This window comes from Chenopodium album, chromosome 12 (genome assembly GCF_948465745.1).
Source record: "Chenopodium album chromosome 12, dcCheAlbu1.1, whole genome shotgun sequence".
NCBI lineage: Eukaryota > Viridiplantae > Streptophyta > Magnoliopsida > Caryophyllales > Amaranthaceae > Chenopodium > Chenopodium album.
The window spans coordinates 31871485-31943573 of NC_137845.1; the positions used below are offsets into that span (position 1 = coordinate 31871485).

Here is a 72089-nt window from a genome sequence, read left to right on the forward strand (position 1 = left end):
TACTATTGTTTGTCCATTGCAATACTTGAATTAATTGATTGAGCTTTGAACTAGCATTATCATCGATCTTGCATGTGGAACCCATATCCCTAGTGTTTCGACCTCTGATTACTTGTTAAACTTGATTTAGTTCACTTTAGTACCAACCATAATCTCAATTTCGACTTCGAGGTAGCTTGACTTAGACTTTAGTTTTCATCATTGCATTCCCTTGGGATCGACCCTTAACTTGCCCTATATTCATATAAGGTTGGTTAGGTGTTTACAAATTTAGTTTGACTTGGGGAAAGGGTAGATAACGACATGCATTTTCCTCTTGTCACGTGTTTGTGTGTTAGTTTAGAGAAATGCGTGCTTTTAATGGTTTTCTTATTATTTTATTCATTTCTCGGCTATTTCTCTCACTTTTCTGTTTCTTTGACTTGTTTTGTAGGTGTGCCGAGTTTCCCGGGATTTAATTATCGAGGAGGAGGCTCAAGCGCATTCAAGGAAGTCAATGGAGCTAAGTTCGAGAATCCTAGCATGCAACTCAAGCAAACCAAGCTAGCTCCACAAGCACAAGCACCTTGGAAGCAATGTTTTGGTTCGGAGTGTGCAAATGCTTGAAGAATAAAAGGCTGCCCTCCTCGCGGGCATCGCCTCGAGTGCACCAATGATAGGGATGCTCGGGAGCGCAGAAATTGATCGAGCAAGCGAAGGAAGCAAGGCCACGAGCACCAAGCAGGGGTGCGCGCGCGCGCAGCGTAGTGGTGCGTGCGTGCAGACCCTGCAATGCGCGCGCGGCCTGGGTGGTGTGAGCGCACAGATCTTCTGTGGCCTGCTGTGCGTGCGCACGGTTTTCCCTGTTTCCCTTTGCTCGTTTTATTATAAATTAGCCTTGTCATTTTTATTTGAGGGGACGATTTTTAGATTAGTTTTGTGACTTCCTCTCTCATATCTTAGCTTAGGTTGAGAGCTTCTCTCTCTAGTTTTAGGGATAGTTTAGGAGTAGTTTTAGAGAGAGAAAGTGAGGGATTTCAATGGTGTTTGAGAGATTGAAGATTCAATGGTGACAATTGTATTGAAGATCTTCTTAATCAATCAATGAGCATTTCTCACTCTATCTCATCTTATTGCTTTGTTTAATTTCATGATTGTTTGGTTTATTTTTGATGTTTGATTCTTGATAGTGGAATTGTTCTTGATATTTTGTGGATTCTTGATTTCTTAGTTGTTTGTTATAGATAATGATTCTTGAGTAGTTGTTTGGCTAAGAATTGGGTGAAACTTGTATGATTGATTGATTGTGATTAAATTGGTAATTATGTTGATTGATTGTTGAGATTAAAGTGATTAATGAAGGTTTGCATGTGTGTAATTCGATTAGGCCTTGAGAATTATGCTAGATTGCATTGTAATTGCTAATGACACGACCAATTGATTTAGGAATTGCAATTATCGATTGGTTTGGATTGTGATTCTCTTAGTTTGTTATTCATAGTGAACCCTAGCTTAACAATTAGGAGATAGCTCTTTGATTCCAATTGATAGCTCTTATCATTAGTCTTCACAACCTTTGATTAGCATGATCTTCCCAAGTTATTGCAATTGTCATGATTACTTGTTGATCCCCATTCCTAATGTTTCATTCGTTTGGTTGTTTGTTTTGTTAGTTGTTAGTTTTACCTCTTACCTTCGATTTTGACCTAGCTTAGGCGCATAATTGAGAGTGCTTGAACATTACCGTTCCTTTGGGTTCGACCCTTGACTTACCTCTATACTCGTATTTAGGTTTGTTAAGTGTTTATAAATTTGTTTGGCTCTAGGGAAGATTAGATAACGACCTACTTTTCCCTACGTCAGCAGACAACTATTTTGTCTGCTACGAGGCGGTAATAGAAGCCGGCCTCCGGTTCCCCCTCCATACTGGGATTAGGAAAATCCTAAAGGGGTATGATCTGGGAGTCTGGCAGCTCACCCCAAACTCGTGGGTGAACATTTTAAGCTATATTGCTGCCTACGAGCTCCAGAACCTTGCTCCCATTTTCTCTGCCTTTTCTCATATGCACTACTTAAGCAAGGCCCCAGGCGGTCATGGGGCATGGTATACTCTTACTACCTTGCCTCAGTATTTGATGACCTTGGACAAGGTGTCCAAGTGGTCCGGGTGGAAGGACAAATTTTATTTAATCTCCTCACCAACCTTGAGACACAATCGGACACTGCGCCAGTATAATGAGGAACCGGTTCTCCTTGGCAGGAAATGCCCTCTCCCGGCACTCTCTACTAGGGCCGGGAAGCAAATAATGGAGCCGGATTTCTTCGAAACCACTACTGAGCCCTTGGGGGATGGGACTCACATTATTGTTCCAAAGAACTGGATCCCCCACCCGGACTATTTCAAAGATGAATGCTTTCTGTCCGCCTGTGGGTTAAGCCCCATGTTTCCCAAGGGTAGATCCACTTGCATCCGGCTTTTCTGTAGTTTTTATTTTGTACTTCCAACTTTTTATGATTTTCTTTAACTTTTTGTTCTCTTCTTGCAGCCGACGCCTTGAGAATGGTTGACCCGGTTAAGACTCCGGCTAAGTCAGCAGCGCAGCTGCGCAAGGAAAGTGCGCTCTCCAAGAGAGCCGCTGTTGAGGCCAAGGAGGCCAAGAAAGGCGGGGTAAGACCGCCTGACTTCAGTTTTTCTTTAAATTTCTTGCAAAGGTTTTTTACCGGCTGATAACATTTGGATCTTGATTTGCAGGATGCCGCTAAACGTGTTCCACGCTCCATCTCCAAGCTTTTCAAAAGGTAAGGGGAGGAGCTGGACAAAACTCCGGCTGCCAAGGTCACCAAAAAGAATCCTTCCCAGACAACTTCTGCTGCCAATTCGGATCGTCCTACGACCGGTGGCAAGTCCCCTTCTGCCCTGAAAATTCTGAGCGAAAGCTCAGAACGCTCGCAGAAGAAAGCGTCGGATGCCTCTACGGCATCGAAGGGTGGCCAGCCACCCAATGTTGCAACCGATGCTGCAACAACTGGGGAGGAGGATACCTCTAAGCCCCATCCGGAGACCCAAGGTAAGAACAAGATTGAAATACCTTGGCCACTTGACTTTATGAGAGTCAAGACTAAGGTTGACCCTTTAGGGGGCTCAGTCAGCAGCCGGCAACGAATGAATGCCAACTACGCTGCATCCCTCTCACCAAGTACTTCTTTTGGTACACATCTGACATCCGACGAGCCGGATCTTCCTGGGTTTGCCAAGAGGATGGTGAGGACCCTCACCCGGTCGAAGAAGAATTCCATACCTGATCTGCAGGTGGTGGACTTTGACCGGATAATGGGCCAACTGGCTGAGGTAAAAGATTCTTCAACTCAATTCTGATATTTTTTCTTCATTTTTTCACCAAGTATTTCATAATCCGATTGTCCTTTTCTCAGGTAATGCCGAGGGTGGATGGGCTCCGGGGCCCCTTCAGGCGAAAACAAGAAGAGGTAAATGACGCCAAACAGAGGGCCCTTGAAAACCTCAACTCTGCTGAATATGCTAATTATATGTGTAATTTAAAGATTAAAGCAGTAGAGTTGGAACAGGAGGAGCTGATCCGGAGTTTGACGGCTGCGAACGATGAAGCTACCAGCCGGGCTAATTAGCTTGATCAAAAACTGAAGGATGTTAAGGCTGAACTCAAGGCATTAGAAGACGCTGACAAAGAGAACACGAGGCTCTGGGCAGACGTTACCCGGTTGGGGCTGGAAATTGTCAACATGCGGAGTCAGCATGCAGATGAAATTTCCAAGGAGCAGATGCGGCTGATGGAAGAGAATGAGCGGGACAATGCAGCCCGCCTGACCGGCTGAGGAACCTCCCTAGTGCCGCTAGGCAACCGGTTAGTCTCTACACTTCCTTAACAGTGCGGGGTGACTTCATGTCAATTACCGCCTGTATCTTCTCAGGGTTAGCCTCTATCCCCCTTTGATCAATCAGGAATCCGAGAAACTTCCCAGACTCTACACCAAAGACGCATTTCTTAGGATTTAACATGACCTTATGCCGCCTAAGTGTGGTGATGGTTTCTCGCAGATCAGCAAGGTGATCCGCCTGCTGCTTGGATTTGACTATCATGTCATCTATGTACGCCTCTACGTTCCTCCCAATTTGATTAATGAAGACTGTATTAATCATCCGTTGGAACGTAGCCGGCGCATTCTTCAAGCCAAACGGCATCACAGCATAACAGAATAGCCCCTGATCAGTGACGAAGGCCGTCTTCTCTTGATATTTTTTCCACAGGGGTATCTGATGGAAGCCGGAATAGGCATCCATAAAGCTCATCAAGGCATGCCCGGCTGTAGAATCAACCAGACTGTCGATCTTTGGAAGCGGATAACTGTCCTTTGGACATGCCTTGTTGAGGTCTGTGTAATCAACACGTATACGCCAGGTACTATTCGGCTTTTTTACAAGCACAACATTCGCCACCTAGTCGGGGAAATTACGTGGCCGAATGAACCCAGCATCCAACAGCTTTTTTACTTCGGCAGCTTCCGCTTGACTTCTTTCCTTGCCGTGATTTCTTTTCTTTTATCGTATGGGCTTCTTTTTTGGATCCACGGCGAGATTGTGGACAGCAAGATCCAGGCTGACGCCTGGCATCTCTTCCACTTCAAAGGCAAAAATGTCTTTGAATTCTTTCAGGAATAGGTGCAGGTCTGCACCCAGCTTAGCATAAGCAGCCGTCCCAACCTTACCAGTACACTCTAGACGGCTGTCGTTTAGAAGTATATCAATATGTACTCCAGCTGGTTGGGGACGGAGCTCATCTGACCGTTCCCCGATTAGTGATTGCTATTTTTTCTCTTTGTTCACCTCCACCAGCTGAGGAGCCGGTTCTTTTCTTTTCTTCCCGGCTGCTAGTGGGGCTGGGCCAAAGTCCTTGACATTGTCAAGGTCTATTGGTTCCTACCCTTGGCCGTCTAGGGCCACGGTATCCTTGACGGCTGAGAGGTAGCACTCCTGGGCTATCTTTTGGTCCCCATTCAAGGAACCAACAGAGTCATCATCCCTCTCATACTTAATGAGCATTAGAGAAGGGATGATTACAGCCTTCGCTTTGTTGAGGGTTGGACGGCCTAGGATACTATTATAGGCGGTCAGTTCCTCAACGACCAAGAATTTGACGACCAGGTGTCGTCCTTTTCCTTTTACACCCAGCCGGATAGGTAAGTCGATCCTATCGACTAGGTAAACCATCCCACCCCCAAATGCATGCTGCTGAGGTTGTATTTCAGCTTTTGCAGGCACCGGAGACTGATAATGTCCGACGAGCTGCCGGTGTCAATAAGGATTCGACCAACTAGCTGGCTGGCGACCTTACATTCAATGATGACCGGATCGTCATGCGGATGGCGTACAGTGCCCCTGTCCTTCTCAGTGATCAGTACGTCTGGGAAGGAGGAACTACCTGCCGCTTGATCATCATCATCATCATTGTCCAACTTTCGAAGATGGCTCTTGGTGCCCCGGATGGTAGGGCCACCGCATGAGAACCCGCCTGCTATGATGTAGACTGGCTCCTTATCTGTGTCCGAACTACTAGCAGGCTGGGGTGTCTTAGATGACTGCCCGGGTTCTTCTTATTAGTCCCTTTGGACTTAGAAATGTAGGACTTTAACATCCCCTTGTCAGCCAGACGGTCCAACGCCCGTTGAAGGCTGTAGCAGTCGTTGGTGTCATGGCCAACTTCCTCATGGTATTGGCAGAATTTATTTTTGTTCCTTGATTGAATGGAACTTTTCATTGGATTCGGCTTCTCTAGAGACAGCCGGTCCTTGATCTCCATGAGGATGGAGTTGCAGTCCTTATTAAACTCGTACCTGGGGACGTACGGTTTAAATTCTTTCTTTTTCTTCTGGGCCGCTGGTCAAAATCATTCACCGCCCAGACTTCTTTTCTCTTTTTGCTCTCATCTTTTTTCTTGGACGGCTGTCTTTTTGCCTGTCAGACTTCTTGGAGTCCGACTGGCTACCAGGCGAGCAGAGGTCGGTTGCTTGAATATAGCTTTCCACCTCCCTCAGGGCCGCCTGCAAAGTAAAAGCCCCTTTTCTAACAAGGTCGAACTTAAAGGTCGACCCGTCTCTCAGACCCTTAAAGAAGTCTGTAAAAGCTACCTCATCAGACAGTCCTTGAATCTGAATTCTGGTCAGATTGAACCGCCTGACGTAGGAGCGCAGTCCTTCTCTCTCTCCCTGCTTAATGGTGCTCAAGTCAAGACTTGTTTTCTTCGCAGGGATGTTCATTGAGAAGTTGGAAGCAAACAAGAAGGCTAGCTTCTTGAAACTATCGATGGAGCCGGCTGGCAGGTTGCCAAACCATTGTTGGGCAATGCCCTTCAATGTAGCCGGAAAGCATCGACACCAAGTGGCATCATCCAACCCCTGTAAATACATGAGGTTTTTACCATGAGATGATCTTCCGGGTTGGAGGTACCATCATAAGTACCCACCAACACCTTTTTAACCTTGGCCGGCTGTGCCGCCTCTTTTATGTCCCGGGTGAACGCAGAAGGTTGTTCACCCAGGCGGAGCAGACGAAGCTGCCAGTCTAGTGGCTGGACATTGTTGAATGTCGCCTGACCTCCGAAGAGAGCCGGCTGCATGTAATGAGGATAATAGGGCCGTAGACCATAGGCAGCACATACGGTGCATTCCCAATCATCTAAGGGCCAGAATGGACGGTATTACCGCCTGTATGGCTCTCATGCAAGGATTGCACATTCCCTGCTGACGTATTCTTAAAGCTGTCTAGAAAGCTTGATGTAGAAGCTGACTCAGACAACTGTTGATTCCTCCTGTGGGAGATGATCTCCCGGGCATCAAGAGATGATTTTTTGTTTCCCACTAGCTGTTCACTCCGGCGGGTATTGTTGGTGTTCCTCTTAGGCAGAAGAATCTTGGACCAATCAATGGTCCCGGCTGCCTTCTCCTTTGGATGCAGAGTTGGCTGCCTATTTCTGACTGACTTCCCCTTCTCTAGAGAAGTCTTCCTTGCCGACTGACCCCTGCTTGGGCCAACCCGGCTCTTGGCAATCAGATCCTTAATTTCACCCTTGAAACTAGTCATGAATTCATGAGTTCGTCTCGAGTGACGGGAGCAGATCCACTGGCCATATGGGTTTCTCCTTCCGGCTGTCCAGGGGGTCGGTTTGTACCCGCCTGGCTGGCACCGCGCTCCAGAGTGTCTCTGGGCCTGATGCGCTTGGTTATCAGAGAGCCATCACTGGCTATATAAGTTTCGACCTGAGGATCGTCGTCCTCTTGGTCAGTAAAGACTTCCGGTTAGTTTACCGGACACTCAGAAGGTGGTACAGACTCTTGAACCATCCTTGAGGTACTCTCCCCACAGACGGCGCCAAATGTTTTGGGTGTTTTTGTCCCTCGGGAGAGTTACGCCACAAAGACTGGTCCGGCTCGAGTTGTACCTGCAAAAACACAGAGGCTCCGGGTGGTGGAGCTCCGCCTCCGAAGATCAAGTTAGTAACTTGAAAGAGAATAAAGAGTACGGAAATTTAGGTGGGGATCTGCTTGGATTCCAAGCTCAGGTGTTTCTCTGATGAGAGAGAAAGTAGGTGTAATAAATGATTAAATGTTTCCCCAAAATGGGGAAATATCTCCCTATTTATAGGGTCATTGGTAGGTGTGCCCCCATCTAGGTTACTTGACCTAGATTTTAGTGGGCTGCGCCGAATTACGGCGGTTTCTTGGGATTTGGGCCCTTGAAGGCCGCTATTTCAGAATCTATCTGAAGGAGCCACGTGTTAGATGGCTAGGGGACCACTTAGGTCAGCCTGGTCTTGACACGTGGCCTTCTCTTATTAGGACACCTGTCTAGGGTAATTTTTACCCTAAACAACTCCCACTGACCTTCTTGTAAACACAAGACTGTTCTGGATTATTGGTAAAACCAAACTTACTGATGGCTTCATCAAATCGCAGATTCCAACTTCTGCTTGCTTGCTTTGATCATAAATGGACTTCTTAAGCTTGCATACCTTTCCAGCGTTGTTTTGGTGGACAAAACCTTCAGGTTGTTTCATATACACAGTTTCTTCCAAAATACCATTTAGGAAGCAGTTTTGACGTCCATCTACCATATTTCATAATTGTAATATGCAGTAATCGCTAGGAAGATCCGAACGAATTTAAGCATTGCAACTGGAGAAAAGGTTTCATCGTAATCAATACCATGAACTTGTCTATAACCTTTTGCTACCAATCTAGCTTTGTAAATGAATACATTTCCATCTTTGTCGGTTTTCAACTTGAAAATCCACTTACATTTGACAGGTGTGTAGCCTTCGGGTAAGTCAACCAAGTCCCAGACTTGATTTTCAAACATGGAATCCATTTCAGATCTCATGGCCTCTTGCCATTTAGCAGAGTCGGTGCTTGCCATCGCTTGCTTGTAGGTTGCCGGTTCATCTCCATCCATGATCAGGATGTCCTGATTCTCAGTTAATACTGAACCAAGATATCTATCAGGTTGAGATCTCGGCCTCTGAGACCTACGTAGGGTAATGGACTGAGCATTTGCATTGTCGGTTAGACTTTGCATATTTTGATCACTTTGACCTTCGTCAACAAATGTTTATTGAGCACTTTGATTGTCATTTTGATTTTGTTTCTCATCCTCACGAATTTCGTCGAGTTTGATTTTCCTCCCACTTGTCATTTTGGAAAGGTGCTCCTTCTCCAAAAAGACACCATCGCGAGCAACAAACACTTTGTTCTCCGATTTATTGTAGAAGAAATACCCTTTGGTTTCTTTTGGGTAGCCAACAAAGTAAACCTTATCAGATTTGGGATGAAGTTTGTCAGAAATCAATTTCTTGACATATGCTTCGCATCCCCATATCTTTAGAAAAGACAACCTAGGAGGTTTCTTCGTCCATAATTCGTATGGAGTCTTTTCTACAGCTTTCGATGGAGCACGGTTCAGTGTTAGTGCCGCATTTAGAAGTGCGTGTCCCTAGAAAGAGATAGGAAGATCACTAAGACCCATGGTTGATCGTACCATGTCTAACAAGGTTCGATTTCTCCGTTCGGATACTCCATTCCATTGTGGAGTTCCTAGAGGTGTCAGTTCTGAAAGTATGCCATGATCTTTCACATGGTCATCGAATTCTTGGCTCAAGTATTTACCACCTCGATCCGATCGAAGGGCTTTGATTTTCTTGCCAAGCTGATTTTCAACTTCACTCTGAAATTCTTTGAACTTTTCAAATGATTCAGATTTATGCGACATGAGGTAGACATAGCCATATCTACTATAGTCGTCTGTGAAGGTGATGTAATATCGATGTCCATTTCTTGTGGCGGAGCTCATTGGTCCACATACATCGGTGTGTATTAGACCCAATAAGTCACCTGCTCTTTCTCCCAACTTGGAGAATGGCTTCTTTATCATCTTGCCTAATAAATATCCGTCACAATTCTCAAAAGATTCTATATCGAAAGAGTCAAGAACGCCTTCTTGTAGAAGATTCTTGATGCGTTTGACGTTAATATGGCCAAGACGACAGTGCCACAAGTAAGTCTGATTTGACTCCATGGTCTTAGCTCTTTTAGTAGTATTATTCACATTATAAACTTGTTTGTCTAAGGAAAGCAAATAAAGACCATTTTCAGAATGTGCAATACCATATAAAACATTATTGAGATAAAACGAACATTCATTGTCTTTTATTCGAAATTCAAAACCTTTGGCGTCCAACGCCGATATTGAAATACTATTTTTGGAGATGTTGGGATCATAGTAACAACTTTCAAGTTCTAAAACAAGCCCAAATGGCAAAGATAAACTGAGAGTTCCTACGGATACAGCTGCAAATCTGGCTCTATTGCCGACCCGGAGTTCAACCTCTCCCTTCGCTAGCTTCCTAACGTTCCTTAGACCCTAAGAATTGGAACAAAGGTGTGAGCCACATCCGGTATCTAATACCCATGATGTTGAGCTAGTGAAGTTTAAGTCTATAACGAATATACCTGATTCAGAAGCAACGGTTCCGTTCTTCTTATCTTCCTTGAATTTGAGGCAATCTCTCTTCCAATGTCCCTTCTTCTTACAATAGAAGCATTCGAAATCAGATTTGGAAGATGCTACCTTATTTTCCTTGTTGTCCTTGGTAGCTTTCGGCTTAGGCGGAAAGTTCTTCTTACCTTTCCCCTTAAAGCCTTTTTTCTTTTTGCCCGTGTGCTTGAACGGCTTGCCTTTTTTTATCATGAGCATATCATGTTTTCCCTCATCCTTGAGCATTTTCTCAGCTTGCTTCAACATACCATGAAGCTCAGTGAGGATTTTCTCCATGCTGTGCATATTATAGTTCATCTTGAACTGATCATAGCATTTGTGCAGCGAGTGGAGAATGATGTCAATTGCCATCTCGGTTGAATACCCTTCATCAAGCCTTCCCATGTTCTCAAATAATCCTATCATTTTGAGTACATGTGGGCTGACTGACTCTCCTTTCTTGAGCTTGCTCTCAAGGATCTGTCTGTGGGTTTCAAACCTCTCATTTCGGGCCTGCTCTTGGAATATATTCTGCAGCTCAAAAATGATCTCAAAAGCTGTCTCCTTCTCAAAGAAAGTCTTCTGAAGCTCGGGAGACATTGTGGCCAACATGATGCATTTGACATCCCAATTGGCACTTTGCCATCGGTTTAGGGAAGCCTGAGTCACCTCCTCATTGGGAGCCTCGGTCATTTCCTCATCAAGGAGATATTCCTTTTGCTCTTGCATGAGAACAATTCGCAAGTTTCTTTGCCAATCAAGAAAATTTGGCCCACCTAACTTCTCCTTGTCGAGAATTGAGCGCAATGAAAACTGGTTGTTTGAGTTCTTTGAAGACATGATTCTACAATTGAAAGAATTTTAATGAAAAACCACTCATGATACTTAAATAAGATTGAATTTAATTCATGCATATTTCAAACTTATTTAACGTCTTATTTACACATAAAATTGTCCCCATTTTGTGAAAATAATTCGATTCCAAGATCCAAGGAAACAAAGAGTGGTTAAGCATGCTTTGGCTTGTCTTAACACTCAATCTCCCAAGGTAAGCAACGCTTTGCTAATGGCTCCAAGCCACTCTTGGTTGAATAAATCGTCGCATCTAATGCTCTCTCAACAATTTATTCATTTTGCCACGACATGTTAGGACTCCATCACTCATATCGTTGAGTACAACCAAAACCAACTTGCATACCCAGTATGCCTTATGAGTCGTGGGAGTAATAGTGATGCCTCGCTTTGGCGTAGCCCATCACTACTCTCAATAGCTCAATAAGTGTTGTTTTGAAATGGCAATTTCACTCAATATTTTTAGGGACCTAGGGTTTCTATGTTGGTTGATTTAAGTGAACTTAATTAATCATCACAACATTCGAAATCCTAAACATGCATCTAACATATAATTCATATATAAATGATCATAAATATGTATAGCATAAGCATTTGATGCATATTGGCAACTAGCATGACCCCTTGAATTCTTCAAGTCTTCAAAAGGTCTTCTTTTGCAACTTTATGGCTTTGTCTTCGAGGAACCTCCGTCTTCAAGACCTGACCAAAATTATGCAACTACTAGTTTCTACGATTAGGACTAATCTAAACATTAAGGTACAAAAATACTCAACGGTACGCAGACCGTATTTAGATTTACAAAAATACATCACGGATCGCAGTCCGTATTTTCTATCCTAATCAGGCCCCACTAGTTGCCATTTTATAAAACCTGTGAGAGAATATACATTCCATTCATCCATTCACTATTTTTGAATGGCCCATGCATTTTAAAACGATAAAACAAGTAACAATGCATAAACACGCGATAACTAGTTACTAATTTAGGTGGTTAATCTGATTAACACGCCTAATTAAAACTAGTCAAAGTTGTTTTAACCGATTATGTAAATAAGCGAAATTAATATTTGAAGCTCCCGCTAAATTCCGCATCCAACTTAATTAATCCAATTAATTAAGCCGGTAAAACCCAATTATTTGCCAAAATAGAATTTTGCAAATGCCGCTCAAAAACTGAGGCCTAGCCTCCAAAATTATTAAAATAATTAAAACGGCAAAATAAGCAAACACGAAGCCAACCGCACTCAAGTGGCTCACGCACTACATGCGTGCCATATGGAAGCCAAGGTTGTCTAGCAACCCCGGACTATGCGGCTTGGCGCATGTGCCTCCACCACCCCACGTAGCACTATCTAGGTCGAGCCTAGTAGCGTTTGCTATGGGTTACCTGGTGCTAGGAACATGCCCACGGCTGCTTACCCGTTCGCACCAAGCATCAAGCATGCACTAGCCCACGACACACGCATAGCCGCACCAAGCCTCGGCCAGCTCACTTGGCAGCCATATATGGGCTGCTATGCAGCCCGGCTAGCCAAGTGAGGCACTTGTCTCGGCTTGCGTGCCTTAGCTTCGGGTTTCCAACCTAATTTTTGCGTGAATTTGCCATTATTTCTAAATTAATTTTAGAACTAATTTAATGAGCAAAAATGAAAAATTAAACAAGTCCAACTTTAATTAAAATTTCACAAAAAGTGCACACAACCAAAATTATTTCCAAGAACCATTCTTTAATAGAATTGGTTTAACTTGGTGCAATAAAATAATAAGGGAAATCAAACTTTCACACTTAATGCAATTATTTTGCAATTATGTGAAAAAATAAAACCAAACTTTCAAAAATAAATTACTACCAAGTAATCATGCCTAAAGAGGTTTAAAATTGCATATAAAATAAGGATTGAACCAATTACATAACCACCATAAATATGAAATTAATTTTCAAGGTTGGAAAGACTTAAAATTTTTCGTCAAAACGAAAAATCCCTCGAAAAGTGCATTTTTGGTCGTTTTTTTTGGCTAAAAACAAAGTGCTGAAAGGGTAAAACCATTTCTGGAACGCCTTTTCCACCCAACATTCACTATTTTTGGGTCGAAACCTGGGTTCGGGAGCTAAAGTCAGCTCTAATACGGGATTAAAATTAATAAACCGAGCTACTAATCTAATTAGCAACTTAAAACCAGAAAAATTAAGCCATAACAACACCTTGAAAAATAATATGATTTTAAAAATAAACGAGCGAGGCTCCGATACCTCTGTTGGGGTTTGGTGAGTCCGATTCACCGCGGAAACAAACCTAAAAACAAGACCGCACTCGCAATAAATAAAACCATAAACATAATTAACTTAATGACAAGATTAAGATAATAATTATACCTTTGACGCGTGCTTCGCCCGACCTCAAGGGGCTCTTACTTCAAAAGCTAGCCTCGAAATTACGACGACCTCCAACGGAAGTCCACCCACAACTCGAACATCGACAAGGGTCCAATGCCTTGGAGTTAGAAAGGCCCGACCTAAACCCGAGTAATTGAGTTCATAGGTTTTCACAGTGATGATGCCTTTTTAAACTCTTGAGTTCAAAGGTTTTCACAAATAGTGATGCCTTTTCCAACTCTTACTTAAATGAACAATCCCAAGCCATGCCTTGGCTATTTATAAGGAAAGCTTCCTTGTGAATTCCACTCATCTTTCAATGTGGAACTTTTTCATAAAAAAGATCCCACATGGAAAGATTGATGAATTCAACCCTTAGTTAAATAAACCAAGGAACAAGTAACAAGTGTCACATGGTTACGTGAGGACCACTTTCTCACTTGGTCCCCAAGGCAACTCACATGCATTGTGAGCTAACCATGTGTCACCCAATCTTGAGCCCCAAGTTGGGTTCGGTTGGGCCACTTCCTTTTGGCCCGTGTCCATGACTCGTCACCCGGGTCCACGGCCCCCTTTTGCCACATGTTGTTGCCACCGTGGCGCACTGCCAACGTGGCATGCTGCCACATGGCGTGCTGCCAACATGGCACACTGCCACTTGGTGGCTGCCAACGTGGCGGCTGCCACATGGTGCTGCCACGTGTACTGCCACATGGAGTGCTGCCATGTGCGCTGCCACGTGACACGCTCCTATTTGGCGCGCTTCCCTAGCCTTTTGCGTGGCTAGGGTTTTACTTGTTACTTGAAGCATTTTCCCGTCTCGCCAAATCCTAAATTTTGGCTCGACATTTGAGATTTTATTCCGACGCTCCAAGCTCGAATTTCCAACGTCTAAGTATTAATTACTCGGTTGACTCATTAATTACTTCCGAATTAATTCGTTGCTTCGGCTCGTTAGTTGCTTGGGTGTGACCCGAAGGGTTCAGTCAAGATTAAGTTGTAATATTAATTTTGCATTAATATTACTGATCGGAAGCGGCCTTCACCCAGGCATTCCGATCACTTGACCTCACTGAAAAATTAGCTTTCTAATAATTCCGAACCCCCTATCACAATAATACAATTGTTCGAAGGACACCATTCCTTTCACAAAATTCGTAGAGATAGGTCTCGAAGGATGATTGGACTAAGCCAAGAGACATATATCGATAAGGTTCTTGCGAGGTTCAACATGGAAAACTCTAAGAGAGGATTCATTCCCATATCACATGGCATTTCTCTTAGCAAGAGTCAATGCCCAACGGAGCCTGATGAGTTGAAGCAGATGAGTATCGTACCTTACACTGATGAGTTTATTTTATATGTATTTTTATTCCCCGTCCCATGGTCATATTTGTGCTTATTTGAGCTATGCAGAGCTATTTTTATTACTAATAAACGTTTCCTAGTGTTTTTGTAGAGTTGATATTATTTTGTAGGAACATGCAGATTTATGATAATTCCCGATCTTATTGAGCCACTACGAAGACATTGGAGTTTGATCGTATTTATGACCGTTTATATGAAGCCCAAGACCGAGCTAATTAAATTTGGAACGGTGATTAAGGGCTCGATTCGTTTGGAGTACTAATTTTGTTGCAAGTCCAAGATAAATTAAGAAGAAGAAAATTTCAGCCCAAGTGAAAAAAGGCCCAATTCGAAGATGTTGCTGGGCGTGTGGATTAGCTGGCCCGATCGAGGAGTATGCTGCAAGTTTAGTAAAGTGGGTGGATTTGTTTTCCTATAGAGGCTTTGTTTTCCTTAGAGTTTGTTTAGTAGTGGGACTTGTTTAGCTTAGGATTTCTTTTTATAAATAGTAGTAGTAGTAGTACGTATTAGGGGGAGGTTGGTAGAATTAGTTTTCAGTCCTTAGTTTTGTTTTCCCGCATCTTTTGATTGGATGTTTTTGTTATTAATCTTTGTTAAGCTTTTCGGTAGGTAGTCTTTGGTAGTATTAATTTTGTTCAGATTTTCTATTCTAATGTTGGATTTGCTTAGTTTTCATTAGCTTTAACTGGATTTCGTTGCTATTCCTTATTACGCCTTTTTATTATTTCCTCTTGTTACGTTTTTATGATTATGCATATTATTGTTGCTTTTCTTTAGCTTTGATTATCATTGTTTTATCTTAGCCTTTATCATTATTGTTTTAATCATGTTTTATTTAATTGTTTTAATTAGTTTAGTTTTAATTATGTGCGAGTTGTTTATTTCTAGGATTGTGGGGATCCGTAAATAATATGAAGGGATGATTAATTATTGTTGATTGTTAATGTGTTGGTTTAATTTCCTATTGATTGATATAATGCTATGCAATTAGATTAGCGCTGGTTTAATTGTATGAGTTACGCAATATTAATTAGAGATTTGAGAGATGAGAATTAATATTAAGGCCTAGTTTCAATAGGTAGAATTAATTTATCAATGGTTAAGTCAAGATTCGAGAGATGCGATTTAATACCGATAGATTAATTCTATGATTATAATACGTAGCGAAAGCCCTTTATAATCTGGTTAATTTATGCATTGATAAGTGATTGTAGTCCTTCATCCCAATATTATTTATTGGTGAACCTATGCCCTAGGCTTTTATTTTATTGATATCCTCTTAATCTTATTTGCTTAGTTTAATTAGTTCCCTTAGTTAATATTCATAAAAATCACACTTGTTACTTGATAATTTAGATTATAATAATTAATTAGGAATAAAAGAACATTATTTTCCTGTGGATTCGACCCTACTTTCCCTATTTATTTTAGTTAGTGGTTTTAGGAATTACTTTTGATTAGGTGATACGACTTCAGCCTATCATACACCTCGGCTATAGGTTCTATCATGTATGCTATGATATGCACTGGATCAGATGTTGCATATGCTCTGAGCTTATGTAGCAGGTTCCAAGAAAATCCAGGTGAAGCACACTTGATTGTGGCTAAAGCATCCTCAAGTACTGTAGAAGGACTAAAGGAATGTTTTTGGTCTATGGAGGAGTAGATGAGTTGGTTGTTAAAGGTTATACTGATGCAAGTTTCCAAATCGACGGAGATGATTACCGCTCACAATCAGGGTACATCTTTTGTCTGAATAGAGGAGCAGTGAGCTGGAAGAGTTCAAAGCAAGGCACTGTAGCAGACTCTACGATAGAGTCAGTATATTTAGCAGCGATTGAAGCAACTAAGGAAGTTGTTTTGATAAAGAAGTTCCTAACAGAGCTAGGCATCGTACCTAGTGTTTTAGAAGGGATTGAGTTGTTTTGTGATAATAATGGCGCTATTGCACAAGTAAAAGAACCAGGATCGAATGACAAATCCAAGCATTTAATGAGGAAATATTACCTCATTCGCGGGATTGTAGACAAGAAGGATGTCAAGATCTTCAAAGTTCACACGGATGAGAATGTTGTTGATCCATTCACTAAACCTCTACCTCAACCCAAGCATGAAAGTTAAGCTAGGGCTTTAGTGTTGAAGCAAGTGTTAGAATGGCTTTAGATTGTTTTATGTTTAGAGAAACTTTGTTACAATTTAAATACATGATTTTGCTAATTTATATTTATATGGAATGAAATTTTTTTTCACTTATTTAATTTTGGTTTAGTATTTAATAAAATGTCCATTATATTTAGGAAAAATTATAAATAATAATCCCAACTTTGTTGTATTTTCTTTTAATAATCCCAACTTTGGATTATTCTGGACCGAAATTTGGGGGTTGTTCAATTTCTTCAATCCCAAACCGGTCAACAAAAGTCAATGACCTATAATATCGAGTCACTTGACACGTGTCAAGTCCTGATTGGTCAAAATTAAAAACAAAAAAAAAACCCCCCACAAAAATTCAGAAAAACCAGTAAGCCTCCCTACCCCCATCGGCCCACCGTAACCTTAACCAGCACTGCCCATTCCGCTGCCCCTCCCTCGCCGAACCGCTGCCTCTGCCCTACCCCTGGAGTCGTCGGTTACCCCCCTCCTCGAAACCCCTCCCATCCCCCACGAAACCACCAAGAAACGCCTCCCCCATTCCCCAAAACCCAAAACAGCCACCCTAGCCAACTCGCAACAACGACAACTCGCCACCGCCTAGCTAATTCACAATAATAGATTGCCACGCCTATTGCTCCTTTAGGTGGAGGTTAGGGAGAAGGCGAGGTTAACGTTAAGGTGGTTTCCGTTTAGGAGATTTCAGTGGGTGGGCTGCAGATTCAGAGGATTGGAAGGGGGTTGTGTTTTACCAGCGTGGGGCAGAGAAGGGTAGCGGCGGCGGACGGCGGGCTGTTGGCGTCAGAGGTCGAGTGGCCAGTGTCGGGCTTCAGGGTGGTCGGATCTTTTGGAAGTGGGGTTTGGTTGGTGTGAAAACCGTGAATGGGTTTTGTTTTAATTTTGTTTTTTTTTTAATTTATTTTTTAAAATTTTTTTAACCAATTAACTAGCGACATGTGCCATTTAAAGAAAAAATAACAGAAAATTAACCCATTCAACCGGTCACCAGTAATTGGGATTGAAGAAAGTAAACAACCCCCAACTTTGGATTATTGGGATTAAAGAAAGTAAACAACCCCCAAAGTTCGGATTATTCTAGAATAATCCAAAGTTGGGATTATTTGAAGAAAATACACCAAAGTTGGGATTATTATTTACAATTTTTCCTTATATTTATTTGAATTTAATGGATTTGTCAAATACGTGATTTGATGAATGAAACCCCATAAGTGGACTGAATTCATAGAATATTTAAGTTCCTAATCTAAGTTGTTAAATTGGACATAAATGACTTAATAAAAGGATTAGCATATAAGATTGATTGATAGCGTCGTTTCATGGGTTATGGGAACATGGAGATGTTTAGTCAATCAGATGGATATGTATAGTTGATACATGATCGAACAGACCTACTTAGAAGTTCTAAAAACTTTGCAATTATATTAGTGGATTGCTAAGACATGAGTGGAACACTACTTACCTCGATCAATGATTAGTGTAACTTTGATGTTGTCAAACGTCATGCCGTGAAAGGGGACTATAAAGGCAACACTCGAGTTGTGCTAAAATTTGAGTGGGAGTTTTGGTTGCCACAAGATTGAATAGGTCCTCCTATGTTAGATAGGATGGGTATCTTGGCCTCTTGAAGAGTAAGAATTGAAAATGCATGGCCGTGCTCAAATGGATCATAAGATAATCATTTGCTTAGCAATTCAAACTCGGATTTCAAGTAATAATTTGAAAGCTACTATGGATAACATAGAGATGTAATAATACTATCAAATTAGACACTAAGAGACTTAAGGAATTTGAATATTGCACACTTGTCTCGGACAAGTGGGAGATTGAAGGAAATGTGTCCTCGGCTCTAATGCATTTACTAAGTATTATCATGGATTGTATTATGGAGATAGTAATACGTTTATTCGGATCGTCTATGCGTCTTGCTAGAGAATGCTATAGAATTTTGGGTTAGTGAGTAACAAACCTGAAGCCTACCTAAACGGATCCTACAAGGTCACACATCAGGTTTGGATCAATAAATTAAAGAAACCCGAAGCCCAAAGTGGGCCTTAGGGTGACCGGCAAAGAAGGGAGAAGGGAGAGGAAACCCTAACCTAATTAATGATAATGTGATTATATTAATTAGAGGTTTTAGAAAATAAAATATACAGTGTTCGGTTTTCTAAAAACTAAATAACTTTTTCCTTTTCGTAATTTCTCTCTAAACCGGTTCTATAACTCCAAGAAAGGTGAAAGGTTTTCCCGTCCAACTAGCATTGATGGAGCATTGGTTCAAGCCGGTGGACCGAATAGAGGAGTCGCGCTTGAGGCTCTTTATCTCCCCTTGAGAAGAAGATTGCTAAGAGGATTCACGCTTCAAAGGTTAAGTCTAAACTATTATGTGATCTTTATTTGTAATGCATGAGATCCTATTTAGGTGCATATGAATGAGATCCATGAAATTCCGCTTAAAGTACCTAAAACCCTACATCTAATATTCGAGTATTTGGACATCTGATCCGTGAACAGGCCTACATAATTGTAATATTAATCAATCTGAGACCATTTCATTTATTGGGCCCTGTGCATTCGCTCAGTCTACACTAGGTAAGGATTGAGCCAGGCTTGACAGCGATTAGACATTTTTACTCACACTTATCTTAAATTGTTGAAGTAATAATATATATATATATATATATATATATATATTTAATTTATGTATATAGTACAATAATGTCCAGATATGGACATTTGTAATTTTTTTTGAGGCAAATTACAGTAATGGCCCTGCTTAGAGTATGTGATCGTCTGATCGACGTGGTTGGCGTGGAAATTCAAGTAATACAAATAATTGATATAGGTGATATATAAGTCATGACGCATATCAGTATATCCCCAAAATCTTTCAGGTTGGCACTAATCATAGAGCCAGCAGAAACTGTTAATCTATAATCTAAATTTATAGTACATTCTTCTTTTGTTAAGAAAACTGATGTCCTACTCCTACATGTATAGCACTCCTTTGATCATATGAAAAACCGAAATGCTAGCAACGAAATTATTTTGTGTACAACAATTAGGAAAAATTTACGTCAACAGCTCAATTATATGGCCGATCTTCTTTAAAAGATTTCAATTATTGATTAATTCTAGGCGATCAAAACTTCATAGAGTTCTTCTCAAAATGGTCTCGCTCTAATATATTTATAACCGATCAAATAGTGCTACGTGTTTTCTTTTCGTTAGTTGTAAAAATAAAAAAAAAAATACTCATCCACCCTAAACACCCAATCACTCTCTTTAGGCCTTGTTCACTTCACGATAAAACAATAACATTCAGTAAAACGAACCACTAAATATTCAATATTTGGCAAATTTAACTTGTTTATCTATTCATAATAAGTTGGGAGCTATTTTAAGAAAGACCCAAAAGTTGAATAGTTATGAGTTAATCTATTCTGGGAACCTTTGAAAGTAGAATGTCCACAACTCCACAATTAGGACTGGTACATAGTGTCAATTTTCTTAATAATTATTGTACATCGGTTGTACATTTACGATACCTTAAATTATTAAAAGTTACTACGATATAAATAAAGATAGATAATTCCCAAGCTATGACTGTTTTTTAAAATTAATAGAAACTTCAATAATAGAATTGAAGTGTCTAGAAAAATATGCATAACAATAAATAATTAAATAATAAAGTTCCTACACAAATTAATAATTTTGTAAAAAAATTTAAAATCTAAAAAAAGTAAAGTAGAGTTTAGGTGGGAAAATTTCCTCCAAAAATATCTCTTCTTTAGTATAGGTATATAGAGGTACTTTTTTTAATGCTCTCTTTATAAAACTCATTTCGTAAAATCAAATCTAGTTGTGGAAAGGTAATCATATGTCCTTTATAAAACTTATTTTATGACCTATTTGCATTAAAATTATATGAGGTAAAAAGTTACCACAAACTAAGGTGGCAGTTACTTAAATTAATTAAATTAAAAGTTACCTTAATTTGTTTGATTTACACTCGGAGTACAAATTTTTTTTTTGGTTTTTTTTTTTTCAAAAGAATTAATGATAGTTATATAATATGCCATGCAATCAGTAGTGATTATTAATATCACATGTCATTTGTACAAGGTGACAAGCAAGGGCAGCCATAGACATTGACATGGCTGGCTGGCTTGTTGAGTTGGCTAACTGTCCAGTTGTCATTGATTTTGATCACAATTGTGCTATTTTCGTAATTACATTACAAAATAAGGGTTATTTAAGTATTTAATTGTCTATATGTTTGATAGCTTAGTATTATTGTTAGTTCCAAAAACAATAGTTTCTAAATATTTCTAGTGGCAGTTGGCTAATTCCAATTGCTGTCGTGCATTCAAGTCTCTGATTTTGATTGGATATTCATATTCCAAAGGAAGTTTGATAAATTAAAGAGTGTTGTATTTGTGTTACATCTTTTAAGTCTCACGTGTTGTGTTTGTTTTCTCTAGCTCCTTCTCTTTTTTCTCCATCCATCATTTGGTTCAGGTAAAACTTTTATATTATCTTTATTTTTTTCAAAGTTTTGTTCTTCATGTTTCAATTAATTATTATATGGTGTATAGAAAGCCGCGAATCAAACAAAGATGTAAACCAAATTTGATAGTGTCTTAGTGTATAAAGTTGAGTTTGATTCATCATGGTAAATATGTACTCCGTGTGTATATAAAGAGTTGTTTATTAATAAACAACATGCTTTAAAGGTATATTACTTACAATTCTTCTCATGTGTGTTTTGTCCGATTGGAAGTTATTTGTTCATCACAAGGGGAATTTTGTTAGCTAAGGGGTTCATAGGAATCTCTTCGAAATTATGAAAGGTAAAAAATTAAGGGAGTATTTCCTGCTGTATTAATGGGGTTCTAATAGTTTGAAAATATGTTAATTGCTGTTAGAAACTTGGGATTCAACTTAGAATGTTAATCGCACATATACTCCCAAAAAATGACCAAATAAGATAATTTGATAAGATAAGCTACTATGTTACATCATATTTTAGAAAATAAGCTACTTCATAAATCATAAGTTTTCTAACAGAAGGTTTGATTAGGAAGATAAGCTACTATGTTATATCATGCTTTAGAAAATAAGCTACATATTTCATACGTTTCGTAAGAAATTTAGGGAGATCGACAATTAGCTAACTTTATATACTACGGGCACATGCTATAGAAAATCGGTCAACATATATAAGCTTTGGTTTCTTTTTAAAAATATAATGATGAAAAGTTATATTCGTTCTATTTTTTTATTTTCATTCCAATAATCATACAAGATAACTTTTAAAGTATAGTTTTAATATATAAGTTTGAGAATCAAAGTTACATCATGTTTTTACGAAGTATTTCATATGTTTCTTAAGATTTAAAGTTGGATCAATAAGAAGAAATAAGCTACTTTATACTATACGTAAAGACAAGCTTTATATGTTAGTAATTTGATTTAAATACTTTGATTTTTTTCAAAATATATTGATAAATATTATACGAAAAACGATTATTTTTTCATTTCAAAATTTATACAAATATAACTTTTGTCTAATACATATAGACTAATTAAGAATTAAAGTTAAATATGAAAAAACAAGTATGTAATTATGTCATATATGAAGTGTATATACTCCACATATATATATATATATATATATATATATATATATATATATATATATATATATATATATATATATATATATAGACAGAGAGAGAGATATGGTATATTACTCTTTTGACCTGTTTTAATTTCCGTATACTCATGTTAGAATACGAAAGTTCCGTCTAAATTACACTACCAATGTTATCATCTATTGACACTAGAAGTAACAAAGTTCACTCCTACGTAATCGTAATTATGTTGATTTGACTTGTAGGTTATATTAACGGATAAAAATGGGATACTGGAAAACAAAGGTTCTTCCACAGATTAAGAAGGTTTTTGGAGTAGATGTGGCCAAAAAAGCTGCTGCTGTTGAAGCATGCAAGTCCTTTGATGACTCTAAGGTACCAATTTTAATTTATGCATGCAGAAAGGGAAAATAAAATGGTTACTATGAATTAAGAAATTCTAAATGGTTATCGTTAGTTATGATAATTATTTTATTCATGTCGATAAAAGCATTATCATAATTAACAATAACCGTTTAGAATTTCTTAATTTAATTAAAGGAAAATTTGACAATTACCATCCACAATTGTTGCTGTTGTAGCAATTATCACCTACAATTTTTTTTTTTTTTTTGAATTTTACCATCAATTATTTTTCAAAACATCAAAACTTTGCATCTACTTGGCTCTCAACTCAAATGTGACGTCATGTGGGGCCCACTAACTACCTTTTCCCTCCCTTTCTTTCTTTCTCACTCGATTTCTCATTCCCATGTATTGTATTCCTCTCAAAATTGGAGAAACACGTCAATTCATAACATAATTAACATGAATATATAATTTAATTTGAAGTTTTTCCTCGATTTTGAGAGAAATACAATATAAGGGAATGAGAAACCGAGTGAGAAAGGAAGTTTTTTAAAAGTGAGGGAAAAAGGGTGGGAAGGTAGTTAGTGGACCCCACATAACATCACATTTCAATTGAAAGCCGAGTAGGTGGGAAGTTTTGATATTTTAAAAAATAGTTGGTGGTAAAAAAAAAAAAAAAAAAAAAAAAAAAAAAAATTGGGTTATAATTGCTAAATTGGTAATAATTGTAGGTGGTAATTGTCAAAAAATGCTTAATCAAATTGTGTGTATTGTTAATGTTGATCTGAACTACCTAAAGATAATAATGGATGCCAACTATATCAAGTGAAAATAGTTGGGACCTCACCCAATTAGGATTATTTGATTAGTTCAAGTGCTGGGCATAATAGGGTGATACCTAAGACGACCCTTAAAAATAAATGTCGCTTACATCATTGTTCATCTTGCCTCTATCAGCACTTAAAAAAGTATTAACGATGTGGTTAAAAGACCATGAAGTTACCGTCCGACTATATATTGTTGGGAGATCACAAGTTATTTAACGTGTTTATAGGAGGAATTATCCAAGGAATTTGAGGAGAAGAAAGCTGAGCTACAGCCCAAAGTACTAGAGATTTATGAAGCTTCATCAGCTGAAATCAAGGTCAGTGTGTAAGGAAACAAAATTATGATCAAAAGAATTTTCAAAGGACTTAATTTGGAATTTAAAGGATATTATTTTATGGATATTTTTTACAGACTTTGGTAAAAGATCCTAAAGAAGCTGGCCTTAAGAAACAATCGGCTGATGTTCAGAGCTTTCTTGACAAACTTGATAAAATTGGTAAGTCATTTCTTCACATTTTTCTTACAGAGTAAATTAAATTAATACTACTAAACATTTGTTCGAGGGTCAAATCTCATTTACATTATTATCTTTTCGTGGCTCTTTTCTTCAGAAGTTGGGTTGGTTTCATTGCTTGGTTAATTGATTGCACTATGTAATCGATTGGTTATTGTATATGCAGAATTCCCAGGTTCCAAAGTAGCCCTTGAAGCATGTTCAAAGTTCGGGCCAGCACTGGCTCCAGGTCCGGTTAAATTCGTGTTCGAAAAGGTCTCAACATTCGTTGTCACAGAAGAGAACCCCAGGGAGATAGAAGCCCCAGCAGCAGCAGTAGCAGAAGAAGCAACCACCACGAAAGAAACAAGCGAGGTAGAGAAGGAGATAGCCACTGTCTCAGAGGAAAAGCCTAGTGATGTTGCAGCCACAGTTGCAGCCGATGCGACTACAGCTGAGACAGCAGCCCCTCCCAAGGTGGAGCAGCCACAAGCTGAGGAACCACCTAAAAAAGCTTGAGCAATCAATTGCAGGATTCATCAACATTCAACAACGTGTTATTAAGAATGAACTCTTCCTCTCCTGCTTTCTTTTTGTACATTTGTGAAGAATTGTAAAAGTGTAATTTGTTATGTACTCATTTTTTTTAGTTCCCTGCTTCTTATAAACCTTGTGAAATTGCGAAGGTTCTTGTTATGGTTTACATGTAACATTTGTTTAATTTTTTGAGGGGATATTATGTTATTGTAACTTCTTTTACTTTCTTTATTATGCTGAATATCAGAATATATAATTAATACGGTATTTTATATATATTTCAGTGTACATTCCATGAATTGTGGAATAAATGTAAACTAATTGTCACAATTTCTCAATTAGTCCAAAATCATGGAAAATCTCAAAGTAATATCAAGTCGAACACTAAAACAGATACCCATATCAAATGCAAACAATTAATACCCAAATATGAGTAACACAAATAATTAGTAGAATGCTACTCCTAACTATTTCCAATTTGCAAATGCCACACAGGTTACAGAGAGACTGTTTTGTACTTTTGTCTATCATTAATGAGTTTATATTATTGATACTCTTAGTCAATTGTTAGAAGCAAGTGGAGGAAAATGTTAAAGAGGACTCCATGTTTTTCACGACAAAAAAAAAAAGAGATGTTAGCTGGTGGGATTGTCCAAATTCCAAAATCTAAAGAAAGGTGATATGATATGATAAATTAGCTCAAAAGAGTTTTTTGAAAGTCTAATAACCATAATTAGCAAGTCAGTATTTTATCTTAAGACTATATTACATGAGCTCTTTGGATTTTTATTTTTTTGGGACAAGGAACAAAGGTAAATAAATGTATGAACATAAAAACAATAATAACAAGAGGGTATGCTGAGGAAGCAAATAAGTAACTCTTGCATAGTAATTGATATGAACACCACTTTTACATGGAATTACACTTTATGTATTAAAAAAAGAAAAAAAATTAAAAAAAAAATATAAGCCTGCTCATCTACCAGCTCGAAAACTACTTCAAAGCCAAGAGACTTGAACAAAATTACTCTGTATAGTTGATACAGAGTAACTCTTATGCCTGTTTTCCAAGGGACTATCTTACACTGTATTTATGATGACTACCCGCAAGAAGTCATTGTCCTAGAATGTTTTGTTCAACATATAAGCCCACTGTACTATAATAAAAGGCAAAAAGCGCCATAAGCTTCTTACTGATGAACTTTCGATTGGGTTATTTCTTTTACACTTGAATCAGTACAACAGAGTTTCTTTAATACTGTTTCAGTTCCGGGGTGGGCAACATTTTTAGTCAAGGAATGCCCCCACAATAGCTAGGACTACGACAGGTTGGAAGAACGGCTATTTGGGAGAACGGCTATGGCTTACCAGGCCGATATTGCCCAATTCCTATCAGGTCCTGCAATAACATAACAAGTAAATTAGCTCTTTGGTAAGCATGTTATTAAAGTATGTTTTTAAATACAGAACTCAGCACAACAGAGCATTTCATTTATAGGGGACAAGTGACCATATACAAATCTCTCATCCCATCCAACCCTACTTTTTATCTTTTCTCCAAGGAATATAGAACAATGTTATACCTACTCAATGGACAAAAATATCAACAGAGAGAATTTTAGTGGTGCTTGACTGCCTGTATATCATAAGCTAAAAAACCTTTAGCACACACTGTCTTTGCTGACTACTATAAGATAAACACACGTCAATAATTAAGATGGGATATCCTCCACAAGCATATGGTAACATATACTTCCTCCATTTCATATTAGTTGACACATTTCTTTTAAACACGTTTTCTAACGCATAACTTATATTAATTTCTTCGGTTATCAATAACAAATATTGTAAAAAATTGGTATTTTGAAAATAATAGTCAAGACAAATCTAACAAAACCTCACTTGACTATGATATTTCTCAAATATAAATCGCAAATTGAAGTCAAAAGTAACTTAAGTGATTAGTCCCTAAAGTCAAAACATGTCCATTAAAAAGAAACCAAAGAAGTATAGACCAAGAATTACTTGGGCTGAAGCGTATCTAGCATTCATGGCCATTAGTCTAAATTCTACGCAGAGACAGTAATCAAAAAATATTTTTACCTTAGAGCATAGACATTTTATAAGAATGGCTCAATGTAGTTCATTCATTTAGAGCCAAATGATTTCCAAAAGCCAGCTCCAAAGCAGTAATGTGGTTCAAAGTCCCAAACAAATATCTAGCTATATGCTCCAACCCCTATCCCCTCCTATCACTAATTCAATATATACTCCTAACTAGTTTTTACCTTCTGCAGATCCATGATTTTTTTTTTGAAAAAAATAAAAAAATAAAAAAAATAATGTTAGTGGATAAAATAATGTACTTTGAAAGTTATATATTTCCCCTTTTTATTACCAAAACTATCATTTTAGAATATGGTAAATAAATAGTTGACAAAAGTAAGCAGGATTGATTTTTTTTGCTCCAGTGACATAGTTTGAAACATCATAGTTACTGTTACTACTTACTAAAAAAGTTAACTTGCAGAGAGAGCAAGATGTTGGTTATCAATAAGGAGATAAGATAATCTCATCTCATAAGACATTGATTGATTGAAGATACAGGCACTTTATCCAAACTAAAGGCACCAAAGCGGAGCACTTGGTGCTTGGATTCTACCAATGCTATTTTAAGTCTTAAACCTAAGGTCAACAACTACAGATTCTAATTTAACTCATCACTCAAGCCGTGAAACAGAGAGGAAGCTTAGAACGGGTTTCATAAAGCTAGTGGATGGGGGAATTTCGACACTTCAGGAGTTCAGGTTGGGTGAAGGTGTGAGACAATAGGTCGTGGTGGAGCTTATATGAGGGGAAAGGGGGAGGACACTAGTGCTAGCGATGATGTTGGGGTGAAAACGAGGGCAAGTTTGGTTATAATTTTTGGCAGCCATGGCAGAAGAGAATGGATAGAATGAAGAGAGATAAAGTAAAGACACAGTAATTTATTGAAATGAAAAGAGGAGCAATATGGTCTATTTGCCAAGCCGAACCATGTTTATCACCTTGATAAACATTTGATGTTCAATGAATAAGTAAAGACAGTAATTTATTGAAATTTGGGTTTTATTGCAGTTGTATGGATATTAAAGCAACTTATCTACCTAATTGCCACTAGATAATGCAATAGAATATCAAAACAATATTAATCTAGGTGATAAGCTTGTATTTTCTCCTTTTTGCTACAATAAGCTTACCACATAAGGAAATGGCGGAATTTTGTTTATACTTTCAAAAACAAAATATGGTGCAACAATTTTAAATTAGTAATAAGAATTCACATTGTCTCCTAGTCTTTTCTTGTTGTTATTAACTTCATTGCAATAGAATTACAACTTCCTAAGTTGAACTACTATAGATAATTTGATTAAAGAAAAATACTTCAAAGAAGGAGCTTTACTTTAACCTATTAATAAAGTGCCCCTTATTTTAACTTTACAAGAAAAAACAAGACATCCCCCTACAAAAAATCAAAATTAAATTAATTGATTACTCCATTTGGTAGTACATGTAATAAAATAAATAAATAAAGAAAATAATACAACTAAGGCTCCAGTACATAGTTTAGTGTACTTGTATTGCAATGCACAACATAAAAGAATCAAATAAGGTTGTATGTGTGTGATCTATTCAGTTACTAAATGCATAGCTTAAGGCCCTGTTCACTTCACCGTAAAAAAATAATATTAAGTAAAAATAATTTTAGTTCAGTGAAAATAAGTTAAGTTTAGTAAAAATGAGTTCAGTTCGGTAAAAATAATTTTAGTTCAGTAAAATCCAGTAACTATATAGAAGAACTACAATTGAAAATAAGTAAAAATAATTTCAGTTCAGCAAAATTAATTTCAGTTCAGTAAAAATAATTTCAATTCAGCATAAATAATTTCAGTCAGTAAAAAATAATTTCAATTCAGCAAAAATAAGGTGAAGTGAACGGGGCCTAGGTAAAATAATTTCTTTTTTTCATAAAGAATGGTAAGTGGTTATTAGCTGATTGTATACAATAAATATTTAGATAAATTCAAGAACATTAAAAATAATAATATTAGTTTATATTTTCATCAAAATTCTACACTTAGGGCTTGTTCTATTCAGCTTAATTTTAGTTCAGTTCATTTCAGTAGAGGTTAGTTCAGTTGAGCTCCAATCAGTTCAATTCTGTTCAATTCCTAATTTCCTTCTCTCATAAACAATTCATTTTAGTTCTATTCAGTTCACTTTAGCTCCAATCAGTTAAGTTCAATTCAACTCCAATTAGTTCAGTTCAGTTCAATTGTTTTCAGTAAATTGGAACAGGTCCTTGGTCTTTTCCTTTTGCTATAGTCATGGACGAATTGACGAGTTCAATTCAAGATGATATCCCATGGTACATGATGTTTCCTGACTATATTGTGTTGATTAATAAGACAAAAAAAAGCGTGGAAAGTAAGTTGAAATTGTGGAGACAGACTTTGAGGTCTTGTGACTTGAAGGTGAGCGGAAGTAAGACGAAGTATTTGGAGTGTAAGTTGAGCGATTTGAGAAACAGTGAGAGGGGGATGATCACCTTGGATGGGAAGATTGTCCAAGTTTCTAAGGTCTTTCAATATCTAGTACCTATTATTCAAAAGAATGGAGAATTGGATGGAGATGTAGCTCATAGGATTAAAGTAGGTTGGTTATAGGGGAAGAGTGAGAAAAGGTTTTAATATGATCCCGACGTGCCCCATAAATTAAAAAGGAAATTCTACTGAATGGCAATAAGGCTTTCTTTGTTATATGGTACAGAAAGTTAAGTCATAAAGCATTACCATGTGCATAAGTCAAATGTAGTGGAGATGCATATGTTGCGATGGAAGTGTGGCCATACAAGAAATGGTCACTGAGGAATGAGATGATTAGGAAGAGAGTAAGGGTTTGGCAATGTAAAAAAGAGACCAAACAACGCTCTGTTAAGGCGGTTTATAGAATCGCAAAGTTTCGCTAAAATTGCAAAGTTTCGCTAAAGGTAGGAAAAGACCTAAGAAAACTTGGATGAGGGTGATTGAGAGTGACATGAGCGCTTTAGGGATTGAGTGACATGAGTGCTTTAGGGATTGAGTGACATGAGCGCTTTAGGGATTGAGTGACATGAGTGCTTTGGGGATTGAGTAACAAGAGTACTTTTATTATTTTATTCTACTAGTGTTTTATGGAATGTATTGATTTCCTTTGCTAAAGTTTTCTCAAACCTTTATGTTTTTTATATTCCAACGCTTTAACCATCCTTTAAAACTTTCTTGAATTTAATTCTAGGTTCTCTTTTGAAACTCCCTAATTATTTCTTCAATCTTTTTCTCACTTTACTCATTTATTTTCAAACTTTTTCAACTGATTATCTTGTTATGTCCTTTTCTTGGCATCTTACAGTTCCTTATAACAATTCATGTTAGCCAACCCCAAATCATTTCGGGAATAAGGCTTTGTTGTTGTTATTGTATTAATTAAAATATGTAACAACTAGATTAAGTTCGTAAATAAAGCTAAAATTTTAATCGGAACAACTAAAAGGGATCATATTACAAGTATATCTAATTTAGTCAAACCTTTTTTCCATTTGGGATTAGTAAAGGCAAGAAGTTGATTTAGAATAGAGACTTAGATAACTAAACATCACTTATGGCCTAGACCCTATTAATTATCATTACCAATGAAAAAATTACACTTTTAATATTCCAATGATAGTATAGAAAATAATTTTTTTTTTAAAAAAAACCATAAAATTAGTGTTTACTTATATATTGATTTTTATGTTGCTATATTGATTGTGCGGGTTTACCATTTGGCCTATAACATCTCTCATTACATTTTAGTAACTATAATTCAAAATCTGATATTCTTAAAGCACAAGACCCCGCATTACTATTCTTTCCCTTATATCATGGGAATAATTTAGAAGAATCTCTTAGAAGACTTAGATTTTGAGTAGTTATAAGATCTTAAAACTAAATTTTCATGTATTTTTTCAAACACTTAATTAAATTTTCAGAAGAAAAGTTAATATAAATTCAAGAACTCGCAAAATTGATGAACAATTCTTTAGATGCTATGGTTACCTTGTGTTTATATTGGATATTTGGAGGCTTTTTACAAGTTACATAGCTCGAGGTGCTTTTAAGGCACGTATTCATACTAGTATGATATTTGTACCATGGAATGCTCGGAATCAAGTCTCTAATTCACTAACTTTCTAAGGAACATTTAATGTAGATAATACGAAATCTAGAATGGAATCATGTCACTTACCTAGTTGTCTTCAAAAAAGTTTGAAGCAAGATAAAAGGCCATTGAGTAGTAGCTTAACTATATTTGGAAAAGGTAAGGAGAAGAACTTGTTAATTTCCCTCCTCAAAAAGAGAATTATTGATGAAAATCGATTTGTAGACTGGTAGCTTAATGGTTAATCAGATAAGGCCTATTTGATATTGAATAGGTAAGAGTAATCTCTTGTATAGAGCAATACAAATGAGAAACCGTTTTTCTCCACCTTTAGGCAAGATGTTTCAAAAAGCAATATACAATAGAAATTTAAATCATTTCCCTAGTTCAAAAGCATTGTCAACCTAACTCCTGCTCCTCTAACAAAAAGAAATTTAAAAAGGTCTAAAGCAGGGATGCATTTTTAAGGAATCAATGGAATAAGTTGGCAAGTCAAGCTTCCTACCCTAGCCCTTGGAATTAACTTTTGACAAAATATCACTTTTCTTTAAATTATCTTCATTAAGTATATTTAGGTTATAGGGTTCATTAGCAAGCTAGGCTGTAAAAGTAACATTTTTCTATCCGAATTCTGTCTTAATTGCATCTCTCTTGTACATCACAATCATATGGACCTTATGTTGCAAAAGATAATTAACTTCCTCAATTTTGTTTTAGTTGATATATTTTGACTTTTGATACTATTCACAAACTTTACTTTGATTACATTTTGTGATTTATAGCTATGATAAAACATAATCATGTGAGATCTTATTTGAATTTTCTTAATGTATATAATGTTAATATCAACTTTTTATTATTTTTACATGTTGATAATTAGAGATATTAATCGTTAAAGTTTAGAGTTAGCAAACATGGTATAAGAAACGTCTCAACGTAAAAAAATAAAAAATAAATAAATAATTAATGGAGGAAGTATTAAACATGGAACTCTGGTGGAGGACAGAAATATCTTAAGTATTGAATTAGTGGAATTACTGAAATCCCTATTCCATGGCTTCAGCCAAAGAGGCTTCAAAGTGGAGCAGAACCCATCTTAGAAGTAGTATTTTTGGCATGTAGGAGAAGCTTTTTCTTTTTTCTGTTTTGTAATCCTTTCGGGCCTTAATGTTTGCCTCATAGATCATTTTTTTATGACTGGACATCCAGAAAAGTACGCTACTCAATGTTAGAAGTGTTGATGTCCCTGACTGCCTGTAGCCTAACACTCAAAGCACTAAAGGTCCATATCATGCGAGGATCAACACAGCATCATTACTTAAAAAGTGGAAAACACCTTTTATAAAAATTCAACAGCCACAGAGCAGCACATACTTGATGGATAAACCATAGGGGGCTCAACCACCTTAAGATAGATGTATCCATCTATCTGTGAAGCATAAGCAGCCACAAGGGGTATGAGTGTATGACCCAGGGAAGTGGAAGTGACACTGTTGACATACATAAGTAAATCTATGTTGCTACACAAATCACGGGGTATGAAATTGCTAAGAGAATACAGTAAGCACAATGCATCCAGTGAGGCTGTCTAAAAGCCGTGAAATATGGTGAAAAAGAACAAGGCAACCATGTAATAGATCATCTACACCCCATTCAACCACCAAAGTAGGAACAAGAGGGGCAAATGAGAAAAGGGAAGGCAATTGATGACAATCTCTATACACAAGACGACTACACTATAGACAGGTCATAATTTGTTGAATTACGAAAAGAAACAGTAAGAGAGCTGAAGGCATACCTGGCAAGCCTTATTTTTGGCTCTGGTTTCTGCAGTACTAGGTATGTCATTATTGGGTTTCATAAACTTCTTCTCCCGCCGTTCACAAGAACCCCACCCATCAGAAAACCTACCTCCCCTTGTACAGATCAAAATTGGTTGTAAGATTGACTATTAATATATAAGTTAAAGAGTCACTGCAGCTCCTCAAACACATGAAATTTGAGTATACTTACTGCATGTAAGCACGAACTACAAATTCAGCACGCTGAACATTACAATTCTCGTCAAATTCAATGTTCTTATCTCTTATTTCGAATGAGACATTAAAGTAAAATGCTATCTTCCTCCAACCTACACACATCAGAGGTCCATACTCTCACAAACTACTCAAATGGGATGATAGAAAGGTTGTAGAAAATTGTTTTTTAATCCGATACCTGACTTTTTGATAAAAGGACTTCCGGATATAATAGTATAATCTGACTTCTCAAGAACCTGGTCATTACCAAAAATAGATCAGAAGCATAAAGACTGAAAAAATATAGCATAAAACCTTCCATCTACATTGTAAGAGCACTGCCTTAATCAAAGGTTTAAGGGCAAGAGAGATAACAGTTAGAAATTAGCATGTAACATGTTCCATGCTATTCAAGGAAATTTTCATATATTACATGACGTAAATGAATCAAAACCAATTATCAAAAGTTGAAAAGTATGACATGCTCAACACCATGATGCTCTTTTTGTGTATGCAATATTTAGTTGGCTTTTGTAGAATTGAGGTTCGTATAAACTTGATTTCTCTAAGAAAAATAAGAGTAATAGGATAGTCAGGAGCTGCAATTAGATTCTGATAGGGGGATACAGACAGACCATAACGCACACATCAATAGAAATGATTTAATGCAACATTCACCAGTACACCCCGGTTTGGTGATATAAGAAGATACACAAAAGTTCTCTGGTCTAAACTTTTCCCATGTCTAAAATAAGTTACAACTCCATAACATGCCCTTGTCACTATGATAATCATGCTGAATTTATTAATAAACCAAAACAAAGCTGTCCATCAATCAATCAAATCAGTATTACAAAATCTATTCAAAATGATGATTCTCAAGAGCCAAATATTTCTCTAAGATTGCTCAAGGTGGCCGATTAGATCACAAAAGTATTACTTCCTTCATTTATATTTACTTGCAACACAGTCTTGTGGCATGCACTTTGGAATCAAGATGATATAATGTAAACGGACAAATTATTCAAAAACATGTTAGACATGATACCTAACTTTTCTCTAATCCTTGTGTAAAAATTATTTTGATAAAATCGCTCGTTTACCATCACTAATCTCTTCCTAAAACTACATGCCTAAGATGTGTGTAGCAAGTAAAAAAAAAACAAAGGAAGTTGTTGGGGATCGAGCAACAGATAAACACAATATGGGGAAGGGAAGAATAATAAAATATAGGACAACAAAAGCAACACACAAGATTTTTATGCGGAAAACCCCTCCTCAACAATATAAGCAAAAACCACAATCCTGATCTCCAGGGACCAAAAACAACTTTGTTATTTCCTCCATTTCGTAATAATCGCAACACTTTCCTATTACGTATGTTTCATAATGATTGCAACACCTCCATATTTGAAAAGGACTCACTATTATTTTATAATTTCTCTCTCCCACTAAATCCACTTTCACAAATATTTTATTAATTCTCTCCTACCAACCCAACTTACACTATTTTTTTATTATTTATCTTTCCTACTAATTATACTTTATATTATAAAAAAATCCTTTTTTGGCCCTCACCCTATAATTTCCCTAAAACTTTGTGCATACCCTAGAGTTGCGATTACTAGAAAACGGGGGAGCATCAATAATTTCGAGAGTACAATGACCACCACCACGGTTACAATATAAGATTCAGTGTATTTTTAGGAGTCTACACTAGTACCCTCAACTTGGTACTTGTACTAATCCTAAAAAAACCCCTCACACTAAAATTGTGTTTGCCTCTTGGTCAGTATTTATAAAAGCGCGCCTAGGCGCTGAGGCGCAAGACAATCAGGGGTGTGCGTTTATTTTTGTCTAGGCGGGGCGTTTTGGGTTAGGCGCACAAAAAGCGCACGAGGCGCACCCCAAGCGCACTTCAACCAAAATTTTTTTTTTAACTGTCCATATAGTGCGCCTCACTTCAAAGAGGCGCAGCAGAACCCCTCACGCTTCAGGGTGCCTTTAAGCTTTTATATACATTGCTCTTGGTCACTTCTTCCCTCACTCCTCTTTGAGAAGTTTTGCTACTAACTTCTTGCTAGTAGATTTCCTCATCTTTTTACCCTTGCATAAACTCACGACATCTTTCTCTATATATATATAACAGAGATTATGTGAGAATCAAGGTCTATAATTGAAACTAGGAACCAATCTTAGCCTTTAATCGCGCTCCATCTAACGGCTCATGTTCCACCCGCATTCATTAATAGCATTTTTGTAATTTCGTGGCTTTTCAAACTTTTTTTCGGTTTTTTAACTTTGAAGGCAATTTCATTTATTTCATGACTGATTTCATTTACTTTTACCAACTTTCAATCTACTTTTTAGAAATAAAACTGAAAATCACTTTGTATTTATGCAATATTACGAAAATGTCATTAATGACACAGGAAGCATGTGAACCGTCCGATTAACATTATCTAAGGGCCTAGATTAGTTTCTAGTTCTTATTTTAGCCTTGGTTTTCATTATAACTTGGCTTTATATGTGAGAACCCAAACTTATATGAGAATTGACTAAAATTTATAACATACGAGTAAAAATTTATAACATGTGACTCAAATTAAAATTTAGAACATACGAGTTAAAATTTAAAACATCTGTGTGAGTAATAATTTAGAACATATGATTTAAGAATTAGAGAAATGAACTAAAATTTAGAACATGTGAGTAAAAATTTAGAACATACGAGTAAACATTTAGAGCATCTGTGTGAGTAATAATTTAGAGCATCTGTGTGAGTAATAATTCAGAACATCTGATATAAGAATTAGAACATACAAGTAAAAATTTAGAGCATCTGTGTGAGTAATAATTCAGAACATCTAATTTAAGAATTAGAACATATGAGTAAAAACTTAAAAAATCTACTTTATGTATGAGTAAAATTTAAAGCATTTGATTTAAGATTTAGAACATGTGAATAAAAAGTTAGAACACCTGGTATAAAATATAGAAAATGTGAGTAAAAATGTAGAACATACGAGTAAAAATTAAAACATTTGCTTTAAATTCTAAAACATATGATTAAAAATCTTAGAATACACGTCTAAAAATTTAGAACATATAAGTTAAAATTTTGGAACAGTACATCTAATTTAACTAATTTATTGTTTAGAACATCTGAGTACTAATTTAGAGCATCTTACTTAATTTAGAACACCTAAGTAAATATTTAAAACATTAGATTTAAAATTAGAACATACGAGCAAAACTTAAGAACATACACAGTGTTCTCACATAAGAAATGATTCTCACATATAGGAGTATATATATATATATATATAAAGCTTCTCCAACAAGCTTTAACATCTACATGTACCCCAAAGTCAACACCTATTGTCTAACACAAGTAGACTAGGCATATGACACTAACATCATAGCTTCACTAACTTAGACTTTCAAGTCCAAACGACTTTATCTTTCAATTTTTTTTTTTTAACTAAAAAATTATTATTAATGTTTATCATAAAACTGCTTAATTAATTGAAATTTAGGGAGATTAACCCTACAAATTCTTCCCTCGAACCAAATTACCAAACACTTCTACTACATCACAAAGTCGAACCCTCTTCTCGAAATATTTCACGACCTTGATTTTGTGGTCTTGAATTACTCGACCATCCAAATAACAAATATTGTAATTGGCCTTCTTGCCTTGCAACACCAAGCAGTTGCCTCGTCGCCTTGGTACACCACCCTCCACTACCAACGTACCTATGCCCGTGCTTTGTCAACTCTTCCAACGATATCACGTTGGCACGTGCACTAGGTACAAACCTCACATTTTGAATGGTATGAACTAACCATCATGGACCCTTAAACACACACTACCCAATTACCTATGCCTTCAAAATTGAGGTTATGTCCCATGTTGATGTTCCCGAACTCAAACATCGCCTTATCGAAGCGGATGAATCAAGCACCCATTTGTCTTGACTCACATTCTCTTTATCATTGTGAGTGAACAACTCCTCATAATCACCACATAAAACATTAGAGGAACCACCTTCATTATCCACCTTCATTTTGCCCATCTTCCCTTCCAACTACCTCAAGATCTTCAAATCTTCTTTCACCTTTCGACAATTAAATTGTAGATGACCCTTCTCATGAAATAATAGCACTCAACATTACTATAATCTCTCGGCCGAGATTTCGATCCACTCCGTTAGTCATCTCTCCTTGACTTGTTCCTCCCTCTCTCAGAACCCTCCACAATCATCATGATTGTATAAGACACCTCCATCAATTTGTGTCATCATACGCTCATTCTCCCTCACAATAGTTATTGCTTCATCGATAGTAATCTTCTCCCTTCCCACAAGCAATGTATGCACAGTCAGCCTATAAAACTTCGGTAGTGAAGTCAAGAGGGCTTGCTCTTGATGAGGAATTTTCTCAACAGCAGTCAACTGAGTAAAATTATCAATGTGGTTTTGCAAATTTGTACTAATCTAGCGTAAATGCTCAACAGCTTTTCTAACAAGACCTTCGAACGTCTCAGTTAGAAAATTATACTTAATCTCCAAAGCAATCGCCAACAAAATCGTACTGACCGCCTTTTTTTTCTTGGATGCCCACTAGGCATCATCCAAATTTGCAGGTTTTTTAGTCTCCAAAGCTACATCCAAATTCTGTTGCATCAATATATTTTCAAAGGTGTTCTTCTACACCATAAAATTGATTTTCCCATCAAACATTGGAATTTCAAATTTTTGATGTACTCGCCGCCATCGTAACTTATCAGATTCTTCCTCTACATGTTGCTCTTCCCCCCTACGACTAATCCTGGGGCCTAGGCATCCACCTTGTCGGGCCGCACGCACATTTCACTTTACATTAGTATGTTATTGTTTGCTTTGGGCCTAGCCCGCACGGATTTGTTTTTTAGCGCTTTCCCAAAAAGCCTCATATTAATTAGAGTGTGCACTCACTTATAAGGAATTACTTTCTTCCTTATTTCTTCCATGTAGGACTAGAGATAAATAACCCCAACAAACTCGTATCAGAGCAAGGTGTTATTATTAGTCGGGTTAATCTCCCCAAATCCCAATTAATTATGTTGTTTTATTATTTATTAATAATACTAATTATGTTGTGTTAGACAATAGGCATTGACTTTGTGATACATATAATTATCCATATAGGTGTTAAAGCTTGTTGGAGAAACTTTACATTGTTTGCATATATATATATATATATATATATATATGTAACATGAGTTTATGCAAGGGTAAGAAAAAGAGGAAATTTACTAGCAAAAAGTTAGCAAGAAAACACCTCAAAGACGAGGAGAGCCAAAGTCAGAGGCACAACATTAGTGTGAGGGGTATCTTAAGGATTAGTATAAGTACCATGTTGAGGGTACTAGTGTAGACTCCTCCTAAATATACATTGTATGATTGTATCTAATATTGAATTATAATGGCGGTCATTGTACTCCCGAAATTATTGTTAGTAAAATTGTTTTCGTCCTCGGAGATTGGGACCGTGGTTTTTCCCTTTATTGTACTCCACGTAAAAATCTTGTCTATTGTTTTTGTTGTTCCACATTTTATTATTCATCCTGATATTGTGTTTATATGGTTCGACACGGGCGTTATTTGTGTAGGACGCTCCCTCAAATGTTTGAACTCGTGATTGAAAATTTGTGGTGTGTTGTATCAAAAGTCCACTTGATATTGAGGTCAGATGGCACGTTCCATGGTGGTAACGGCAATACAAGATGGGAGTTTTGTGCTAGCCTTGTAGTGAAAGTCCTCCAGATTTTGTGGTTGAGGCGGCGAGTCCCGTGGTGATAGCGGGCGATGCAAGATGGTTTAGGTGGAGGGGAGGCCGTAAGTTATGTCGTCCTTGGTGTAAGGGGAGGTTTGTTAGGGTTGTTCATCCCAAGCCCCACATGGATGAAATAACGAAAAAAGGACTTTCTTATATGAAAATTTTATAAGAATAATCCAACCTTTGCCTCGCTCTCCCAAAATAATCCAACCTTTCGTTTAACTTTGAATAATCCTAAGTTTACTACTTATTTTCTCCAAACAATCCTAGCAGGCTACCCAACCCTTTACTATCAGTTACCATCTACGTGGTACTTCCTTATTGGCCAATTTTTATTTTTATTTTTAAAAAAAGTATTTTTAATTCTAAAAATTGGAAGGAAAACAAAAAGCTTTTTCTCTCCCTCCCCAACCTGCTTGTTTCTCTTTCCTCTCCCAACCTCCATTATCACCCACCAACACCACTCAACACACCATCCATGACCACCACCAACACCACCACCTACAACCACCTCAACACGTAAACATAACCACTCAATGCAACAACCACGACCAACCCACAACACAATTGCAAACAACATCAATGACTTACAACCACCGACAACTTACGACAGCACGTGCCGCAAGCAACAGCAACCAAAAAATAACCCCCTTGCCCATTCCAACCCATATTTGAAGACGCATGCCCCAATTTAGCCCAAATTCAATTGAAAGAGAGAGAATAGAAGAAATAATAAGGTTTGACAGGGAGGTGTATGTAGTAAGTGGAGTTTGATAAGGGAGAGGAGGGGTGGCAGGAAGGTTCAGGGAGGTGACGTTGGGATTTCAGGTTGGGTAGGTGGGGTTGGGGTTTTAGCGTATGGGTGGTATGGGTAGGGCTAGTGGTTTCAGCTTGGTGGTTTCAGCTTGGTGGTTTTGAGTCTGGGTAGGAGTGGGGAAAGGGTTTCGCATTTGGGTTTGGGTGGGGTAAGTGGTGGCGGATGTCGTGGTGGCTCACTGTAATGGAGTTGAAGAAGGGAGAAGGAAGGAGGGGAAAAATTAAGGAAAAAATAATAATTTACCTGAAGTAGTAACCAATCAAATAGGTTTGGTATAAGAAAATAAGTAGTAAACTTAGGATTATTCATGATTAATCGAAAGGTTGGATTATTTTGGGAAAATGAGACAAAGGTTGGATTATTCTTGTTAAATTTTCCTTCCTTATAAGTGAATGCACATTAGTCTGAATCCTTTTGGAAAGGTCCCAAAAACAAATTCATGCGAGATAGGCCCAGATAATATCATACTAATGTGGAATGGAGTGTGTGAGCGGCCCAACAAGATGGATGCCCTGGCCAACACAAATATATGCTATCCCATTATAGACTTCTGAAATTACAAGTCTTGCCCATTTAAAAAAAATTACAGAGTGATCAAGATAGTGGAATTCAAAAAAGAACAAAATGTCCCAACTAAAATGAAAAAATTTGAAAGACAATAGTAGTTGTCTGGTCACATATCCATACAAAGACAGCAAACAAGAATTTAGCAACTACTTGTATCCACATTTCTCACTCCACTCTACCCGAAATAGTGCCACCACCCAAAAATCATCCTCTTTTTGCTATAGGTTAGTAACAACAGTAACAAAGCTACTAATATCACCAATTACTGCATATACAATCCTTCAGAATTGTCTCATTGCCTCAACATAATTTTCCTTGTACTTATAAAGAGACTTTGCAGCCCTTAACTTAATAGATTCACTTAAATTGTAGTGAAGCATCAACCAAACACAACCTATAACTTTAGGTGACATCCTGACTTTCAAGTAAATTTGAAATAGGAAACCACATGGAGAGGAAATTGCAAGGATTCACACAACTTAACTCTATTTCAAAGTATGCTTTCCGCTTCCAAACAATTTTTCATACAGCCTAAAACTCTACTTGCTCGCCCCAGTTGTGTTTATATCTTATATTAGCTGGATCAAACACTATTCTCTAACAGCATACTTTCTCGCCTCAGTTGTGTTTATATCATATACTAGCTGGATCAAACCACTACTCTAACAGCATACTTGCTCGCCTCAGTTGTGTTTATATCTTATATTAGCTGAATCAAACCACTATTTTCTAACCGTATAAATGATACACAAAAATAAAGTCCGTCTGCAAATATATTGAATACACCAAATTAGCTCGAGAAAAACCCCGAGTACTTTGTAATCTGTTGATACACACAACCAGTTCAATGAAACATTGTCTGTAAGCTTAAATTAAAATAACTACACTCGGACAATATGTTCATACTTTCAAGTGAAAATAAATAATCATCTTATTTTCACATAAACCATTAATTATAATGCATCAAAATCGCGCTAGAACCTTCATATGACTGAACAAATACTGGCTCATTAATTCCAGAATTCATAATTAAACATAGAGCACATAAAATGGAAAATGCTCAATCGCCTAATTTCATACAAATTCCAACTATGCTGAAGAAATCCGATAACTTGATCAAATCATACGTAAAAACCACATCAATGGCAGCAAAAAGAAGGTTTGAAATAGACTAACCGACATAGCAGCATCTTGATAATCCTTAAAGAGAGAAACAGTAGGAAAACGACCGCTCAAACAATGCGAAAAATTCTCCTTATCTTCGCAAACTCTATACTCAACTTGCGGAGAAATCTGCTGCTTTGGCGAAGAAAAAAGCTGATGATTAACCGAAAAATGCTTAACAAGCATCAAATCAGGGCTACTCTCAGTAATCTCAGAAACAAAAGGGGAGGAAATCCTCGACATCTTTTGCGGGCGACGAAAATGGCAATGATCATCATCGGAAGAAACCCTAATTGAGCCATTAATGGCGTAATTTGGGGGAGATTTGGAGATAGATGGAGGAGAATTAGGGTTGATGAATCGAGGTTTGGGTGGAGATTTGAAATTGGGAGTGTGATTTAGGGTTGATGATGGTTTACGGAAAACAGTGGTGGCGGTGGTGGTGGGAGAGGAGGAAGAGTAAGAAGCCGCGGCAGCGGAGTCGATGATTGCCCACAATGCGGCGTCGTCGAGGTCTCTGTCGTCCACTGGAAGTGAAGCCATCAAACTCAAAGTTTAAAATGTGTGTTTTGAGATTTTGAGAAGTGAAATGGTTTCAAATTTGAAAATGGTGAGGTAATTGGCGCTATTGTTGGTTTTTTTTTTTTTTTTTTTTTTGGTGCACACGAGGGCCGAAGCCCGAAGAGAAAAACAAACAAACTAAACTAGGGGGAACAAACCGTGGCATTGCCACACCTACTACATCATTATGTAAAATATGCCTTAGAGCTAGGGGTGGGACTTGAATCAACTGAATTTTGTTGTTCTGATGGACTCCTTGATTGGCTAGTCAATCTGCCGCTTGGTTTGCTTCGCGATAGATGTGCTTCACCTCCACCTTCTACTCTTGCCTCACAATTAGCTTCCTGCAATGTATCACATCATGAATGCATTCGCCATTATAATCAGTTGAATCATTCAGAATTTGTACCACAGCTTGGTTATCTAATTGGACTTGGAGCTATTGTTGGTTTTAAGACACCAGATAACACAACCAAGAGTGAGTGAACACTGAAGAGTCCAAGAGATGGAAACACTAATGCGATATCGTGTGCCCGACAAGAGGAAAATGTAGGTCGTTTTCTACCCTTTCCTAGAGCCAAACAAATTTTGTAAACACTCGACCAACCTAATACGAGTATATGGTAAGTCAAGGGTCGAACCCAAAGGAATGAGTAGGTGCAAGCAATAGCCTAGGTCAAGCTACTTCGAAGATTGTAGAAAGATAGGGTTGGAAACTAAGGTATCGAGGAAGCTAGATAAATCGAGAAATTCAATATACTAAATACTAGGGATATAGGTTCCACATGCAAGCTCAATGATTATGCTAATTGAAGGATCACTCAATCAATTCAAACATTACAAAGGACAAACAATAGTTGTAACCAAAGGAATTCAAGAGCTATCTCATATAAGCCAAGCTAGGGTTCACTATGAATGGCTAACTAGGAAAATCACAATCAAATTCAATCAATTAAAGCAATTCTCAAATCAAGGGTTCATGTCATTAAAATTTGTAATGTAATCTAGATTAATCTTAGATCATTCATAGTCTAATTAATCACATGCACAACTATGTCAACCAATTTAATTGCAACATTCAAATCAATTTAGCATCATCAACTAGCAAAAATCATCAATCAAGCATGCTTCCCCTTCTCCCTAGCAACTAATCTACTCACTAAACATGGTGAAATTAAGAAACAAAACAAATTCAATCAAATTCAATCAAATTCATATTCATTTAAAGCTTAATCAAAAGAAAATCAATCAATCAACAAATTCTAGAGCAAGGAATGTAATCTCAATCAAAATTCAAGAAACTAGAAAGAATTGCATTAAAAGTAAATCAAAGGAAAGAAATCTTACAAACATTCATTGAATTGAAGAAGGAATTTCAAGATCAAATTGAAATCTAAGATCAAATTCAAGTACAAACAAGTAAATCTTAAGCTTCTCTCTCTACTTTCTCTCTCTACTATTTTTGGAAAAATTCTCTCTCTAGTACAAAGTTAAGTCGTCATAAAAAAAGAAAGTCAAAAGCTATAAATAGGAAAATCGAGCGAAGGGGGCCGCACAGGCCTTGCGCACGCACAGACCAGCCGCGCGCGCGCACAGCTGGGTCTGCGCGCAGGCACCCCTGTGCCGCGCGCGCACCCCTGTGTGGTGCACGAGGCCTTGGCTCCTTCGCTTCCTTGATCAAACTCCACGCTCCCGAGCATCCCCATCATCAGTGCACTCGAGATGATGCCCACGAACAAGGCAGTCCCAAAATGAGCAAATTGACTTGATTATTCGCCTACAAAACACAAATAAAACAAAGAGAGAAAGAATAACAAAGTAAAACTAAAACTAAACTATGAATTATCAACTAAAAATATGAAAAACTCGTGAAAACTAATCGAGAACCAAAGTGAATTATAAAAATGGAAAATCAAATAAAACTAAGAGAATTATATGAAAATGATGAAAGAAAAAAGAGAAAATGAACCTAAATCTTATTCTTTTGAGCGCCATAAACGACGCTCATCAGTGCCTTGGCTAACCAAAAATTCAAGTTAGGAAGTTTGATGTATCGATCGGGATTCACTTCCTAAAAATAACAGAATTCAGTTGCCAAAGGTAAAACTAATGCTGACTAAACAAAAAGCCCACAATTACACAAATCCCTAAACAAAAGCCGCCATTAACATCTAAAAATTTACAGATCAAATTTACACAAATTCTAATACTTTCTTTCAGATCAAAAAATAATTTTTTCTTCCAGATCTTTAAACTCGAAGCTTCAATGGCTGAAGGATCAGAAAATTTTCCACCTGAAAAATCAGAAAATTTTCAACCTATATCAGAAATTTTTCCAGATTCATAAGAATTCTATGGAGATCGAAGAAATAGGTGATTCAATAATGAATCTGGATATAGATAAAAGAAACAACAATGAATTACCAGGTAACAATCATCTTTTTATAAGTAATCATCTATTGAATATAAGTAATACCCATACAAGTAACCACCACTTTGTAAATAAAATAACCTCTGTTTAGGGTAAAAAATACCCCAAGTGCGTGGTCCAATCCCGTGGTGACACATGGCCCAATCAATAGGCGACATGTGTCACTGTAGGAAGATGCACGTACTAAGAACAAAGGAGCACCTGAAATAAAGAGAAAGACAAAGGGCCTCTTTACATCAAGAGGCCCAAGATCCTAGAATGCCGCAAAAACGGCGCCCCCAAAGGGACACGTGTCCTTCCCTGATTGCAGCCAATCAAAGCGCTAAATCCTAGGTCACTTACCCTAAGGGGAACAAATCCCCACCCCTATAAATACCCCAATCATTGATGATGGGAGGGGTGGATTGTGACATAACATTAAATAGAGCACTAAATAGCTCCAACTTCTCTCTACTCTCTCTTTCTAGATTTACTCCGTTTTTCGGTCACTAACTTGATCGTTGGAGGCGGATCTCCGATCACCGAAGTTCCGTGTTTTTGCAGGTGTTCGAGTCTCATTGCCAGCGAAGTGTGACCAGTATCCTAAGGGATTCCAAAATACCCTGAAACATTTGGCGCCGTCTGTAGGGATACTCATCCGCAATGGAAGTAGATGGTCGGACACTAGGTGTCGGCCCTGGCCCTGTCCAGGACGGCCATGTCGAAGATATCGTTACAACAATCCACTCTAGTGATCCTCTTACCTGTTCATTTCAAGAGGCCGAGGATCCTCCTATTACAGCTGGTTCGCTCAAGCTTGCTTTAAACAAGCTCAAGCTTGAGGGTAAGCGGCCTTCTTCTTCTAGGCAGCCACCAAAGAGAGAGGGAGAGGACACCCAAAAGAATGTAAGAATTCATAGGTACTACACAGCGGAAAAACATGAATCATATTCATAAAAGTACCTAATCCCAAGAACACATGCATAACACACAAGACACATAATCATACTTTTGAAGCGTGAATTCCATGTAGCAATTTGATTGACAAATCAGGGAGAGAATAGAGCCCCAAGCGTTGCTCCTCTACTTAGTCCACGAGCTTCGAACGAGCCGTCCACCAATACTAGATTGGTCGAGTGATTGAGGAAAACAACGATCACCACCTTTATTGGACTAACCGACCACCACGATCTACCACCACCACGAACCACCACACTAGCGCCAAGGGAGGAGGAGAGAGCCGTAAGAGAGAGGAGTATGAGAGGGGTTGGTCTCGTGTTTGCTAATTAGGGTTTGATCACACTGATTAGTTAATTGCATACTACTTAGCGAACCCTAGGCACCTAGTCTATTTATAATCATATTACAATTAGACTAGGGTTAGGAAGCCCCCAAAACCCTTCAATCCACTCCATGTTGCCGGCCATACTAGAGGATGAGGCCCATCATGGGCCTCGTCCTCTCGTGCCCAATCTAGACCCTTTGTGTGACCTTATAGGATCCGTCCAATTGGGCTTTAGGCTATTTTACTAGCCCAAAGATCGTTAGTATCTCTAGCTATGATAAAACGACGACCCAAATGTCCGAACTTAATTATCTCCATAATTTAATCCATTTATATATCTAGTAATTGCACACGACGAAGACATAAATCCTTCAATCTCCCACTTGTCTGAGACAAGTGTGCAATATTCAAATTCCTTAAGTCAATATGTGTCGATTTGATAATATGATTGCATCACATGTCGAGATCATATTAATCTACAAATCGTTTCTTGAAATCTGAGTTCGAATTACAAAACCAAATGATTACTAAGTAATGCATTTGAACGCGGCCACATATTTTCTAAATTCTCCCTCTTCTAGTGGCCATGGCACATTCCCTAATTTAATAGGTAGACTCAATCCAATCTTGTGGCAACAAGGCTCCCATTCAACTTTTGAAATAACCGGAAAACACACTTTATAATCTCCAGTTACGGGCAGACGTTTGAGTGTACCACAGTCACAACATCCATTGAATGAAATCAATGTTCCACTCATGTCAAAGGAATCCAGTAATATATCCGGAAGCTCTATACTTGAACTTCAAAGTAGGTCAATAGTTCGATCATGCATCATTCATGCATATCCAAGTGATTGACCGAGCATCTCTATGCCCCTATAGCCTATGAAACTGCGCTATCCAATCAATCTTACATGCTAGTCCATTTATTGAAATCATTTATGTCCACTTTAATGATTTCGAGCTAGGAACTTAAATAATATATGAATTTTGTTCACCTGTGGGGTTTCATTCACCAGGTTATTTAAATAAATTAACCTGATGAGCCCATCAATCCATAATTATTTTGGGCATTTTATTTAACTTCCAAAACCATAATTAAATAAGAGAAATGAAATTTCTATTTTAAACATAATTCTGCAAGTATATACATTCCTTATGTAATATGTTTTTTCAAAACATATACAACTTGAATTACATAACTTGCTTCAATCCAAGTCTTTAATATGACTCTTATATATATCTTAGTCTATGGAAGGGGTTTAGTGATTTCTCACTCATAATAAAACTTTGCAAATCACAACATTTCGCTTGTCATTGATCTCATAAATGAGCTGATATCTCATATCTATTTGTTTGGATTTGTGATGTGACCCTGACTCCTTTGTTTTGACAAAGGTGTCCTTTTAGTCACAGGATAATTTGATCCAAACTTCCTCCTTAACTACTCTTACTGTAGCTAAAACACATATTCTAACATTGAGTACGCGACAGTATTCTGATTTGAACTCTTCAAGCTTACTGTCGTTCTTCATACAGACACGAATGTGCATCTAAATCAACATCTAGAGTCATCTTGCCTGTATGGTAAACTTGCATCCGTATAACCTTTTGACAACTTATTCACTTTTAACACCATTAGCTAGAAAAATTCCTTTAGTCCTTCTCAAGTACTCAAGGATTTGCTCTTTGCAAATTTTAGTATGCTTATTCTGAATTTACTTGAAACTTGCTACACATGCACTACTCATATGTAAAATTTTGCTTTGTACATATCATGGCACATATAATGGACCCTTCTGCAGAAGCATAAGGTACATTATCCATACAACTCAACTCTATTAGCTTTTGAAAGCACTGAGTTTTACTGAGCGTACTACCATGAAACATGGGAAAACATCCTCTCTTAGAGTCTTGCTTCATGAACTTGTCAAGATCCTTATCAACATAAGTCTCTCGATTCATTCCAATCATTCTTCAAGATTCATTTTGTGGATCTTGATTCCCAATATGTACTGAACATCTCCTAAGTCTTTCATAAAAACAACTTTCTAACCACTGCTTGACTTATTCAAGCATTAATATGTCATTTCAAATGAACTGTATGTCATCTATATACATGACCAAGAAGACCAATTGCCCACTAAACTTCTTGTCTCTACAAGATCCCTTTTCCGTTCTTTGAGGAAATCAAACTGTTTGATTGCCTAATCGAAACGAATGTTTCAACTCCCTTATGCTTACTTCAATCCATTAAATGAATTTCTGAAGTTTTTAAAACTTTTTGTGAATTCTGGATTTCAAAATTCTTAGGTTGTATCATATACATACCATCCATCAAGAACATTTCATGAAGGTGATTTTGATCTCCATTGCTAAACTTCGTAATTGAAATCAGCAATCACTAGAAGAATCCGAATAGGCTTTCACATCTAATAGGTTTGACCCTATTTGTAAGACTATCATGGCCTAATACATCTTTACAGACATGGAGTCCATACTGGATTTCTTGGCTTTAAGCCATTTCTTGAGTTGGTACTTATCCAAAGCTTGCTTGTAGGGCATGGGTTCTAACCATTCCAATAGGAAAATTTTAGAATCCACCTTTTCTCAAGATTTCAACAAACTGTTTGTTTTGATCCCAAGTAACCTACAATAGTTATGAGCAACAATAGAATTATTCTCTTCAACTCTTTGAAGCCTTTCATTCAAGTGGGACGATAGAAGCCTCGCTAGTGGAATTAGCTTGCTTCGACATATGGTTTATCAAATTAGCTGATTTCATATGCCTTCGTCTCCGATGTAGTGTTATCCACATCCATTTGTTGCTCGTCTCGAATCTTATCGAGATCTAACTTTACTCCCACTTGGCTTTGTAGGAAGAGATTTCTTTCTATAAAGACACTATCGCGAGCAACAAACACTTTGTTTCTACGCGATTGTAGGAATAATACCTCTTAGTTTTCATGAGAAAACCCATGAAGAGCTATTGTCTGATTTAGGGTGCATTATGTCATCTTTGTAAACATTTTACATCGACTTCATAAACCTTAATCCTGTTTAGAAAAGATAACTTTTGGAACATTTCCAAATCATATCTCTTATGACATCTTTTCTACTGCTTTGGTTAAGTTTTCTGTTTATTATATTCGCAATTGTTGTTGTAATGCATATCCTCAAACGATATTTGTAAATCATTAAAGCTAAACTAGGATCAAACCATGGCAAGCAAAGTTTGATTCCTTCTTTCTACATACACTTTAAATGTAATGTTTCTGGATTGTGAACTAATTCAACAATTCCCTTTAGATGATCATTTACTTTTGAGTTAAATATTTATCACAACAATCATATTGTGGTGTTAAATTGCTTATCTCAAACTGATCTTACATTTCATTTTGGAATTCTTGAACTTTTCAATGATTCCAAGCTTTACTTCATTAAGTAATTATCTATATATTTACTTAAATCGTAAGCAATGAAATAGTTAATTTTTTTTGCTAATTCTTGAACTTATGGTCCACGCACATCATATGTATGAGTTCCAAAAGGTCATTTTAGCTCCTTTACCCTTTCAACTAAAAGGCAACTTGGTCATCTTACCTTATCAAGCATGACTTCTAATTCTCAAGTGATTCATAATCATATAAGAATAAGAGTCCACCCAATATCACTTTGGATGTGCAAAATGGTTTATGTGACCTAATCTTACTTTGTTATAAGTAAGTTTACTTTAAATCATCTAATTTTGCTTTTGTGATCTACTTATATCAATGTCATAAAACAAATTTAACTTGTATCTAGCAAAATGAAAACAATTTATTACCTTGGTCATGGATCAACACTTGTCCAAGCCAAGTAAAAACAATTCAGTATTCAAACAAGAAAAACGAAATATTGTCTCATCAAAACTGGAAATTGTTCTAAAATCATCATAAAAATTTAGAAATTAAAACTATGAAGCTATCTCTGGCCACTCAAACACTTCTAGTGTACCTTCAAGCTCCATTTCTATGTTAGCCTCACTTCTTTGCAGCTTCTGCACAACATTAATAATGTTAAGCACTGCAATTTGGTATCACATACCTAAGTGAAAGTTAAAATGTTTATAACATAATACCTGAGGTTGATGCTCCATTCTTCTTGAGGAAGTCAAGGTATTTCTGGCAATTGCGTTCCAATGCCCCTTCTTCTTGCAGTAAAAGCATTCACTTTCACTTGCAGCCTTGGGTTTTGGATTCGCCTTAGGCTTCTCAGGAGCCTTGGCAACTTGCTTGCCCTTGCTCTTGGCACTAGCCTTTTGCCCCTTTTTCTTGAACCCCTTTCCCTTTTGAATCATAAGAACTTCCTTCTTAGGTTCCTTAGGGATTTGCTTTTCAGCACTAACCACCATTGCGTGCAATTGATTCATAGTCTTTGCAGTCGCAGTCATGTTAAAATTCATGATAAACTGGTTAAAACTTTCTGGAAGTGAGTGGAGAATGATGTTTGTTGCCATCTCATCACTATATGGGTGCCCCAGTTTCTCCATACTTTGAATAAGGCCGATCATTTTGAAAACATGATCATGAACTATCGCACCCTTCTCCATCCTACAATCCAGAATCTCATGATGGAGCTCGTACCTTTCAACTCTAGCTTGTTTCTTAAACAAAGCTTTGAGTTCTTGCATGATTGTGTACGCATCTTGATCCTCAAAACGCTTTTGAAGACTAGGTTCCATGGTAGCAATCATCAAGCAAGTGATAGGCACAGCTCTATCATGAGCTTCCTTGTGCCTCTTGACTTCTGCCGTAGTTGCATTTTCTGGCAGAGGTCCTGGCAATGGGGTGTCAATGACATCCTCTCTACCTTCAGATTTCAGAACGAGCCTTATCATTCTTTCCCAAGTGGAAAAGTTTTCTCCTGTCAACCTATCCTTCTCAAGGAATGGTCGAAGATTGTAAATATTGTTGTCATTGTGATTACGGCTACCCATCTATGTCAAAATAAGGCAAAGTTTAATAATTATGTTTAATTTAACATTAAAGTACCATATACAAATTAATTAGGTAACTTTAAAGCACTTTATTCAATAATTAAATGATCCCAATTGAATTTTAAGTAATTCCAAGATCCTTTATTTCTGTAATAGTTGACCGGACTGAGGCCCTACCATCAAGCATTACATTTTCAAGGTGAGTAAACTCTTTACTAATTACAACTCTTGTAACTCTTGGTTGAATAATTAACCATCACATGCTTAATTATTACCCTTTGCTTCAAGGTTTTAAACGCTTTAGGTAACCTTGTTGAGCATAACTAATTAAATATGTAGAACGTGATCTACCCTAAATTACCCAAGATAACAAGTGACACTCTGTTGAGGCCGACCCATCACTCATGATCGAAGGATTGTTGGGTATCTAATTGGAAAAGCAATCTCAATATTGCTGGGACTTAGATTCATTTATGTTGTGATTATATAGTGAACTCTAGCGCATCATCAATCAACATAAATAAAATCTAACATGCATAATCTACTAATGCAATAAAACATGACATAGTATGGCCCCTTAGTCCTAAGAAAACTAGAAATGAAAAGCTCCAACTTGAATCATCATGGATCTCCATCCAGCTTGCTCCTTTGGGCCTTCACTTCATGAGCTTCTATGTACTAACACTATTTAAATAACTAATCTATTTACTTTAAATAAAAGTTACAAAAATACTTAGTGGTACGCAGACCGTATTTAGATTACAAAAATACATCACGATGCGCAGATCGTATTTTAGAATCTATGGGCCATACTAGTCTATATATAGCAACATAATATCATATATTATAAAAGTGCCATATAATAAATCACTCAACATGCTTGTCTAAACTACAACATCGAATGGTTTATAATTAAGGCAACGCATTTCCTAAAATATCATATACTTTAAATCATAATTAGATAATATCATATATTATTCATGACCAATCACAAAATATCATATATTTTAATTTAGGCATGAGATAGAATCAAATCTTATTTTAATCTAGAAAGATAAATCATATTTAATCTTCCATGATTATCTTAACAACTTTAGGAGATTCTATCCTAATTACTAGCCAATCAAATAATTTTAAAATCAATTATCCTAATCTAATTATGGGACAATCATATTATTTAAATCAATTATTATCCTTTTGGAATATGCTTAGAATATCCTAATCAATCTTATCTAAAATTAACCAATTTAATTATGGATAATTACCAATTTAACAACTTTAAATATGGATAATATAAAATATAACAACTTTTGCAAGATTTGATTTTATCCTAAAATAAAAGATTTTATCCAAAATAAAAGATCATATTTTCAAAATATTTTATTTTATCCCGAAATAAATCATATTTATCTTGAAATAACTTTCAAATTAATTTTTTTTTTTTGAAAAACGTGAGCCACCACTGCCGGCCACCGTGGTTGGCTAGCCGAAGCTAGCCACGGTGGCTGACTGCCTTGATGTCAGCCACTGCCGCAAGGGCAGCAGCACTGGCAGCAGCCGTGCAACGCCTGCACGCTGCTGCCCACAGCCACCCTCCGACCTCCGTCCTCCCCTTCCCCTCCCTCTTGGACCAGCAGCGGCGGCAGCCACCGTGGCTGCGCCACCGAGCCGTGGCTGCCGCCTCTTTTTTTTTGTTTTAATTGTTTTAATTTAATTAAAATAGCTTTTATTAAAATTAAATTAAATCAGTTCAAAAAATTAAAATTAAATCAACATTCAATCTTAAAATTAGGGTTCTTCATAAAATTAATCCCAATTTAATTCTAACTTTTAAAATTAAATCGGTGATCAGACACAAAACACTTTTATGCATAAATCAATCCGATTAAAATTATGAATTATAAAATAAATTGAATTAAATCAAAATCAAGCACAAAAATCATATTTTAGGGCTATAAATTTCGAAAAATTCGAAATTAGGGTTCGGGGTTTCGAAAATTTCGAACATTTTAGGGCTTAATTTGGTCCTGGCTATTTGAGCATAATTAAATCACATTTAATCGATTCCAAAAGTTTAATCACATTAAAATAATAATTGAACCATAATTAAAGTAATTTCTCTCTCTTAATTGATTATAAAATTAACATGGACATCAAATAATCGTATTATTATGATCTAGCGCGTTCATGCAAGAGGCTGACTGATACCACTGTAAGAATTTATAGGTCCTACGCAGCGGAAAAACATGAATCATATTCATAAAAGTACCAAATCCCAAGAACACATGCATAACACACAAGACACATAATCATACCTTTGAAGCGTGAATTCCACGTAGCAATTTGATTGACAAATCAGGGAGAGAATAGAGCCCCAAGCGTTGCTCCTCTACTTAGTCCACGAGCTTCGAACGAGCCGTCCACTAATACTAGATTGGTCGAGTGATTGAGGAAAACCGCGATCACCACCTTTATTGGACTAATCGACCACCACGATCTACCACCACCACGAACCACCACAATGGCGCCAAGGGAGGAGGAGAGAGCCGTGAGAGAGAGGAGTATGAGAGGGGTTGGTCTCGTGTTTGCTAATTAGGGTTTGATCACACTAATAAGTTAATTGCATACTACTTAGCAAACCCTGGGCACCTAGTCTATTTATAATCATATTACAATTAGACTAGGGTTAGGAAGCCCAAAACCCTTCAATCCACTCCATGTGGCCGGCCATACTAGAGGATGAGGCCCATCATAGGCCTCGTCCTCTCGTGCCCTATCTAGACCCTTTGTGTGACCTTATAGGATCCGTCCAATTGGGCTTTAGGCTATTTTACTAGCCCAAAGATCGTTAGTATCTCTAGCTATGATAAAATGACGACCCAAATGTCCGAACTTAATTATCTCCATAATTTGATCCATTTATATATCTAGTAATTGCACACGACGAAGACATAAATCCTTCAAAGAAAGCTCAAAGCAAAGAGACTAATGTCGAAGATGCTGGAAATACTCCGTACAGCCGGCATGAGCGTTCACCGAGGGTGCCAAGGGTAGATATGTCTCGGCCCCTTGAGAAAACGCAGTCGGATGGGGGGGGGGGCAGGGCAGACGGCCTCAGAAGGAGGTTATTGAGCCGTCTCGCCGATGGAAGGATGCCAGAGATTAAATCCGGCATAAGAAACGTGAACAGATCGCTTATTCGGACACAGCCTCTACCCCGACTATGCCGGATGATTTCTCAAACCATACCTCTTCCAAGCATACCAGCATGGCCAGGACTAGCAGGAGTCAAGCTGCTCATACTCTAACTCCCATTCCACTTCAACCAGTTCAATATCAGATCCCTCAGAATTTTAATGCTTTTCTGCCGCACAACCCTAACGTCCTCGGACAATATAGGCAGTTCGGCCAACCGTTTGACTAGGTACCATACTTGGGAGGCCCGGCCGAACAACCTCAGCGCATTGATTGGCAAATGCGTCTGCTTAATCTTGGTGACAAGCCACTTTCGTTTTCTCAAGATATTCTTAGCTCCCCTCAGCCTGCAAAGGTGAAGAGTGTACTCATGGGTGCCTATGATGGTATGGGTAACCCAGAGGAGCACGTCACTTTTTACAGAAACCTGATGTATCTGCAATGTGTTGATGACGCCACTTGGTGCAGATGTTTCTCAGCCACCTTCAAGGGTGTGGCGCAGGACTGGTTCAATAGCCTGTCGGGCGAGTGCATCAACTATTTTACTACTCTAAGTATATTGTTTGTTGGAAACTTTTCTTACAACATTCCCCCAAGGAAGACCAGTCTTAATTTGGCTACAATTGTCCAAGGAAAAAGTGAAGGGTTGCGTTCGTACGTCCAGAGATTTAACCAGGAAAAGGCCCAAATTCAAAATTTGCCAGAAGAAATGGCTTATTCAGAATTCCTTCGAGGGCTAAGGCATAATGGTTTCAAATTTGACCTGGTTAGAAAAAAGGTTCGGACATACGCAGGTGTTTTGCGGGAAGCCGAAGCCTATATTGAGGCGGCTGATTTCTGCTCGCTCACAAAGTCTGAAGTACCGGCCAAGGGAGCTGAGAAGAAGCAATCTTCTCAGCAAGACTTGGCTGGGAAAAAGAAAGAAGAAAAGAACAAGAGAAAGGAAGTGTGGGTGGCGGACGATCAACAACCAAAGTCAAAGAAGGTCAAGATGTACGAACCTCAGTATGAATTCAACAAGGATTGTTACTCAATTTTTATGGAGATCAAAGACAAGTTTGAGTTTGAGAAGCCCACGCCGTTGAGAGGCTCGGCTTAGTATCGGAACAAGAACAAGTATTGCCATTACCACAAAGACGTGGGGCACGATACGAATGAATGCAACAATTTGAAGAGATTTCTAAACAAGCTGGTCGAGAAGGGCATGCTCAATTCATATGTCATGAAACCGAAGTTCACCTCCAACCGGACAGACAACAAGTCCGAGAAGAAAAAACAACGTGACAAAGAAAAAGAAAATGGAAACAGTACTGATTCTGGTTGTGTGGCCGTCATATCAGGCGGCTTTGCTGCAGGCGGACCAACCATGAAGGGAATTAAGAAGGATGCGAGGAGTTTTGCGAAGGTAATGCATGCTGAGGGGGTGAAGGTTGAACCTTTCCCAGAGGTGACGGTCAGCGAGGCCGACTGAGGAGAGGTCAAGGCCCTCCACAATGACCTAATGGTCTTTATTCTAAAGATAGCCAATTTGAAGGTTAAATGGGTACTGATAGATACGGGCAGCTCCTCCGACATTATCAGTTTGTCCTGTTTGAAAAATTTGAAGTTTCCAGAGGATGTTCTAAAAGAAATCTCCCACCTGTTGGTTGGGTTCGGAGGAAATGTTATACACCCAGCTGTTCAAATAGATCTGCCCGTTCGGCTCGGGTTAAAGGGGGAAGGAAGGGACATGGTCGTCTGCTTCCTTGTGGTCAAAGAGCTCACAAGATACAACGTAATACTTGGCCGCCCTACTTTAACTGCAGCTAAGGCAGTGATTGTTCCCCACCTGATGCTGCTGAAGTTTGAGAGGTCAGATGGGAAAATTGGTTCGATCCCAAGAAATCAAAGAATGGCGAAGGAATGTAACCAGCTGGCTGTAAAGCCTACTATTCGTGAACGAAGGAAGTCGTCCAAGCCAAACTCAGATGAAAGGTCACTCCAAGCATACCAGGTCGCCCAAAAGAAAAAGTTGATAAAAAAGGAGCATGCCTAGCAATTAATGACCGTCGGCCGACCAGAAGAGTTAAGACCCCAACCGGCTGGCGATCATCAGAATATAGTGTTGGACACCGACCAACCTGATTGGATGGTTAAGGTCGGCACTATAGCTGTGGGTTTGCTTAGGGATGACCTAATTAAGTTGTTGAGAGAATTCAAGGATGTATTTGCGTTCGAAGTAGGTAAAATGCCGAGTATTAGTCCAGACCTAGCAGTGCACAAGTTAGTTGTGAATCCACTTGTTAGCTGTGAATCCACTTGATGGAATCACGGGGAAGAAAGGAATCAAGCGGCCGCTGACGTAGGGAAACGTAGGTCGCTTTCTAACCTCCCCTAGAGCCAAACAAAATTTATAAACACTCGACCAACCTAATACGAGTATATGGTAAGTCAAGGGTCGAACCCAAAGGAATGAGTAGGTGTAAGCTATAGCCTAGATCAAGCTACTTCGAAGATTGTAGAAAGATATGGTTAGTAACTAAGGTATCAAGTAATCTAGATGAATCGAGAAATTCAATATACTAAACACTAGGGATATAGGTTCCACATGCAAGCTCATTGATTATGCTAATTGATGGATGACTCAATCGATTCAAACATTGTAAAGGACAAACAATAGTTGCAACTAATGGAATTCAAAAGCTATGTCCTATAAAGCAAGCTAGGATTCACTATGAATGGGTAACAAGGAAAATCACAATCAAATTCAATCAATTAAAGCAATTCTCAAATCAAGGGTTCATGTCATTAAAATTTGTAATGTAATCTAGATTAATCTTAGATCATTCATAGTCTAATTAATCACATGCACAACTATGTCAACCAATTTAATTGCAACAATTCAATCAATCAAAGATCATCAACTGGCAAAAATCATCAACCAAGCATGCTTCCCCTTCTCCCTAGCAACTAGTCTACTCACTAATCATGGTGGAATTGAAAAACAAAGCAAATTCAATCATAAACATATTCATTTCAAGTTTAATCAAGAAGAAATTTAATCATAAACAATTTCTAAAGCAAAGATTATAATTCTAATCAAACATTCAAGAATTAGAGGAAATTGCAATAAAGGTAAATTCAAAGGAAAGAAATCTCATAAACTTTCATTGATTTGAAGAAGAAATCCTAGATCAAATTGAAGTACAATAATCAAGTAATCTTAAGCTTCTCTCTCTTCTATTTCTGGAAAATAAGTGTCAAGTACAAAATAAGTCATCCCCCATAGAAAAGGAAAAGTCAAAAGCTATAAATAGAAAATCGAGCGAAGAGGATCGGGGCCCCTGGTGCGTGTGCACCACCCAAGCCGTGCGCGTACACCGCAGGGTCTACGCGCATGCATAGTGAGGTCTGCGCGCGCGCACCCCTGCTGTGGTGCTAGTGGCTTGCCTCCTTTGCTTGCTCGATCGATCTCCGCGCTCCCGAGCATCCCTATAATTGGTGTACTCGAGGCGATGCCCGCGAGAAGGGCAACCCTTTTATTCTCTAAGCACTTGAACACTTCGAACCAAAACATTACTTCCAAGGAGCTTGTGCTTGCGGAGCTAGCTTGAATTGCATGTTTGGATTCCCGAACTTAGCTCCATCAACTTCCTTGAATGCGCTCGAGCTTCCTCCTAGATAATTAAACCCTGGGAAACTCAACACACCTACAAAACAAGTCAAAGAAACGAAGAAGCGAGAAAAATAACCGAAAAATGATTAAAATAGTAAGAAAACCATCAAAAGCACGCATTTCTCAAAACTTACACACAAACACGCAAAACAAGCATTATTATGTAAAAACACGACATAAAAGACTAAAAACGAGCATAAAACTACAAAGAAAACCTAACCTAAGAGTGCCATAAATGACACTCATCAGCCGCAGCCGAAGTAAGGAAGCTGCTGGACGCAGGTTTCATTCGGCATTGCTACTATCCAGATTGGGTAGCCAATGTCATGTTGGTGAAAAAGCCGAATGAAACCTGGAGAATGTGCGTAGACTACACTGATCTCAACAAGTCATGTCCGAAGGATAGCTTTTCCTTGCTTAAGATTGACCGACTGGTTGACTCTACGGCCGGACATGCTCTTATGAGTTTTATGGACGCACACTCCGGATTCCATCAGATCCCATTGTGGGAATAAGACCAAGAGAAAACCGCGTTTGTGACCGAGCAGGGACTGTACTGTTATAAAATCATGCCATTCGGTCTCAAGAATGCCCCCATTACTTTTCAGAGACTTGTGAATACGATTTTCAGAGATCAGATCGGCCAGAATATGGAAGCATACATTAATGACATGATTGTTAAGTTAAAGGAGTCGTCCGACCATCTAAAGGATCTTCGAGAAACGTTTATCGAACTTAGGCGGGATAAGATGATGCTAAATCCAAAGAAATGTGTCTTTGGTGTTGAGTCCGGCAAATTTCTCGGATTTTTGATCGATCAACAAGGAATTGAGGCCAACCCTGAAAAAATTCAAGCTGCCTTAGACATGAAGTCGCCGAGGACAATCAAGGAAGTGCAGAGATTGACGGGCTATTTGAAAGGAATGGTGTCCTTCGAACAAGTGTATTATTCTGATAGCGGGTTCAGAATTATTAGAAAGCTAATATATTCAGTAAGGTCAAGTGATCGGAATGCTTGGGTGGAGGCCGCTTCCGATCAGTAATATTAATATAATTAATATTACAGCTTAATCTTGACTGTACCCTTCGGGTCACACCCAAGCAAATATATGCGAACCAACTCGACGAATTAATTCGGAAGAAATTAATTCGTCGCCTGAGTGTTAAATATTTAGACGTCGGTAATTCGAGCTTAGAGCGTCGAAACCGATCGTCGGAAGTCGAGTCTAAAATGATAAAAGACGAGACGCGCAAAATAATAATAAATCGACCATATTCCCGAAAATACCCCTAGCATCGGTGTGCCCCGAGCATCTGAATGCTAGGGGCAAGACGAGCTAGCACACCGTGCTAGTAGCCCCGGCCAGCCGCGGCTAGGCACAGCAGCAGCCGCACCACGGCAGCAGCCGCACCACGGCAGCAGCCGCAACCGTACCAAACCGCAGCAGCAGCTGGTGCGGGCTGGGCTCGGGCCAGGTGCGGGCTGGGCTCGGGCTTGGCTCGTGGCTAGGCTCGGGCCATAGGGCCATGAAGAAGGGGAAGCTTGGAATATGGGAGTAAGTGGGAGAGGACATGTGGCACAAGGAGAGTATTGAGTGGGGAGCAAGTATGGTCCCCTACTCTCCATGTGGTCCTCACCAACCCATCTCACATGGTAATGCCACTTGTAGATTTATTATTAGTTTGCAATTTTAATTTAATTTAGCTTTAGATTAATTTGTGGAATTTCATGATTCCACATTGATGGGATAGAAATTCCCACTCATACTTTCCTCTATAAATACCAAGCTTAGGTTTTGGAGTAAAGTGCTTGAGTGGGAGTTAAAAAGAGCATTCCATAATTTTTGGGAAAACTCTTAAACTCACATAACACTCGAGTTTGGGTCGGACCTTGCTAACCCCAAGGTAGTAGACCTTAAAGTTGTGTTCGCCCATTTGTGGGTGGATACCGTCGGAGGCGCGGCGCTTGACGTGCTAGTAGCTTTCAAGTAAGAGCCCCGGGTTTTGGGCGAAGCTCGCTTCGAGGGTAAGATTTGTTATCTTTTCTTTGTGAATATTTATTTATGCTTTGTGATTTTAATTATTGCGAGTGGTTCCTTGGGAGGGGTTATTTCCGCGGTGAGTCGGACTCACCAAACCCCAACATTATTTAGCCGCACTCGGCCGATTTTTATCAAGATTAGGGGATAAGTGCTGATACTTCTTTCAGACTATCAAGAAAAAAGCAATGTTTGAGTTTACAGAGGAAGCCGAGGAAGCCTTTGTCCAGCTGAAAAGCCATTTGCATACATTGCCTCGGCTCGTCAGTCCACTCAACGATGAAAAGTTGTATATGTATCTTGCAATATCAGACCATTCCTTAAGTGCCGTCCTCCTTGTGGAAAAAGACGCCCACCAGACCCTAGTCTATTTCATCAGTAATGTGCTATGAAATGCCGAGCTAAGGTATCCCCCATTGAGAAATTTGGTCTAGCATTGTATATGGCATCAAAGAAGCTACGACCGTATTTCCTGGCACATTCAATTGTGGTCTATAAGGACCAGCAGCTAAAGAAGCCGTTTGAAACCTTGGAAGCCAAGGGCCAGATGCTCAAATGGGCCCTAGACGATATCACATTCGAACCCAAGAAGGCAATCAAGGGGCAAGCCTTTGCTGATTTTTTAGCGGAAATGACTAGGCCGGACTTACAGCCAGCAGGGATTAAACCTGGAAGGTTTATGTGGATGGCAGCGCAACAGCGACCGGATGCGGCGTTGGGATCATACGTCAGTCTCCCGAAGGGGATAACTTTGAGTATGCAATAAGATTTCAATTCCAAGCCTCCAACAACGAGGCCGAGTACGAAGCCTTACTGGCCGGCCTTAGAATGTGTAAGGCGGTCGGGGCAACTAAAATTGATGTAAGTTCGGACTCCCAGCTGATAGTCAGCCAAGTGAATGGTGACTTTGAAGCCAGGGAGCCAACCATGATGAGGTATCTGCAGATGGTTAAGGAAGAGGCCGAGGGCCTAGAGTATTTTACTGTGCAACCTGTCCCCCGTTCGGAAAATCATCAAGCGGACGCCCTCTCTAAGTTAGCATCCTCGGCATCATGTGATAATCCCAGATTAGTGTTTTGGGACGTGAAAGAAAAGAGGAGCATTGATGCCGAGCCAGTACAGATCATTGACAGAAGCTCCACTTAGATGGACGGAATCATCCCTTATCTAAGGGACGAATTGTTCCCGGCCGATCCTAAAGTAACTTGGTTGATGAAGAAAAGAGCGGCCTAGTTCGAGATGAAGAATGGGGAATTATTCAAAAAAGATTTTGTGAAGCCGTATCCGAAATGTATAACCCCGAAAAGAGGGTATGATGTGCTGGATGATCTCCATCAGGGGCATTGTGGTTTGCATATTAGAGGACAGGCCTTGGCTGAGAAAGCCACCCACTTAGGTTATTACTGGCCGAGTATGAATGAAGACGCCATGTAAATGGTGAAGAAATGTGATAAATGCCAGAGGTTTGCAACCCTAATTCACCGACCAGCCAATAGTCTGTCGGCCATAAGTAGTCCACTTCCCTTTGCAAAATGGGTAATGGATATCTTGGGGCAGTACACGCCAGCATCCGGTCAAAGACGGTATGTGTTAGTAGCGGTTGACTATTTCATAAAGTGGGTTGAAGCCGAGGCCGTCCGAGGGATCATGTGGATGGACGTGTCAGCCTTCATTTGGAAGAATATAATTACCCGTTATGGGGTGCCACAGTTTATGGTGTTCGACAATGGACCCCAGTTTGAAACACCCCAACTCAAGAGCTGGTTAGGTGACCAGGGCATCACCCACTGTTTTGCCTCGGTTGGCCGACCATAGGCCAACGGCCTGGTAGAAGCTTATAACAAATTGATCTCAAACGGCATCAAGCGCAAGCTTGAAAAAGCAAGCGGCCTGTGGGCAGATGAGTTGGTGAATGTGTTATGGTCCATACGAACGACAACAAAAAGTTCCACGGGAGAAACCCTATTCTTTTTGGTCTATAGTGCCGAAGCAGTACTCCCAATTGAGATGTTTGAGCCCACTCTCCAAGTGATGCTATATGATGAATCGGCGAACTGGGAGGCTATGAAGACTGCTCTGGACTTCCTTCCAGAATCCAGGGGCAATGAGGTGCTTAGACATGAGATCTATCGACTAAGGATGACCAGGGCATACAACCGCCAAGTGTCTAAGAGTCCGTTGAAGATGGGAGATTTGGTTCTAAGAAAGATGGAAACGGTAGGCCGAGCCAACAAAGATGGAAAACTAACCCCAAATTGGGAAGGGCCTTACCGAATCAGAGAGGAAGTGCGAGATGGAACTTATCGTCTTGAAGCCTTGGATGGCCGTCCTATTCCTCGTACTTGGAATATAGACAATTTGAAAAAATATTTTGTTTAAAGCTTATCAGCCAGTTTGCATCTAAGTCTGAATGACCAACTAGTTTAACTAAGCCTTGATGGCCGAATGATGTAATTAAGCCGAACGGCCACCAATAATGTAAATTTTTGACAGATATCAATGAAAAGTCAAGCATTGTTGCTAAATCCTTTGTTTTTCTTTTTTTTTTTACTGTTTTGCATGTCTATATTGTTGAGCTAAATGTCGAATGAATTTAACAACAAGGTGGCTCACAGCAATGCTGGTCGGCCACCAAAAGATTGACACAACAGCCGCTTGAAAAGAGAAACCAGTGTTGCTCCAACATAGCAACTCGGTCTTCTCAAAATGGGGCATGAAGTGTAGGCCGAGTAGAAACTCAATGAGAGCCTAACAAAATAGATTGGCTCGATCGCACCTGATCGAACGATGATGCACCCAAAAGAAGGGCAATCTGCATCAGCCGAGTGAAATGCTTAACAAAGGTTTTCCTAATAAAGCTACTCGGTCACCAACCTTGCATTGGTCGGGTAGAGTGTTGAGCAAGGGCAACCTTAGCTAAGTCACTAGGCCGCAAATCTAATTGTACCAAAATATGCCGACTACAAAGTTTAGTAAGGGCATACTTTGTTCAGCCGCTCGGCCAATCAGCTTAAGGGCCAGTCTAACCGTTCGGCCCCGCCAGGTCGAGCAAAAGACCAAAAGGGAAGTTAAAAATTTGCCTAAGGCATAAGTTAACCATCTAGGGAAAAGACTTCCCTAGGCAAACGAGCCCAATAAATAGAAATCTACAAGTTGAGATAATACTTGGAATTTCTTGAGTCCGTCCGAGCGACAGCTTCAACAGACGACTCAACCAAAGCCAATATAAAGGCCGTATACCTTAAGTTGATTCGACGTTCACCTAGTCTAAGGGCAATCATTATATATGATTTGATTAACTTACTAGTAGTCATACCCTTCAAGGTATAAAATCTACTATGTTAATCAAACCACTCGGAATTTGGACTAGGCAAACGCCGAATAAGGGGGCATACCCCCTGTATACATACGAAAAAGCAGTAAGCATATAAAAAAATGCATAAAATTGCTAAGTACGAAAATGCAGAAAACCGCTCAGAAGGCGGCAAAATATTTTTTACAAAGACCGTTCAAAACAGGCGACAATAAAAAATTGTCCAACATAAGCAGAGAAAAAGAAAAAACTTAAAGCTTAAGAGTTGTGGCAGAGAGCTCCTCATTCGACCGCATCCTCACACCCATTGCCTGCGTTGGCCGCATTGTCAGCTTGGGGAGCTTCCTCATCCTCAGCATCACTTGGGGGAGGAGAAATAGTCTCAACAAAGGGGGAGACAGGAAACCCAACCCTTCACATTCGTCCTTCATGGTGAGGAAGTCCAAACACCTAGTAAAACGCTCCAGATAGTAGTAGAGCTCATTCCTCTCCACCATCATTGAGAAGGCATCCTCAAATCGGTTTTTGAGACGGGTGAGGGCCGACTACTCAATCCGGACGATGTCAACAGCAGGAATTTCAGCCCCCCCCCCACCTCTACCCTTAGGTGTTCGGACTCCTGGGTGCGCTCGTCTACAGCTTGAATGGCTATGTTCAACGCCTCCTTAGTGCACTCCATCTCGGCCTTAAGCTTCTTAGAGGCTTCGACCGCTTCCTTCCGACCAGCCGCCAGATTGACCGCCTCGTCTTTCTCCTTAACCAGAGCCTCATTAGCCAAACGTTCGAGCTTAAGAGCATCGCCAATTTTGACGATGTCCTCAGCCTGTTTGGCTAACTTCTCGGTTAGGGCAGTCATGGCGGTCCGATGACGGAGCTGTTCAAGAGCGAGCAGGCCAGTGTTTTCATCCTGAAGCCACTTGAGGTCATCCCACTCCACTTAAATCTCGCGTCTCAGCCTCGGACGCCAGTCTTGGAAGGCAAAGAGCCTAAGGAGAAGCTGCGGACGAATAAAAAAGAAAAGATAAGTAAAGGAAGTAAACAAAGAAAATGGTAAAATGCTTGCAAAGCGGTCGAAAATCTACCTCAACACAACTATAGATCATTGGACCGAGGTGCCCATCATGGATACCCCGGAATTTGTCCTGAGTCTTAGCCGGGACGGCCCTTTGAATGGCGTCCCAGACGGCCTTGCGTTCGGCCCCAGTCAAAGAGGACCCAAGAAGCTGAGCATCCGTGTCTTCAGAAGGTTCTACAAAGAAGAGAAAAGTTAGAATTATGAATAGAAGTTAATTATGAACACGAAGAGGTGAAGTACAGTTACCTTTTGAGAGATGCGGGATATGCGGACGCCTCTTAGGGGTGGGCGTTGGCAGAGGTTGCTCGTCCGCTTTGGAAGGAGACAGCTTCCCTTCCTTAGCTTGGGAACTCGAAGTCCTAGTCCCCAGATACTCAACATTCAAACTTGAGTCAAGGCCGACCGTGTTGTCCAGGGTCCGCTCACCCTCCCTGTCCTTTTAGATGGGCTCGTTTCGGGCCACTGGATGATGGTGTCTCCGAAGGCTTGGAGGCCCCACTAGTTGTCATCTGGGGTTGTTCTCCTTTGGGTTACGATGGTGTAACCCGCGACCTTGCCCTGGCCGCCGGTGTTCTAGATGCCGATACCTTGCGAGCTTTGGACGACTCATCGTCCTTTGAAGTGGGCGCCGACCGTTTCCTCGCTGGCTTAGGGGTAGCAGACTGAAAAACAAAAGAGAAAAATTCAGTAAGGATATCATGTTCGAGTAACAATGAAGGAAAGAGCCTAGAAAGCAAGATGACTCGGCAGGAATTCGTTAATTCCCCCTGTCCGAGTAGGATTGCAAGAAATAGTCTACAATTCAAGTTCACTCGGCCAGGGAGAAAATGGGATAAGTGTCCGATCCAATTAATACGATGTTATTTTCCAAGGCAAAGGAGTAAAGAACGTGGCCGTACCCCCTTTGCCGCCTCGTAGTGAGCTCTCATGAGCCAATAGCGCTCCATGTTAAACTCATTCATGTCCATCTCTCCTTTTTGAGCTGGGTGGAGTTGGGACATGGCTTGCTCTGTTAAGAAAAATAAATGAGAGTTAGAAATTTCTCAAATCAAAAGTGTAGTCAGTAATGCATGTTGCAAAAGTCAACCTGGAGTATAATTTCGAAGCAAGCCGAACGAGGATATGAACAGGGGATCCCTTAGCCAGATCACTAAGGGGATCCACCTGGGAATAACAAGTACCCGACGCCCCCCTCTAATTCCCTCTTGATAGAGAAATAGTCAAGTTGGGTGACGTGATCTGGGTGAATCGGAGGGCGTGTCGGCCGCTGATCCCCTCGTCCAAGCTGAACAGGGGAGGAATTGAAGTTGTTCAACTTTTTGTTGAACTCCTTATCCCTCGTTCAAATGAGGTAGAACCTCTGCTTCCATTCACGCCATTTAGATGGCTTATGCAGGCATACCATGTATTCCGGCCGGGTGCTCAAAACGAACCACCCATCTGTATCAGCCCCTAGCCTCACCATATTGTGCATGGTGCAGAAGATTGGGAAGTTAGGGGTGAAACCCATCCTTAGACAGGTCACCAAGTATCCAAAAATGTTGGCCCAGCTATTCGGCGCAAGCTGGACCAAAGCAATCTGATATTCATCCAGCAGCTCCTGGACGAACGGGTGTAGAGGAAAGCAGAGGCAAACATCTAGGGCTACCCTATATACATTAAAGCCTTGGCTGACGACCCTAGGGTCGTCAGAGGCAGCAATCGATCCTGAGGTTCGAGGGGGACTTATCCAAAAGTCCTCCCCCAGAATAAGGAACTCCTTCCATTCCTCGAACCTGTCATTGAGGTACGCCAAGGCCACGTCCCCAATCATGCAGCCGTAGGGGCTGTTAAAGTCATTCTCTTCCGCCTTGGCCTCGGCGGTAGGATTTTCAGCTTGCTGTTCGGCCGGTAGAGGTTCGGGGGCCCTTGCCTAACCAAAGTCTTGGGACAGAACCCTGTCCAACTCATCTACCTCGGCAGAGCTCCCTCGAACCGAGCTCTGATACCACTTTGTAACACCCTAGAAATTCCTTTCTTTTAAAATACCTGTTTTGCTCTATTTAAAATCTTAAATTAGGAATATCTAAGATATTACCGCCACCGTGATAACGGCTAAGACAACTATCAAAGACACACAGCGGAAGGCTAATTTCAAACCCTTTCAAAACAAGTTAACTTAAAAAGTAAATCAACGAAAGTAAAGTCAAACCAAAGTCAAACGAAGTAAAATAAGATCAACCTACAACTTGGAACCATTATAGGCCCTTATTAAAACCAAACCAAATTCAAAACCTTTTCGTTAGCCACGCAGAATAATATTATCATAAATAATTAAAGCGATAAACACATCATAAACTTATGGAAACTAGCATGATACGCTCTTCACTCATGCCCGTTCATGAATATGCTTCAACACCTGAAAAACTTATCTCTACCTATTTCCACTACTCTCCATTATAAATGGGTCATCATAGGGCCAAGATAAAGACAAGGCCAACAAACACACAAAACACACAATCAGCAAAGCTGAGTATATAAGCGTAATTAACACACTAACATACAATTTCCTATCAACACACGACTTACCTTGTTGCACCTGTTTTTCAAGCATACAACACTCAACAAAAATTCTCACTAGACACTAAATAATTTATTTAGCATTGATTACGCATCGAACGGGTTTCCCCCTAGCCTCCCCCAATAAATTGAGGTTACTGACACGGGAGCTAACCGTGCCAGCATCAAAAACCACACATAGGTGGCGGAATTCCAGCGCATAATAATAATAAAAAGGAATATACAGCGTCCTGTACTCCATTAGAAGTTATGGTTAAATATAAAACCCCATAACTCCCCCCATATGTTCATACTCAAGGTATATACGTTCCAAGAGTTTTGGTGCGTAATCTCTTTCACTTTACGTTATTTACCGATTATTAAACTTGGTGATGACTCTCAAACCATAATCATTCAATCCACAATAATTATTCAAACAATCAAATATATCAATTTAATTCTTGAATAATTAGTGACCACATAATATTTAATGTTGAACCCTTTTTAAATTCTACATCGGTGCCAATGACACCTTAAACGCATAAAGCGCCACAAATCCTATTCCTCGGTGTTAAAAACACCTTAAGTGCACTAAGGCACCAACATACAATTTATTCCTCGTGTACATAGACACTTATATAGCTCATTCCTCATGCTTAAAGCATCAATAAAAATTATATGAACCATAATAAAATTCCTTTTCAATATTCCAAACCAAATTAAACATTTAGTTTAATCAAACCTGCTCTCTAGCATACCATAAATAAATATGTGGTTCATAAATAATATTCCAAACTATTATTTTCCATCCAATATTCCATCACAAATAAATCATGCTTCATAATCCAATCACCAATAACATCCAAATCATAATTTCCAATCCAAACCTAGCATAATACTACTTGTAATCAATCAAACACATTTAGCATGCTATTACATCAACATAATTATGCTAAGTACGCGAATGTACCTTGAATACGATCTTAATATCGCCACAATTAATAGAAATCACTCACTTCAAAGTCTCCTACAATTTAAAATCATAAAAGAATATTAAAACCCACTCTACACAAATTTCCAACAATATATACTATTATAAAACCCCTCATAATTTATTTAAAATAAGCTGAAATTATATTTAAAACCTCATAATTAAATCTCAATTAATGGGTAATTAAAATTCCTTAAAGAAACTTGATTTCTAACGCTTTACCAAAAATTCCAGCACTTTATTTTAATTAAATCTTGCTGTAATTTAGTCTTAAAACACTTTAATCAAAGGTTTACACCATTATATATCATAATCCTTCAATAATTTATAAATCAAGAACCTAGGGTTTCAAAAATTGGGGCTTTTTAATTAAAAACATAATCTGAAAATTAATTAATATAATACTTCTAATCAAACATCAAAATCAAATCACAAAACCCATAATTAATATTTAGATCTAGGATTAAATTGATTTTTAAAACAAAATTAATATATTTTTTTTGTATTCGAAAAAGAGAGAGAAAGAAGGTGGCAGCCACCACCAGCCGGCTGCCGGCGCCGGTGGCCGCCTGCTGGCGGTGGCTGGTGCTGCTGGCGGCGGCAGCCACCTACTGCCGGTGGCTGGCAGTGGTGGTGGTGGGGGGTGGCCGAAAAAAAAGAAGGGGAAGGGGAGAAGGAAAAGAAAAAAAGAAAAAAAGGAAAAAGGAGAGAGAAGTTTACCTTGGGTTTTCTCCACTCTGGGCAAAGTTTGATTTGCCTCATATGTGGGATATTTATACCCCTTCTCTAAAACCCTTCTCCCTAAACTTTCCCTTTTTAATTTTCCTAATCCCATCCCTAATAAAACTTTACTAAAATAAACTTTCCTAAATTAAACCCCAACTTAATTAAAATAATTAATTAAATAAACTTTCCTTTTATAAAATATTTCCAATTTATTAAAATAAATAAATAAAATACTCTAAATAAAACATTTAAATTCAATTAAATACTTCTCAAAATACTTATTTTAAATAAAATATGTATAAAAATACGAGGTATTACAGTCTACCCTCCTTAAAAGAAGTTTCGTCCCGAAACTTGGGGAATGAAATCCGAAATTTTTCCTTAATTAGTATAATATTGCTGTACTTTTTGTCATACCTTTACCCTTTTTGCGTCTCATTGAGAACACAAGATCTCAAAATATTCGATAAAATTGTGCAAAAAGCACAAAAATAACTGAAAATGTAGGAAAAAGCACGAAATTCTACCGCATTCTACCCCCCTAAAAGAAAACGAGTTACGTCCCCGTAACTCAACATACCTGAAACAACTCAGGGTATTTCCTTTTCATTTCATCTTCTGCCTCCCAAGTGGCTTCCTCATACTCTTGATTAGACCATAACACTTTCACAATCTTAACATTCTTATTGCGTGTACTACGCACTTTGCTATCAAGAATTTTGATAGGTCTTTCTTCATAGGTCAAACTTTGGTCTAGCTCTATGGTTTCAGGTTGCAGTACATGGGATTTATCAAGTATATACCTTCTTAATTGAGACACGTGAAATACATCTTGTACTTTGCTTAGCTCCATAGGTAAGGCTAACCGATAAGCTACTTTGCCTATTCTTTGCAGTATCTCATATGGACCAATGTACTTTGGGCTCAGTTTCCCTTTCTTTCCAAATCGCATTACTCCTTTCATTGGTGATACTTTTAATAACACCTTATTACCAACATCAAGCTCCTCTTCTCTACGCTTTAAATATGCGTAGCTCTTTTGGCGATCTTGAGCTGCTTGAATCTTGGCTTGAATTTCCTTTACTTGCTTCACTGTATCCTCGATCATTTGAGGCCCTAGAATCATTGTTTCGCTTATATCGTTCCAACAAATTGGACTACGACACTTTCTCCCATATAATGCCTCAAATGGAGCCATTCCTATGCTCGCATGATAACTATTATTGTAAGAAAGTTCAATCAAATCCAAACTATCCTCCCATCCTCCTTGGAAGTCTATAACGCAATCTCGCAACATGTCCTCCAAGGTTTGAATGGTTCTCTTAGTTTACCCATCTGTGGCAGGGTAAAACGTTGTACTCATCTTAAGTGTCGTACCAAAGTTTTCCTGTACGCTTCTCCAAAATTTTTAGAGAAATCGGGAATCTATATCAGACACAATATCCTTTGGAATTCCATGTAGCCTCACAACATTCTTGATGTAAGCCTTTGCAAGTTGCTCCATCTTCCAAGTCTCCTCCATTAGTATAAACACCGTAGATTTTGTCAGTCTGTCCACCACTACCCAAATGGTATCATTTCCACTCTTTGATTTTGGAAGGCAAGTCACAAAATCCATCGAAATGAAATCCCACTTCCATCCAGGAATTTCCAATGGTTGCACCGTTCCCTGTGGCCTCTTGTGCTCTATTTTCACTTTTTGGCAGGTTAGACACTTTGCTATGAATTCCGCAACTTCATTCTTCATTCTAGGCCACCAATACACCCTTTTCAAGTCTTTATACAGCTTATCCCCTCCTGGGTGTACTGAATAGGGCGTATTGTGCCCCTCTTCCATTAGTTTTCTCTTCACTTCCTCACACTTTTGAGGTACGCACCATCGACCCTTATACCTCAAACTTCCATCTTCATGAATTTTGAAATCCATAGCTTTGCCTTGCTTTATTTTCTCTCGAATCCTATCCAATTTCACATCTCCTACTTGGTTTTCCCTTATCTCGTCGAATATGGTTGGTTGGATAGTTAGATTCGCTAGAATGCCAGCTGGTACTCCCCATTCTACTACTTCTAAATTCATTTTTCTCATTTCCCTACATAACTCATCAGCCACTATCAAGGTACTTAATCCGTGACTGGTCTTATGACTTAGAGCATCTGCAACTACGTTTGCTTTCCCTTCGTGGTATTGTATGTCCAGGTCGTAATCCGTCGTATATTCCAACCATCTCCTCTGTCGAGAGTTCAAATCCTTTTGAGTGAAAATGTATTTTAAGCTCTTATGGTCTGTATAAATTCTACATTTCACTCCATACAAGTAATGACGCCAGATCTTTAGTGCAAAGATAATCGCAGCAAGTTCCAAATCATGGGTTGGGTAATTCACTTCATGAGTCTTTAACTGCCTTGATGCGTATGCAATTACCTTCCCATTTTGCATAAGCACACACCCCAAACCATTCTTTGACGCATCGCTATACACATCATAGGTACAACTGTCGTCTGGCAGGGTAAGCACTGGTGCTATAACCAGCTTCTGCTTCAAGAGTTGGAATGACTCTTCGCACTTATCATCCCACTCAAACATCTTGTCTTTCTTCATTAGAGTAGTCATAGGTTTAGCGATTTTCGAGAAATCTTTCACAAAACACCTATAATATCCTGCTAGACCTAAGAAACTCCGAACGTCAGACATCGTTTAGGGCGTAGGCCAACCCTTCACAGCTTCGATCTTGGCTGGGTCTACTTCCACGCCATCCTTAGACACGAAATGACCTAAGAATGCTACCTTTTCCAACCAAAATTCACACTTAGAGAACTTTGCATAAAGATTGTTTTCTCTTAGTGTTTGTAGAATTGCTCTCAGGTGTTCCACATGTTCCTCTTTGTTCTTAGAATAAACCAATATGTCATCTATGAATACCACAATGAACTTGTCCATAAATTGATGAAACACCTTGTTCATCAAATCCATAAAGATTGCCGGAGCATTGGTCAATCCAAATGGCATCACCGTAAACTCATAGTGTCCGTATCTCGTCCTAAAAGCAGTTTTAGGGATATCTTCATCTGCAATCCTCAATTGATGATATCCAGACCTCAAGTCAATCTTAGAAAACACAGTTGCGCCTTTCAATTGATCAAATAAATCATCAATCCTTGGAAGTGGATACTTGTTCTTTATTGTCACCTTATTCAGTTCCCTGTAATCGATACATAACCTCATGCTTCCGTCTTTCTTTTTAACAAACAGAACTGGTGCTCCCCAAGGGGATGCACTCGGCCTGATGTACCCTTTGTCCAACAAATCCTGCAATTGCTCCTTTAACTCACTCATTTCTGCCGGTGCCATCCGATATGGTGCCTTGGATATTGGTGTTGTTCTTGGGATTAAGTCTATAGTGAAATCGATTGCCCTCTTAGGTGGCATCCTAGGGATCTCGTCCGGAAATATATCCAGAAATTCATTTACTACTTCTATATTTTCTGGCTTAACTGCCTCCTCATAATCCATGTTCCTCACACTATAAAAGTATATTGGATGCCCCTTTCTCATGTACTTTGCCAACTTCAATACAGAAACCAATCTAGGGCATTTGACTTTTCCATGTATCCAATACGTCACTGCCTCATTCCCACTTGTGGTCATTTTTACTTTCTACGATCGACAACCTATTTATGCATTGTACTTGCTCAACCAATCCATTCCTAGGATGACATCAAAATCCTTTAACCCAAACTCAATCAGATCCGACTGAAACTCTTACCCTTCGATCTCTAAAGGTACATTCTTACAGGTTTTGGTACAGTTCACTACCCCCCCCCCCCGTTGGAATGGTTATTGGTAAATCTACTACTTCTACTGTTTTCAAACGATCTTTAAGTTTTGAAGCAATTCTTTTCGAAATGAAAGAAAAAGTTGCACCAGAATCAAATAAAACTTTAACAGGAATAGAGTGGATAGAAAAAGTACCAGTGATAACATCTTTCGTGGAATTTGCCTCATGCCTACTCAACACATTCAATTTTCCTACAGCTCCACTTTTCTGC

General features: G+C 38.6%; 2 protein-coding genes across 3 annotated transcripts; one reads left to right on the top strand and one right to left on the bottom strand.

The window, feature by feature from the left end:
* The first annotated feature begins 21087 nt into the window (after positions 1-21087).
* Positions 21088-24942, top strand: LOC145570484 (plasma membrane-associated cation-binding protein 1-like). 2 transcript variants are annotated; one of them, XM_081629591.1, is made up of 5 exons: positions 21088-21326; positions 22708-22837; positions 23865-23954; positions 24050-24134; positions 24319-24942. In XM_081629591.1, the coding sequence occupies exons 2-5, from the start codon at positions 22727-22729 to the stop codon at positions 24648-24650; spliced, it is 618 nt and encodes a 205-aa protein (XP_081485717.1). In that variant the 5' UTR covers positions 21088-21326; positions 22708-22726; the 3' UTR covers positions 24651-24942. The 2 variants fall into 2 exon arrangements, with proteins under 2 accessions (XP_081485717.1, XP_081485718.1); XM_081629592.1 differs by lacking the exon at positions 21088-21326 and adding an exon at positions 21530-21658.
* Positions 24943-25479: 537 nt separating this feature from the next.
* On the bottom strand, positions 25480-41850 carry LOC145572309 (uncharacterized). The gene is made up of 5 exons (XM_081631299.1): positions 41289-41850; positions 33105-33162; positions 32901-33018; positions 32686-32803; positions 25480-26067 (listed from the first exon to the last, which is right to left on the bottom strand). The coding sequence occupies exons 1-5, from the start codon at positions 41817-41819 to the stop codon at positions 26026-26028; spliced, it is 867 nt and encodes a 288-aa protein (XP_081487425.1). The 5' UTR covers positions 41820-41850; the 3' UTR covers positions 25480-26025.
* Positions 41851-72089: the final 30239 nt, after the last annotated feature.

Coding starts and splice junctions, on each gene's coding strand:
- LOC145570484 (XM_081629591.1), top strand. CDS start 22,727: ATGGGATACTGGAAAACAAAGGTTCTTCCACAGATTAAGAAGGTTTTT. Junction 22,838..23,864: donor AGTCCTTTGATGACTCTAAG/GTACCAATTTTA, acceptor ACGTGTTTATAG/GAGGAATTATCCAAGGAATT. Junction 23,955..24,049: donor CTTCATCAGCTGAAATCAAG/GTCAGTGTGTAA, acceptor TATTTTTTACAG/ACTTTGGTAAAAGATCCTAA.
- LOC145572309 (XM_081631299.1), bottom strand. CDS start 41,819: ATGGCTTCACTTCCAGTGGACGACAGAGACCTCGACGACGCCGCATTG. Junction 33,163..41,288: donor ATCAAGATGCTGCTATGTCG/GTTAGTCTATTT, acceptor GGTAATGACCAG/GTTCTTGAGAAGTCAGATTA. Junction 26,068..32,685: donor CCAAAAATAAGGCTTGCCAG/GTATGCCTTCAG, acceptor ATGTTATTGCAG/GACCTGATAGGAATTGGGCA.